Source organism: Stegodyphus dumicola, chromosome 8 (genome assembly GCF_044657685.1).
Source record: "Stegodyphus dumicola isolate Sdum_Otavi_A_Nest chromosome 8, ASM4465768v1".
Taxonomy (NCBI): Eukaryota; Metazoa; Arthropoda; class Arachnida; order Araneae; family Eresidae; genus Stegodyphus; species Stegodyphus dumicola.
In genome coordinates this window covers 123,842,494-123,914,582 of record NC_140775.1, presented here as the reverse complement: position 1 = coordinate 123,914,582, position 72,089 = coordinate 123,842,494, and the positions used below count along the sequence as shown (strand labels likewise).

The window sequence follows — 72,089 nt, the reverse complement described above, 5'->3', positions numbered from 1 at the left end:
TTAAATGCTTTGGAATCACCATCAGATATGACAGCAGTGTAACGAAATCCTAAATTTACAGAGCTTTTCCAAAAAATCTCAGCTGCATGTAATTCCATAGAACCTGATGTACCCTCATGATTTTTTTGACAGGTATCCTGGTGCCCTTTCAGCCAATAATTAAATTCCGGGGAGTCTGCACCCAAGTTAGATTCCATCAAGCGACATTCTTGACAAAATTTACTCAATACAACATAATCTAGTACATATCCTGTGAGTGAATCAATAATGCACCCAACTCCTACTTGGGACGAGAAACCTCTAGTATGCCAGCTTCAATCAAAACTAACAGAAATATCAAAAACATCAGTTATATATAAACCGGAATGTGACTGTGATGTATTTTGATACTCTGACTTCACCTTTTTATGAATATCTGACATAGTGAACTTTGATGCAGTATCAAAAAATGAAATAAGATTTTTTTGGTGATTGTTAAATGTTCTCGAACACATCACAGGTAAGTTCATCACCATTCCAAACTGTTCAACAGCAGCGTAACCTTTGCCAATGTGTAAAAATGCTTGACACATTCGTCGATTGATGTCAAAGCTCTTTTCAGAGTCATCCAGTTTTTTTGATGACACAACAGATGATTTAACTACATCACAATTTGCGCATTTTATAGAAATTTTTGAAGCAAATCCAGAACATTGTTCAGCATTAAAATAAAGTGAACACAAACTACATTCAGTACAAGCAGTCGTTACCAGCAATTCACTGAACTGTTTGACATCAGCGATAACATACCTTGTTTTATTTCCAAAGTTCTCATATGCAGTCTTATTACAAGCAGAATGCAAATCTTTAATCCTGCAGGATTCTTTTGATTGAGATATATCTTTTTCAATATTACCAAAACACTATTGCTTTTTAGCTATTTTACTAGCACGAACGTTCTTTCGTTTTTGTCTCGGCATTGTCAAATATAATGTAAGAAAAACGCGGCAAAATGTAAACACTAGAACACAGTTTACAGTTACACTTATGTTAAATTAGAAGTTGAAGTATATGTAAACCATGGGTGAAATAAACACACACACACACACACACAAAAAAAAAAAAAAAAAAAAAAAGGAGTGACACCTGCAAGTGAGAAAGAAAGTGATTAGCAGCGCCCAGATGTAAACAATCAAAGAAGTCCCTTTAAATGGTTACAGGAATTACGAGTGAGTGCTACATTTGGCATCATATCTCGAAAAGTAATCCATATTTTTCAATGCGGTTTTTTGTGACTTATTCAGAATAATTTAAGTATTAAAAATAAATAATAAAAATTTTTACGATGATTTGACCATTTTTAACGTATCAGACCCTCTTAATGCAAATAAAAATTGAGTATGTATTTTTATTTCAAATGAAATATACTTTTGAAAGATTCTATTGTACTGATTTACTGGATAAAAAATTTTCTAAGAATTCAGAAAAAAATGTATAAGAAAATTTTATTTAGACAACTGTTCCATGGAATTGAATGTAAATAAAAATACAAAGAGGGCGGAAAAGGTCTTTCTCTGTATATATTACTTCTTAGGGAAAACTTGAATTGCAAATCAATTAATTTTCTATGTGATTTCTTATTAAATTGTCCTTTATGCAAGACCATTGCTAAGCATTTTGCCACTGGGTGCAGTCTCTGCAAGATCTAAATTTTGCTGGCGAGTGCCTGCCTAAATTCTAAAAATGTTTGCCATCCAGTGTATTTCCTAAATTCTAAAAAATTTGCCATCTCCAAATTTTGTTGTTATATGCTTTGTTCTCCAAATTTTTCAGCTCCCTATGTTAAATTTACGTCAAGTATTTTTGTATGCTTGACTGTGTAATTGTCACAGACTCGCATGTGCACTGGCAGATTGTTTCTTAATTTGATTGATATTATTGCTACTTCTCCAAATTTTTGTGACTTATGTTATTAGAGCAACCACTATGATTAAATCTGTTGTTTATATATATATAAGATGTGAAACTGCGAGAACTAATGCAACTTGGTACCAAATTTCGTCCAACTTTCAGTATTCATAAGCACTTCCGCCTTAAAGAATTCAGTAATGATCTTGATAAATTTATAATTTTAGCTAGTAATAGAGCCAACTTGCCTACGACTACTTTTCTTGAGTGGAAAGCTGGTCTTATTAAAGAATTTCAGCTTATGCTTTTCAAGTTACCCAATTTCAATGATTTAGACAATAAAAGTCATCTAGAAACTCTTATACAGAATTTGCAAGATAACTTTATCATCACAAAGATTGACAAAGCTAGCCACAAGTTCAGTGTCATTTGTAAAAAAAATTATTTCGACATTCTGCATAAGGAATTGCATAGCACTTGCACCTATCAAAAAATTGCTACCAGCTCTAAGATGCTTCTCAATAAATTTAATGCACTTCATAAGAAACTTAAAATTCGTCCTTGCAAATATAATAACAGGTTAGCTAATCTTTATGCACTTATAAAATTTCATAAGACTTCTGTTTAGATTCATAGCCAATAGTACCTGATGTTGTTTAGCCCTTTGACGTGTGCGATATTTTTTTTAACTAAAAACTCTAGAAATTGAATATTATGATCCTAGAGACAAATAATATATGATTTTAAAAAAATGTACTCTTGCCCATTGTTCTGTGGGTGGTGGTCGCACTGTGAAACCACCGTGCGTCTTTGACTTTGAAACTTACTGATGTAGTAGGAAAAAAAAACTGACCATTTTCGGCGCGCGTTTCCAATAAATGACGAAATTTACGAATTTTAAAAAAATGTATGTAAGAATTGCATTATATATAATTTTTTTACATTGTTTTACAAAGTAAATCGTCAGAAAAAATTTAAAAATAAACATTTATATAATTTTTCTATAGCAGTGAAAATTTAAGTACCTACATAATAAGGACATTTGGATAAATGGATTAAGAAACTGAATAAAATAAAGATAAAAAAGAACTCAGTTTCCCCCCCCCCCCCCACAAAGAAAAAATTTTTTTTGTGACACTGTTCAAAGCATGTTTTGTCTCTTTGGTACATGCATAGACCCACATTGCATGTTTCGCACATACATCTCGTTCTATGAGGTTTCTTCCTTGTGCTACAAAATGTATACTGCCTGGATTTAAATTTCACTGGTATATGTCCAGCGTTATTTAGTTTCTTTTCATCTGGTACATGAAATGTGTGGTTTTTTATGTTAATGGGGGGGCTTGGTCTTTTTGGCTTTGTACGGATCGTTCGTTTCCCATTCATGCTTATTTTATTCGTATTTTGTCCCAAAATATTCAGAAAATATTTTTAATTTTAATAAAACTTTTATGCAATTTCTATTTTTTATTATAGCAAAGTATATTTACATTAAATTTAAACTACAGGAAATAATTTATAAAATCAAAATACTAGCTTGGGGAGCAAGTGTGTTGATGTCAGAGAAAAGTATTTGGAAAAGAAAAACCTTTTTACTGGGCAGGTGCATGTATTGTTTAGTAATAAAATAACTCTGTGGTTTCAAAGCCCTTTATCTATATCCGAGTAAAAATAAGCATTCCTATTTGAAAAGCAAGCGAACGCCATTGAGAAGCAAACGCCAGTGGTTTCAAGGCGCGACAACCGAGCCTCTAGAGGATTGTAAGCATTGTGACACAATGCTCTAGTGACGCAGTGGTTGCGCCCGGAAACCACATAGCAAATGCCATACATATAGATGGGTTTTTTTATATATGCAGTTTAATTACTGCAATTTTTATTGTTTATGATAGAAATCATGATGTGCGATGACTACCTTTTGAAATTTAAAGTTGTTTATATTAATGAAAGGAAGTTATTCTGTCACAACGAAAACGAATTTTAAAAGGCATCCGATCCGAAGTATTAATACCTAAAATATATATGATTCTACAGTCATTTTGTGTTATTTAGATGTAAAAAAAAGATCAGTAATTAATTCATTTTCACTCAAAAATTTCGCAAAAAGGAGGAAAAAAATTCGGAAAATGGTGGTTTCAGGGCGCAACCACCTCGCATCAAAGGCTTAAAGGAAATAGATTATCTCTTTGCACAAAAACTTCATCTCTTAAGTGACATCGTCAATAATTATGATTTTAAAGGTCTACATTGTAACTGGATGATATCAAGGAACGAACAAATTCTAAAAACCTTAAATTCATTTAAAATAGAACATATTCAATGCTACGACTTTGAGAACCTCTATACTACTTTGCCACTTGAAGAAATTTATAGCAGTTTACTTGCTCTTCATAAACAGTTTCCCCAAAATTTCTGCAATATTAAATGCTGAAAAATGGCAGCTTTTTCTTTCAAGCGTACTTTTCAGTGATTATATTCAATTTAATAACAACATCTTTAAACAAATACAGGGAATACCTATCTATGGGAGGCAATATTTCAACGGCATATTATAAATTACAATTGATTTGCATATTATAAATTACAATTTTAGAAGATCTACGATTAACGAAAGAGAATTCAACTTTTCAACACTTAAATTAAACAACTGGAATTCCAATATTTCTAAAAGAGTCGTCCTCAATACAATATACGCTCAACTGCTTAGAATTAAAAGAATCTGCAATACAACAAAACACCTCCAAGAAGAAGTACTATATAACAATCTTGAAGAATAACCTAATTCCTAAAAAAGTAATTAAAAATAGGTTAAAATTAAAAAAGCTGGCAATAATTTTATTTTTTAGATTTTTTTAGTTAGATAATGAAATTTTATGCTTAAAGCCCTATGGGACAATGTAAAGTGGATGGCTGATTCAGAAGATCTAATTTATAAATGTACAAATAGTTCCCCTCACAGCTTCAATTTTTACTCTTAAAATTTGGCACAATACTTTTAATTCTATTCTTAAATAGATTTTAAGCATTTGTTAGCCAATTCTTTCCTGTTATTGACTTATGGGCCATTTCATTTCTGGAAGCTTGAAGGCCCTCTAGCTTGAAGAATTTCGACTTTTATTAACAAGTAGCTATTTTTCATTATTTCTTCTCACTTTTGTGACCATATTATAACATTTTGTTGAATTAACCATTTTTTCTTTTAATCTGCCCCCAAATTTCTTCATTCATAAAGCAAGATGCCATTTTCAACAGTTTTTAGCATATTTCAATGTATTGACACCCCCTTGCACCGAGTCAGGTTTTTGCCAATGGTCAGTCACTTTTCATTGGCTCTTTCCTCATGATGTTATTTCCCCTTTTTACATCATCCTGCCTTGTTGGTTAGCAGTTTGCTTGCTCGAGACTTGCACCCCCCTTTTGAGTTTGATCTGATTACTATGAAGAGGGCACCACTCCAGAACTGGTTTTAAAAAAAAATATTTCTTTCTCTTATGTAGATTTTTGGTCTTGGCAAGACCCTTACTTTAATTCCTCTGTTTTATTATTATTATTTTAAATTTTAAAATAAATTTTTGGGACTTTTATAAACTCTATAAGCTAGTAGGTCCTCCCATAAAATCTTGTATATTTTGACTAATAGCATATCGCTATTTATTTTATTTTGTACATTGGCATTACCAATCCATTATCTCTAGTTTTTATTACACCTTAATGTGTTTCTTCAAGCAGACGTGTCAGGAAATTGGAACAGAGAATTGAGACTAAAGATTTTGGCAAAGTTTTTCAATTAATTTATAAAAAGTGTTTTGTATACAGTTTCAATTGTCTGTTTCAACGAAACCCGATATGGAGTTAGCTTGATTCGAAATTCATTAATAATAATTTTCCCTGAAGAGCCATAATGAGATTCAAATTAGGCTAATGTACCATTTACCGCTTCTTAGTTTTTATAGTTTTTATATTTTTACTTAATCGTTTATTCGTACTTTTTTCTAATGTTTTAAATATGCCTTACTTTTATTAGCATACTGCTTACTATTAGTATTGATTTTTATTTGTAAATATTCAAGGGTTTGTATTGTTTTTGTATCTTTGTAACACATTTCATTGCACCTTATTTTGCTTATGCTAATTTTTTCACGAAGCTACAGTATTTAAGAAACTTTTTAGCGTACAAGCTAGGTATTTTCTTTTAACTTTTTTCTAAATTTAGCAGCACAGTGCGCGGAAATAAAAATGTTCACAAAACTGAGCGAAACGTTAAATTTGCTAACATCGTGCTTATTTATGGCAAAAATATCCCAGGCTTTTCAGAACCTTCCCCTCAGCCTTCTCGGAACCTTCCCCTCTGATGAAAAAGTGATTTCTTATTCATCTTTGCAGTGCCCGCTCCACTGCCCTCTCTCGTCTTATAATCTTACTGTCACGTCCACTTCCTCCCACTTGCCATTGTTAGTTTAAGCCTGATAGTGTTTGCGAACAGGTCGGAGTTAATTTCTTATCTTTTATTGTGTTCAGTGTTTGTGCTTTTTGGTTTTGTGTTTTTCGTTACCGATTTAAAATGTCAGGAAAACAAAAGGTTGTGTTGACAATTGCGCAAAAACTAGAATTAATATCCAAAGTAGCAAATGGCGCTACAAGGCAGCAGATGGAATTGGATTACGGAATCGCGGAAACAACAGTGTGTGACATTCTAAAGCAAAAAGACAAACTGGTGAACTTTGCATCAATGCTGGACAGTGCTTCCGCAATGAAAATGCGGAAAACTATGAAGGGTTCTACCTTTGATGAGCTACACACGGCATTGACAGGGTGGTTAGCTCAAGTTCGAAAAGAGGGTACTCCTGTAAACGGTCCTATCATTGCGGCAAAGGCAAAAACCTTTTTTGAGTTGTTAAGCCTGAAAGGAAATTTTGATGCTTCTTCTGGCTGGTTGATAAGACTTCTGGCTGGTCGTTTTAAGCAGCGACATGGAATTTGAGAAATTGGACTTCGTGGGGTGAAACTTAGTGGTGACTAACAAGCAGCCGACGATTTCCACCATGAATTTAGAGAATATATTTTAAAAGAAGAGCTCTCTTTTGAACAAATTTACAATGCCAATGAATCGGGACTTTTGTGGAAATGTCTTCCCACTCGCACTTTAGCATTTGAAAGTGAAAGTAAAGCGGCGGGTCATAAAAGCAGCAAGGAAAGAATCACTATCATGTCTTGCAGTAACGCTACCGGTGGACATAGACTTGTTGTCATTGGAAAGTCAAAAAAACTGAGATCTTTCAAAGGCACAAGGATAGAAAATTTGCCCGTTGATTATTTTAACCCAAAAAAAAAAAAAAAAAAAAAAAAAAAAGAGGATGGATGAACCGAAACATTTTTCAAGAATGGTTCGAAAAAATCTTTGTTCTTCAAGTGCTTAAACATTTTAAATCCGAAAAACCTGCCTGAAAAAGCTGTGCTATTGATCGACAACGCACCTTCTCATCCAACAACAAGCGTGCTAAAGTCTTCTGATGGACAAATTTTTGCACAGTTTCTTCTCCAAAAGGTAACTGCGCTAATCCAACCCATGGACCAAGGAGTCATTGCAACAATGAAGAGAACATACAGAACCAAGCTGCTAATGACCAAAATTGAAGAAGGTTTATGATCTGAAAGAGTTTTGGAAACACTACACAATCTTGGACAGCATCTATGCTATTGCGTCTGCATGGAACTCGATGATTAAGTGTCTTTAGGTTGGCAATTATTCATCAAAGACATACCAATGTTAGAAATAGCATTCATAACCTTGTCATGATTTTATTTCGTCATTTTATTTGCTACAAAATAATACAGATTCTGAAGAATTTTTGATGTTTTTAGGACAATTTCTTACCTATTAGTAAAATTTGTAGTTTAATTCTTAAACATTCCTTCTGTAACCTTAATTCTTGAGGAGTTTGTAGCATACCTTGTTGGTGTAGTTTGAGATCTAGCAGCCAAATTAAAAGAGCATTCAAATTCCATGTCACTGAACATAAGTCTTATGTCCTAAATGCAGAATTCGATAGGCAATCATAGTTAGAAATTTAATCATGCTCCGCCCATTACTTTCAATATAAATGCAGCTGTTGCGTCTCCCATTTTACAATCTTTCTCCCCTGAAATCGATAGTTTTATTTAAAATCCAAGCCAAACTAAGACTGTTGTTTTGTTCAGTTTAAAACTATATTAAATTGGACAAAACAGCAAGCTTCTGTTTCAGTTATAGGATCCTCCTTGTTTTTTCTCGATAACCTCCTACTCCAAGAAAAAAGCTCTCTAAAATCATGTAATTTTGACAGTAGCACAAAACTTTACCGTTATTTTTTAGATCTCCATTTGATTTTAAACTTCTTGGGCTGTTATTAATTTTTATACTGTTGATAAAATTATAATTTGTTTCCTCTTTAGGTAAATTTGAGCCTCCTCTTTTCCATCCTAATGTTTACCCATCTGGGACAGTTTGTCTTTCTCTTCTGGATGAAGAAAAGGATTGGCGTCCAGCAATTACCATTAAACAGGTTTGTATTATTGATGATTTTAGCAGTATTTATATTGACAAACAGAACTATCCTGTTCGTTGCACCAACAACCTTTTTGTTTGTTTTATCTTAATTTTTTTGGTTGTTAATGTTAAATCTGTTTATTATTATTAATAAATTGATTTAACATAAGTGTATTACTTTTGTTGGGTGTTCTAACTTACAACGTTTTGGGTATGTTAATACAAAATTAGCAAAATGGGTTAGTTAGTTTAGAGGTATTTACATATACAGTGAAATACGTTGAACGCAAAAACACATAAGACGAAATATTTGTCAACACAAAATAATACAACGATCCTGACAAGCTAGTATATATTTTCATGCATTTTTTTCCTCTTAATATGAAACGCAAATCGCTTAACACGAAAAGATTCTCTTCTCGGAATGAAAAAAATCCAGAAAACATCGGCCATGCAGGCAAGATTTAAGAGGAGTGTGATTTCACGTGTTTCGTAGAAAGAAGGCTAACTTGGCTTTGAAATACTCTCGAAATAGCCTGTGACATGAGCCAATTTTATTTATCTAAGCTATCCTACAAAAGGCCAAACAAAAACATATCATCTCTCATCAGTTGGCTTTGGAATTTGGTGATGAGTACATCGCAGTATGAATAAAAATCAGCGAGTTTCATTTGCCACTGCCCCCCCCCCAAAAAAAAATAATTAGAAATTTTTTTACAAGCACAGTGGCAAAGAGCTCATGGGGGGAAGCAAACTGCTGTTTTGTTTAAAATGAAGATAGAGTTTCTTAAGGCTGTTTATAAAAGAAGAAATCGGAAGTCTGTAAACATTTTGGTATTGCTAATTTGACAATAATAAAAAAGCTAATGCAAATTATGGAAATGTTTGAATGGAGAAAGTTTGAGCTACAGCAAGAAAGGATGAGAACAGCCAAGCACGAGGGTTTAGAGATAGCTTTATTTGTTTGGTTCAGGCAAGCAAGATCTCAGAATGCTCCCATATCAGGATCTTTAATGCTAGAAAGAAGCAATGAAATTGCTACAAATAGGTATTACATTTTCTGCAAATCCAAGATGGTTAGAATGTTTCAAGAATAAAATGGCATAGTACTAAAATGTTGACAGTGAAGCTAATCACGTTTTACCCATTGTGACAGCAGATTGGTTGCCTTCAATACTTAAAGAATATGAAATGAAAGATATCTTTAGTGCAGACAAAACTGGTTTATTTTATTGGTACTTAACCCAATAAAACTTCATCGTTTAAGGGACAATCTTATTCGGGGGGGGGAACTGTCTACAGATCGGCTTATGGTATTTAAGTCTGGGGGGGGGCAATTTGCCCAGAAGGACTATTATTTTCGTTTTGGCATTTTACGTTGATTCAATTTTTAAATTGTTGCCACCAAATATTAGAGCCCTGTATTTTATTTTAAAAAATTAAATAATGAAGAATCTGCATAAATGTATGTATGCTTCTCACATTGTGATAAAACAACGGTGCCTAGAGTCATCAAATTTTGAATAACATACGTTTCCACCAGAATATGTGCATCTGGAAGCCCAAATTTGGAATTTGTTTTATCTATTTCATGTTTTGTAAAACTTTTAACGAATGTTTTTATTAAAAAACTCGACGATTTCAAAGTGAGCAATGTCAACACCTGTACGAGGGTGGGGCGAATTTTATCCCTAGTGCACGAGACTGTATCGGAAATTCTAAAGATATGCTGATTTTAAAATTATTTTGCAATGTTGCAGCCGAATTAAATTTTGTGGTTTAAGTGTAAAGAACATGATATTTAGTAAATAAAGGTAACACACAAAATGTTAAGGGCATAATGTAAAATCTGGAAGCTTTCAAATGCCCTCCCCCAAATATTCTTTAACATGAAAAACTTTTTCACTCACATCAGTTTGTTAACATGAATGGAGGCTTGCTACCTTTACATTTCATCAGGTGTGTAGACCTGGTTATAAGCTATGATTATGTTTCTCTTAGAATAGACGTACTCTATGATGGTTCTGATGCCCCACTGTCCTTAGTAATCCTGAAGGTCTTATGTGATCCCTTAAGCTGAGGAAGGGAGGCTCTGGTGTAAGAAATGAGTGGACAGTCGTAGATGTAATGCAAGATGTCTGCTGAAAAAGCTGAGGCCGCAGCAGACACATTTGATGTTTTGATGGCAGAATGTGACATAATCTGCACCTACTTGCTCTGAAATTCTGGAGCCATCAGAAAATCCTTCCTTTGGTAGATATTTAAGCCATTTTAGATCTTTCGGAAGAGCTGGGTATACGGAAGAGTGGTATTGTGGTTCTAAAGAGTGCTGGTTTATGAACGAGGAGTCTCAATGACTCCTCGTTCATAAACCCAGGAATTCATATTTCCTGGAAATAAATTCCAGGAAAATAAATTCATAAATTCCAGGAACAAGGAGTCATTGAGACTCCTCGTTCCTGGAAGGAATCCTTAAAGTGAACTAACCTGTAAGTTCCACATTTAGTTTCTGCTTTGAGATCTAAGGGGAGAAACCTGCTAGTATTTAAAGAGCTGCCATGGTTGTGGTAGTGAAACAGTGACCTTGAGAAGGTGATGCGATGAATTTGGAGTAGCTTCTGATTAACCCTTACTATGTCAGTCATCCAGATGGGAGAGCCATAAAGGATCATTCTTTCAATGCCACACAAATAGAGTTCTTTCAAAAGTTTCCTTTTTAGGTTCCAAGTATTTGTCATGATGCGATTTAAGCTGTTGATAAGATTGCTGATTTTATCTTGTATCATATTTAATGAGGTACCCAGGTGAGTTTTCTATAAAGTAAGAATCCTAAGTATTTTAAAGTGTTATCATTTTTTAGTGCTCGGCCCTGCCATTTTATACAGGAAGGGCTATTACCAAAGTTTATTACCCTTTGGAAATGTGATCATTTTTGTTTTATCGATGCAGAATTTAAGCTTGAGTTTGAGGCTCCAGTTAGTGATAACATCTAGTGCCTTTTAGTGATCTAGTACAGCAAGAATGGCCAACAAGTCAATTGTGAAGTGATTTTTCATTGATCACAGCCGATAGAAGATGATTTAAACTGGCAAATGAAATTTAACCATGGCATTTTTAGTATCATTGTGAAAACATTCTGTTAGCTTTTCTAGAAAGAATATAAACTTTTCTTAGCACTACTGCCATACAAAAATATGTCTTCCTTCTATGTTTTAAAGTAAATTTGTCTGCTTTACACTTCTTTTGCATTTTAGTCTGGGTCAGACAAAATGCAGCTAACTTTCAGCCTGTATCAACCATACCAAAGTCAGGTATTCTCATCTGTTCTGATCAGCGGCTGCCTGTCCCTAAGCAAGCAGCTGTGGTGGCAGCAGCCAAGCTTCTGTTATGAATCATGCTGATTATTATTATATTTCACAATGTCACTTGACATAAAATTTGCATGTAAAACCTCTGGACAGAGTGAGTACGAGATGAAATGAGGCATGAAAGAATCAGTATAGAGCTAATGTATTAGAAAAATGTAAGTAATATGCGAGACACTCATAAGTGTAAAATAAAAATGTTTCCTGAAATTTTATAATTTAATGCTAGTTACTTGAAAAAATTTTTTTATTTTATTCTTGAATTTGTTTTATAATTAAATTATATATTAGATTTTGTTAATAATAAAGCATCTTACCTACAGATTTATTTTATTCTTTCAAATCGCAAAAGGAAAATTTGGGTGCAGATAATTTCTTTAGTGTATTCAATGCCTATTTGCTTCATAAATCCTTAATTTTTTTTATTAATGTTTCTTAAAAGTACTTAATTTCCACATGCAGAAATGTGTATGAACCCTGTTATGTTTGTCTGGATGTTAAATTTCAAGATTTTGATAGATAGATTGCTGCACATTTTAAATGAAGAAATCGATCTTATATATACAGAAGTTAACTCATCTCCTGCTGTGTACTTTACTATTGTGCAATTTAGTTCCTGTTTGCTTAATGATGATTTCAATATAATTTGATTTGAAGGAATGTTTGTAACATAAATAAAAGTCAAATGTTGTATTCAACATATATGTAGTTTTTTTAACTTTAAAATTAATTTAGTGTATTTGTCGAAGTTGCTATATATCATCATCTCATTAAATTAATTCCTGCATAAGACACTGTTTCAAATAGCATCCCTGCATAGTCTATTAACTTCTTATGCAACCTGGTTTTGATTCTACTTTCATAAAGAATTTTCTTATTAACAATGTTTTTTTACAAGTTTAAGAAAAATATGAAGTATGTTGTATTTTAGGAGTGGGCTATTTTGTCTAGAAAATAAGTAAGGTAACATATTTGCTAATTGCAGTTTGGAAATGTTCTAGATTATGTTCTAGTTTGTGATTGTAATCTCTGCATTTTGGTTGGTGGATACTTCTTATAGATCTCTTTTTCATTATTTTATTAGTGCAGAATGAATGAGTAGCAAGTAGAGCTCCTAAAATCCAGGCTGGCGCATCAAGCAATGCCGGGATATGAGCCAAAGAAAGTCTTGTATGAGCACTCACTTAGCGCAACCAGAGTCTTGTGTCCCAGTATCCTTCGCACTGCTTTAGCGCAACTGCCGGGAGGGGGAAAAGTAATTGCTGCAACAGCTCGGTTTTTAGGAGCCATAGTAGCAAGTACCTGGTGTACGAAAAAAAAGCGTGATTCGTTTACTTATAGCGTGGTTTGGCAACACCGGGTGAGTGGGGTCGAAGGTCACATTTCATTACCACTTATCGGCTCAATGATCTGGCTCAACTTGGAGAAATCTCCTCCTCAGATCACCCAGTGTTCTTTTGTGCGCTTGTGAGTTAATTGTTTATTACATTTAGTGTGAAAACAATTATTTCACGCTGCCTGCCAAGAAGATTGCTGCAAAGAAGAATAAGGAAGCCATGGCCGTTGAAATCAAGAAAGAAATGATAAACATAGGCATGGTGTAAGTGTGACGGAAATGGCAAAGACTTGCGGCTTTTAGACATCGATGATCTGCACTAATTAAGAAACTTGATGTAGCCAAAGGAGTTACCGTTTCTTCCAAGCACTGTCCAAAACTCCTAGAAGCTGTTGTTGGTGTGGATCAACAAGATGCAGTTAAAAGGTCGGTGCCAGAAGCTATAGCCATTTGTCTGAAGCCATCATAAAGGTAAACTACGGTTATATTATTTACCAGTGTTATTTATGAGAAAAATTTATTTTTGGGAATGCTAAACAGATTAACTGGATTTCCAAGATTGTTTCTAGGTACAAGAAATTCACCATATGAGCTCAATGCAGAACGAATTAAACACATATCTCAAGATTCCACTGTAGTTGTAAAATCAACGATGTATCAATGTAGAATGTTTCGGTTTGAGATGTATACCAAGCAGATACGGATTGGAGCCAAATTCTCGATCATACAAATTTATGCTAAAATTGTTTCTTCAATAACCAGGCATTTTACTTAGTGCTGAAGTGAAATTGTGAATCTGGACTCTCCACGTGTTTTACTATGCATGGGGGGAGGGGATCAAACGTGCATGTGTAAAGCATACCAAAAAAAAAATAAGTTGTTGATGTCTTTGAGATCCGGATATTGGAGGTCTGAATCTCAGACTTTGTACTGTACTTTAATTCCTTGCTAAATGAATCCATGCTAGAAAGAGTATTTTTAATTGAAGGATTTCCAACAAAACATTGAATGTCCCATTATTTTTGTGTCTTTTTTTTTTTTTTTTTTACATATAGACTGTTTATACAAAGCATCCAAATACTTATGTTGAGTTTATTTTCAGAAAATTTTGAATTTACTTTTTTAAAAAAAAGTTTTTCAAAACAAGCAGGTTTTAAAATACAAAATCAGTAATTTATGTAAAAGAAAAATAAAAGTCATTTTACTGATATTTAATAACTGATTTGTAAATAGTGTGTATTAATTAAATAATTAACCCTCAGCAGCAAAGCCATGTAGCTAACGTACATTACATGCTTAGACTGAAATTTTCTTAAAACACACCTGGAAAATTCAGGGAATTTCATTCTCCTGTTTTCCTTTAAAATAAACAAGCAGAGCTACAATAATGTGGACAACATGTCAGCTGAAGCTTTATATATATATATATATATATATATAAATTATTATCAAGTATTTTGTCACATTAAAATAAATTTATTATTTGTGGATCATAAAAACCTGATTTTTAGTTCAGATAATTCAAATTGTCTCTTAAATTGAGGGATAAATTGCATTATGTGAAGCTATTCTGTAACAGTAAAATAAAACATAATCAATCAGAAAATGTGCATTGCACTTTATGTTAAAAATTAATTTTCTTTTTTGCATTTCTTTATGTTTGTAAAAATAATAATAATAAATAAATGTATATTAATATTTTTGCAGTTTTCCATATTTAGTCTTGTAAAGCTCTTTTGAAAATATTCCATGTATGATAAATTTAGAAATATGGTAATGGAAATGAGCTATTTTATAGCTGAAAGTTTTTGTACTTGCTGATTAAAAATAATAATTTATCTTCTTTTGAAGATAGAAATCTTCAGGTTTTGAATTTATTTATCAGTTATTCAGAGTTGCCAACTCTCCCGCCAACCCGATTTACAATATATTTCTCCCGACTTTTTCTTATTCTTAAAATTTCTCACGATTTTTATGTAACTTGGCTTAATACTTCGTTATATGAACAAAAAAAAAAAAAAAAAAAAAAAAAAGTGATTTTGGACGTCTGAAAGCAACTGAATTTTCTCTAGATTATATCTAAAATGAAACCTTGCGAATCAGATGAGAATTTCTGCTTTGTGATCGACAGCATACGTATCCAGAAACTTCGTTCTACAGTTGTCCAATGGGCATCGAGCTCCACTGCGTGTCATCTGGCATATATTAGCCAATGAGCGCAAAGCAAGCTCAAGGCCGTTGGCCGTTCTTTGGATGTTCTTTCGCTATTTCGTTCATCTTGTCCTGAGTTGTGTGAGTACACGTGCCTTTAGGAAATAGTTTTAGAAATTATCGTCTTTTAATATGTCTGCGAGAAAGGTGAAATACTCGTGCACGTTTCAAAAATCGTACACAGTTGACTTTCCTTCCATTATTTCTTCAAGGAAGTGTAATAACTTTGCGAGGTGTACCATCTGTCGTTGCGATTTTTCGATTTCGCTTGGTGGAAGGGCAGATGTTCTCAAACATGTGCGTACACAAAAACACAAGGACAACATGAGTTGTTTTGAAAAAACGAAAAATTAAATTTTTCTTCGGAAACAAAAGACTAAAAGGTGATTAATGCAGACTGTTCTCTGCCTTTTTATTGGAGCACAACATGCCACTGAATGCATCGGATCACGCTGCAGCTTTATTTAGAAAAATGTTTCCCGATAGTGAAATCGCTAAGAAATACTCAAGTGCAAGGACCAAAACAGGTGCAATTGTTAAAGAAATGGGTTTGAAAAATAAATCTTCAGTTATTGATTGCATTAAAACAGCTCCGTTCTGCCTCTCTACGGATGGAAGCAATAATACCAATTCAAAACTGTATCCAATTGTTGTTTCTTTTTTTAATCCAGAGTCTTCAGAAATTGAGTGCAGTTTACTTTCTGTCCCCACTTTAGAAGGACATTCGACAGGCTTTAATATAGCACAGCTAATTATTAAAACTTTAAAATAAAATGCAGTCCCTCTGGATAATTGCTTAGCGCTTGGTGCCGATAATGCACCAGTAATGGTAGGCTTGAAGGCTGGTGTTGCAGGCATCTTAAGAAAGGCAAATTCAGATTTGCAGATTATGAGGTGCACCTGTCACCTCTTAAATTTAGCAGCTGAAAAAGGAGCAGCTTCTTTACCATTAAATGTGGATGAACACATTGTTGATATTTATTATTATCTTGAAAGGAGTTCTAAAAGAAAGGAAAAATTGAAACAGTTCCAACAGCTGCATAATACTGAAATGAGAAAAATTTTGATTTTTTTGTAATTTCTGCATCATTCAGCAATTCAACTGGCAGTTCTCAAAATAATACTGCAAAATATAAGCGTAAAGCTGATACAAATTTCTCTCAAAATTAAAAAAAAAAAAAAAATTGCTCAACACACGAAACATTTTCCAATTACTGTAAGTTTATCTTGTGAAGAACGAATATTTATGTTTTTTTCTTCGGACCTTAACAAAGCTTTTTGCTTTTTTTTTTTTTTTTTTTTTTTTTACAATTCATTTTGCCATCATTCGATGTTCTGAACACAATTCTACAAAGCAGAATTCCATTAATTCATGTTTTGCAATCAATGATTTATGATCTGTTTAAAGACATTTTATCAAAGTTTGTAAAACCAGTCTGTGTTTTGTCTTATAATTCTATATATGATGTGATTTATGGTGAAACAGAAAATCAGAAGGAAGATGAAGATTTGGTAATAAGAGCTGCAACTACAAAAGTAGTGGAAGAACTTTCAGAAGAAGACAAAAATAAGTTTTATCTTCATGTTAGAAGTTACTTCTGTCGAGTATGTGATTACACACTACATAAATTTCCAGTCAACGATAAAGTGATTTTGCATGCTAAAGTTCCTGATGTTTCTGCTCTAGCAAATGTATCTTTTTTTGATATAAGGTACTTTTTGAATAGATTTCCTGTGTTACTTCGTTTAGTCATGAAAGATGATGATATTGATGTTGCTACTGATATACTGCAGTCGCAATTTTGCAGTTTACAATTAGAAAACTTGGATGAAGTTATAAAATCAGCTAGGATTGACACCCAGTGGAGGTTAATTGGAAAATTGAAAGGTGCTGATGGAATTTTAAAATATAGTGAACTCTCTAGAATTATGTTGGCCATCTTGACAGTTCCCCATAGTAATGCAGAGTGTGAGAGGATTTTCAGTGTTGTTGCGAAAACGAGGACTAAATTTAGAACTAATATTAGTGATGACACATTAGAAAAACTTTTATTAGCGAAAGCAGGCCTACGTGGCAATTGCTATGAACAAAATTATGAAGTTTCTTTCTTAACGAGAGCAAAATCTGCCACTGTCCATAACATTTGTATGAAAACTGATTAAAGTGCCTTTTTTTTTTTTTTTTTTTTTTTTTTTAAACGATGAAAGTAATAAAAATGTTTTTTATGTCTAAGGTATTTTTGTTTTGCTTGCATTTAAGACTTAGTAACTATTTAAAGTTAATTCATTATTAAAAACTATATTTTTATCATTTAACATTGTGAAAAATCGTAGTGGTGGTATTAATTTTACTTATTTTTTTTTTTTTAATTGTGTTTCAGTTGTAGAGCCAAGCTTTTTGCTGTAATAACTGAATTTATTGTTCTGTCTTTACAAAGAATATTTGTTTAAGTATCAAATTTTATTGATCAGGTAGTATAAATTAGTCCATATGAAAATTCCAATTTTAAGTGAGTAACAATTAAGTGCAAAAATAATTAAATATCGTCTGCAGTGAAAAATATATGAGTGATGATAACATCAAGAAAAAAAGAGTATGAAAAATTTGTTATTTTGGCTTTATTTTACTAATTTTTTAAATCAGTTTTATATAGTTATTGTAGAATTGCTATAATTGCATTATATTTTTATTTTTAGATACTTTTGGGTATCCAAGATCTTTTAAATGAACCAAATATTAAAGACCCTGCTCAAGCTGAAGCTTACACTATCTATTGGTATGTATATTACATTTGTTTTATAAACTAATGGATTTGTACTTACATCCTTATTGTTATATGAAAAATTGTAGTATTTTTGCAAAATTCCAAAAAAAAGGGGGGATATCCTATCAAGGCATATGATAAATGCCAGTCGCTTAAAGAAGAAAAATATTCTCATCCCAGGCCCTTTTAGTATTAAGCAGCAGAGTATAATTGTTTGTAGTTTTTAAGTGGAAAAAAAATATGTTAAAATGGAAAAAGAAGATCGTTCAGTATGTAGTAAGAATGTGTTTAAAAGCCGATATTCTGTTGCATGAATTAGAAAATTAGCTAGCTCAGTAAAGTATGTCCTTGATTCAGGTAATCTTCCTGGAGATATTTTGAGATGTAAGTATATACCACTTTGAAAATAAAAAGCAATAAATAAAAGGAAAACTAAAAGATAAGTCAGTTGTAGGAGCTCATGAAGTTAGAGTACATTTTCCCCATGTTAAATGCAGTCATTTTTTTATTTATATACTTTTTGGCAAATAAATGCAAAATTTTCATTTTTGACTTTAAATTTGTGGGGGGGGGGAATTTCCATTATTTTAATAAGAAAATTATATGTTCCTAAAGAATGGTATTTTCTGAGAGTAATAGCAATAATTGAGCACTAAGGAGAAATATCTTTCAAATCAGTAAATCTTTATAATGATTTATGAAAAGCTAATCGCTCAATTGTTTCTGAGATGTTGAATGAAATAACAAAGAATACAAAAACATCTGCTCACAAGCACAAATTTAACAGTTACTAGAGCAGCATGTGTTGAGAATTTTAGAACAAATTTTAATTACCTAGTCACAGTTGGGTATGAGCAGATCTGTAGGTTATTAGTCCCTAAGGCAACGGTGCCTAAGGCAGTGGTGCCCAACCTTGTGCTCGAATGTGCCCTGTGCTTGAGCACAAATGTGCTCGCCAGCCCGATTAGGTACTATGAACAAAAAATGCTTTAACCATTCATTTATATTTCTTAATCATTAAAATATGGTAAGCATTTATAGTCATAAGAGATATCTTGCAAGACGCTATAAAATAATTTATTGCTGATTGATGAACTTGATAACAAACGTGGAATCTTATTGCTTAATCCCGATGTTAGATGGCTCAGCAGGGGAAAAGTACTTCAACGATTTGTAGAACTTCTTTCCCCAATAAAGCAGTTTTTGGAATCCGGAAACAAAAGTTATAAAGAATTGGATGATAATAATTGGTTATCCAATCTATTTTCTCACGGATATAACAGCTAAACTGAACTAAGATCTCCAGAGAAAAGAAAAAAACCATTTTTCAATTGATTGGGACTGTAACTGCTTTTCAGATAAAGTCCAATTTGTGAGTAAATTAGATGAAAGAAAAAAATTTCACCCGTTTTCAGAATTTATCCATCCATATTAATAACCACAAGGCAATTGAAACAGAGAAATACTCAGAAAACCTAAATGCACTGAAAAATAATTTTGAACTCCGCTTATCTTATTTCCATAAAGTTTAACCAATATTATTACTCATCTCAAACCTATTTGCCAAAATTAATATTTCAGATGTATCACATAAGATTGGAAATATGTTTAACAAAAATGTTGATGTTTTGGAAATGTGCTCGTGATAGGCCCAAATGTGCTTGTGATAGGCCGAAATGTGCTCGTGATAGGCCAAAGGTTGGGCACCACTGCCCTAAGAGTTGAGGGGTTTTTTTTTAAGTTGTTGTTATTGCAGTTTATTGTATTGATAAATTAATATCATACTGCTTAGAAATTTCCTTTAAAAGTTTTAACTTGGTTCTAATTGTATCAGTAAATTAACATAAAACGTAAGGCATATTTTTATGTGTGTATTTTAACCCTTCAGTAAGTGTGATATAAGATACTTTTCTATACTTAAATAAAAGGAATGAAATAACTTCCATTTGTGAAGGGTTAACTATTATTTTAACCAAGTTGATAAAGTAATATAACAGTTGAGTTTTCTGCTTTTTCATATCAGCTAATTTTGTTATAACTGTAATGGTAAGTTTATTATTATTTGTTTTAAATTATTCTGTAATTTTATTGAAAAATTAATGCAATACTCAGTTGTTTTAAGTATTGTCAAAGTAGTATTATAGTGGAACTTTTATAAATACAGGCAAAAGTCTTTAATCCGGACCTCAAAGCTACAAACTTTCTGAATGCGTTTACGCATGCGCGTTTAATGTGTAACGGACGGTATAAGCTAAGCTAAAATTATCTAATTATCTATTTCAGTTAATATTGCAGAGTGCGTTGTTCCTTAATCTTCGAATTGGATCCGGCTTATTATTTTTAGCAGACTGTTAGAGCAATTTTATAAAAGTAAGCTTGAACTTTCGATTATGTCAAAAAGAATTTCCGATTCTGAAGACGCCAAAGGATCTACAAAGCGAAAGCATGTTTCGATATCTATCAAACAAAAAGTGGAATTGCTGAAAAAAGGGATAAAGGCATATCCTTTGTTTTTCTAACCATTCCGAAATCTGTTTATCAATTTCATGCTGCTCTCCCGGGGGGGGGGGGGATAGCAATGAACTGGAAGTTGATCTGTCAGCACTATCCTTATATTCAGGGCAGATGTTTCTATTTTATTCGGCTTATAATTCCTTACTAAATGTAGTATTTCATGTCGATGTACTCCATCTTTGATATAATTTAATTCAAATTCCTCGTCATTATAAATATCATGAATACACATCAAACAGTTTTCTGGTTGCAATTTTCAAATTTCGACTATGCGCAATGTATGCTTTACGCATGTGTGCGTTGAAAGAAATGTTTAATAAAGTAAACATACAAATATAAAGTTTTTTTTTTTTTTTTTTGTAAATTTTGATACCCTTTAGATCATAATTGCTCTTTATTTCATAAATTACAGTTTCATATTTTTAATTTTATAATTTCTGCATGCCATCTCACCAGATTTAAATTGATGATCTATAATCCGGAATCGCCGAAGTCCCGACGAGTCCGGATTAAAGACTTTTGACTGTACTTTTTGCTATATATTTACAATAATTTTAAAAATACATTTTTTAACTACACCTATCCCTCGATTTACGTGGAAGATAGGTTCCACACAAAACGTGTAAATCGAAATCTTGGATTTTGTTGTGTAAAATGAAATGAATTCAATTTTAATTAAATTCTAATATAACTTTTTATAGTCAGAATCGATTAGAATATGAGAAACGAGTTAGAGCTCAAGCAAAGGCAATGGCACCCCAAGAATAAGTGGTTTGAAAAGAACATTGTGAAAATGATGAATATTTAAGGTATTGCTAACATAGTTTTGAAATGAGTAACTTTCTATCCTTCCAGTCAGCAACACATGTATTTAATGGAAAGTGGAAGACATTTACTCTTGTGTGGAGAAGTTTTGGTCTTAAGTTTTATTTCGCAATTCTTAAAAATACTTTCTTTTTTATAAAGCATGTATCATCACTGCATTTTGTATGTTGGTTTACATTTTTGATGTATTTTTTCAAAACTTACTTTTGTGTTATTGGAAAGAATGCATTAATATGATTTGTGACCTTTTCATCGAGATGTGTTTTTTTCACTTTGTGAAAAATGTATATAGGTTTCATGATAACTGATATGTGACATTTACATGTAGTTGTGAATGTAATTTTAGAATTTGTGATAATTGTAATGCATATTCTTTCTCATTTGTTTAGATGTTCAGTAATAATGTTTTATATCACAGTTTTTCTCAAAAAATGTAAACAAGAAAGCAGTTAATTATTAGCATGCTTTCTCAGTTTTTCTTATAAAATTGCCATCAATTGTAAAAAGTGGGACAATAAACAACTTTTTAAAAATAAAATTTTGTATTTCCTTTTTCAAAACATATTCTGAACTGAAAGTTTTTATGTAAATTTTTAATCTATCTATTACAGTATTTTGAACTTAAGCTGCACTTCCCCCCTTCAATGTGATTTAACTTATGGCCCTTTCTTCTGCGCTTCGAGTTCTCTTCGCGCATGCGCGATAAGAATATCATCTCTGCGCGACTGCAAGAGAGAACTTTCACCTTCTGTTTTTACAAGTTCATGTATGCGTTTTTCTGATCGCTGAGATTCCTGTTATTTATTGCCATGTACGTATTTTGATTAATTAAAAAATTAATTTTTCTAAATTGGGTGTGTAGCAGTTAATAAGACCTCAAAAACTTTAAAGCAAATATTTTTGCATTTTATTTCTCAGTAATTAGGTAGCTTATTATATTTTTATTAGTTCAAATTCAAAAATTTATTTTACATACCTATTATGACTTCTTTTAAATTTTTTATTTTTCATGCTTTCTAGTTTTAAATTCTTGCTAGTCTTATATCTAGAGATTGAAATTTTTAACTATTTTTTTCTGTTTTGAAATCCTTCGTGACTTAAATTTGAAATAAAACAGTATCTATCTATATATATGTAATGATATTTTTAAATCAATTGATTAAATTAAATTCGAATCATATTGCTTAATAATGTGTCTCTATTTAATTCGATTCTCTATTTAAATTGCATCCATGTTCCTAAATTTTGATGAAATCCTTTCTTTAGTATAAATTATATTAACCTTTTCACAATGACTAATGAGTTGGCGCCCGCCAAACTCATAAGTCTGTCATATTACATAAAGTCCTTAAGAACACTCCTGATGAGAGGATAGCGACATCTCGTGATTTCAATTAATGTTGCTGATTGGATGAGCATCATGACGCACACATATCTATAAATAGGGCTTCTTCAGGAGGTACAGGAGGGAACATTTGTGAGATCAATGTTAAAACAAGCGTATCACTTTATATTCCAAAATTTGTCTCATTTCTGTTCCCCGGCTGCACAACACAAATAATGTATGAGATTCTACATTTCATATATATATATACAGTGGCTCCCAAAAGTGTTCGTACATGTATGATTTTCATTGAAATATGGCTCTATCCATTAATTAAAAGTAAACTTTCTGAATAAGATTTTAATAACAAGATCTATAATCTATTCTTAACAAAATTACATGAAATATTTTTAAAAAATTAATAATAAAAAAATGGCAAACATTTTATCTCACAAAAGTCTTCGTACACTTCAAAAAAATCTTGACATATTAATAAATATTTTCATTTTTCGTTATATTAATATTTAGTCGCATATCCTTTAGCATCAACAATAGCTTTTAAACATCTAGGAATAGATTACTAGTTTTTTGTAATTTCTGTATCAATAATCATCCGTTCTTCTATCATGAATGTTTTGATGTCGAGTTTTCGTACTTTAACCTCCAGTTCTTTCCAAATGTGTTCTATGGGGTTTAAATCTGGCGATTGAGGTGGTGTTTTCAAAACCTGTGGATAATTATAGAGACACCACAGGCGAACGTTGAGAGCCAAATAGGATCGTTATGATTAAAAATAAAGTTGTTTCCAATACCCAAATTTTGGGCTGATAATTTTAAATTGTCTCTTAAAATATTTAAATAAAGAGAATGATTCATTGTGTCATCAATAAATAACAAATTACATAGTCCTGATGCTGCTATGCACCACACAAGAACATGTCTACCACCATACTTAACCGTTCCAACTAAGTTCTTAGAATAAAGCTCCTCATTTTTTATTCTCCATACAGTTACTCGACCATCGGAACCAAAAATGTTAAATTCGCTTTCATCATCAAATAGGGCATTATTCGAGTACCTTTCGGGTGTATTTATCATTGATATTGCGAATGAAAGCCTAAGCTTTCTGTTTTTCTCACTAGCACAAAATTTTTTACGTGCGGAACCCCATGTAATCCAGTTTCTCTGAGAACTCGCCAAACAGTTTCAGGTGAAATCGAAGTAGAAAACTTTGCATTAAATTCTGCAGAAACTTTTACAGCACTCAAATGTGGGTTTTTCACAAATTTCCTAATAATAAATCTCTCGTTACTTTTAGTTAACTTTCTCGGTCGACCTTTTCTTACCTTGTTTTGAATCCGATTTTCTTCTTTAAAGCGTTTTCTCACATGCTGCACTGTAGAATGGGATAAATGAACTAATTTAGCGATATTTCGAATTGATTTACCACTATTATGGTGAAAAATTATTAATTTTCGAATGCTGTTTGTAATTTCTTTACGACTGCGACCCATTTTTCAATTATAAATAGAATATTATCAAGTAAACAATAAAAAAGTAAAGCAAACGATTTTTTAAATGCAAAAATTTAAAAAAAAAAAGCGGCAAACGATAATTCTAATTTTTATTTTATCAAAAAATATTTCAGTGTACGAAGACTTTTGTGAGATAAAATGTTTGTCATTTTTTTATTATTAATTTCTCAATAAAGTTTTGCTATATTTTAAAAATATTTCATGTAATTTTGTTGCAAATAGATTACATATCTTATTATTAAAATCTCATTCAGAAAGTTACTTTTAATTAATGGATAGAGCCCTATTTCAATGATAAGTGTACGAACACTTTTGGGAACCACTGTATAACTTTCAAATTGATTTTGTCTTTTACTGATTAACAAATTAAGCAATAAACGCAGTTCTTAATAATATTTTTAGTCCAAAGGGGCAGTTTGCCCAGAAGGACTATTAATTTCGTTTTGGCATTTTTCGTTGGGTCACTATAAAAAATATAAAATTCACTTTTCAAATTGTTGCCACCAAATATTATCACCCTGTATTATATTTAAAGAAATTAAATAATGAAAAATCTGCGTAAATGTATGTATATTTCTCACACTTTGATAAAACAATGGTACCTAGAGCCTTCAAATTTTGAATAACCCATCGTTTCCACCCGAATTTGGCCATCTACAAGCCCAAATTTGGAATTTGTTTTACATTCACTTCCAAAAGTTAAGCACGAAGATGTAAAATGCAAAAAAATCAATAAATATTACTTTGATTGACACAAAATTCGGCAGGAAAGTAGCATATATATTTATGCATAAAACAAAATCAATAATTATACACAGAAATAAGAAAAACACAAGAACACATAACTAGAAGTAAGGGGTCCAGATGTTGAAAAGGTTTTGAAACAAACGGTGGTTCTCAGATGGACTAAATGGGAAAAAAATTCGTGTTGGGGGACCAATATTAAAAAAAAAAAAAAAAAAAAATCTTATGCAAAACTAAAAATAAATTAAAAAAAATAGTCACTATAAAATACAAGCAAAATTGATTATTACGGTTAAATACAATTTTAATATTAGAATTAAATGTATAAAAATTTTTAAGGCGCAAAAGTCTTTAGCACTATGATGTATTATGGAAGATAATTGAAATAAAATTGCTTTATAGAAATTGTGCTACAATACTCATCTATAATTTTAAAAAAGCAGCACAATTTAGAATTTTAAACAAAACTTCCAAAAATTCGTTTTTAAATATTTTAGTACTTTTTACTTATTTACACCAATAAAAAGCATAAAAATTGCAAGAGAAAATTGCTTGTTTGAAATTTTCTATTAGTTCAGATTTAAAATATTATTTTCTAAAAGAAATAGTTACAAATTTCCTTACAGCATAGGAAAAGCTAAAAAAATATCCAGCCCTGAAAGCATGCAATAGCTTTATAATTATTTGAAACGTTAATTATGCTCGATAAATATGCTAAAGTTTTAAAAATCAATCTCAGTTTCAAAAATAAAAATATGTCGAAATTCTAATTTGTGAAATGAGGTGCTACAACCAGCTTTTTCTTTACAATTATACGCGCTGCAATAGATAACCACTGTCAAATTTCTGCAAGTCGTTCCTACTCCTCCGGATGTGATCAAGGTGACAGCTGACAACACCTCAGACGAGGGAGAAAACCCGTTTTGGTTAGTCTATTTCTTATAAGGTCCATGGTTTGGATGGGTCCCAGTTGGCTTTCAAGATAAAGAGAGCGAAATAGTATCTCAAAACACGGCAATAGTAAACCTTTCTACTTGCGTAACTGATTCATTGAGATCGTTATGGACTTTAGATTTGATGGGCCTTACCGATGACTCAGCGATTTCTAACGAGGTGAGGGAAATGATTCAGATTTTTGAAAAGGAAATACGGTTAGAAGGTAATAGATACTATGTCAGCTTATTATGGAAATCGGAAGCAGGACAGTTAGAAAATAATTTCGGAATAGCATTAAGACGATTTGAAAATCTTAAAAATAGACTTATTAGAAATCCTGAGATTTATCAGCAGTATAAATCCGTAATTGAAGAGCAAATGAAGGAGGGTATAGTTGAGAAGTGTTCACAGGAAATAACGGAGGCATCGTATTTTATGCCGCACAGGGAAATAATAAAACCTAAGGAAACCACAGGGTGTAGGATTGTTTACGACACGAGCTCTTCTAGAGCTAAAGGTGTAAAGTCCTTAAAGGATTTTTTAGACATTCGACCTTGTTTGGTCCCCGTGGTTTTGGACATAATTTTAAAATTTCGGAAATATGAAATTTCTTTCAGCGGCGATTTAGCTAAGGCCTTTTTAATGATAGGAATCTTAGAAAAGGATAGGGAATATTTAAAATTTCTTTGGTTTGGGAATAGTGAGGAAAAATATGAAGTTTTAAGGTTTAAACGTCTTTCATTCGGACTTTGCTGTAGTCCAGCAATTTTAGCGATGACGATAAAATTCCACGTTAAAAAATATAAAAGCACAAATCCAGAAAGTTATGAAATGTTAGATTCTTCGTTATATTTAGACGATATATACTATTGAGACACTATTGAGGATGCATGTCGATTATCCTCAGACGTGGTTAAGATTTTTAAAGACGCTGAGATGAATTTGAGAAAATTAAGGTCAAATTCCGAGGAACTTAATTCCTGGTGGATTGGAAAAGGTAATAACATAGAACCAGCTAAAGAGTCAAAATTTTTGGGCATTATCTGGAACTCTGAAGCAGATAAGATCAAGTTGAATTGCGAATTTTTAGGAAATTTATCCCATGACAGTTCTTAGGCCACAAAAAGGACTATTCTCCAAATGGTGGCCAAAGTTTATGATCCGATTGGTGTGTTTCAACCCTTTGTGATGAAAATGAAAATTCTATTACAAAAAATTTGGACATTAGGTGTGGACTGGTATGATAAAAAATATAAAAGCACAAATCCAGAAAGTTATGAAATGTTAGATTCTTCGTTATATTTAGACGATATATACTATTGAGACACTATTGAGGATGCATGTCGATTATCTTCAGACGTGGTTAAGATTTTTAAAGACGCTGAGATGAATTTGAGAAAATTAAGGTCAAATTCCGAGGAACTTAATTCCTGGTGGATTGGAAAAGGTAATAACATAGAACCAGCTAAAGAGTCAAAATTTTTGGGCATTATCTGGAACTCTGAAGCAGATAAGATCAAGTTGAATTGCGAATTTTTAGGAAATTTATCCCATGACAGTTCTTAGGCCACAAAAAGGACTATTCTCCAAATGGTGGCCAAGGTTTATGATCCGATTGGTGTGTTTCAACCCTTTGTGATGAAAATGAAAATTCTATTACAAAAAATTTGGACATTAGGTGGGGACTGGCATGATACTCTTCCATTAGAAATAATTAAGGACTGGAGTCTCTGGCAAGCTGAATTAAAGGTGTTGGAGGATTTTTCTCTTCCGAGAAAATATTTTGGTAGTAGTAAAAAATGTAATGTTAGCCTTCATGTATTTGCTGATGCTAGCCCTAAAGCGTACGGCGCAGTAGCATATACTTTAGATACCTTGATTCAAAAAACATTATTTGCGCCAGTTTCATCGCACCGAAGGGGCGCGTAGCTCCACTCAAGACTATGACTCTACCTCGTTTGGAGTTGATGGCTGCTTTAGTAGTCGCCAAATTGTCTATGTATTTGACAAAGCTGTTTCCTGAACTGTGTCATCAAAAGTTTCTTTGGAGTGATAGCCAAACAACTATCTACTGGATAAAGAGATGTGCAAAAACTGGAAACCCTTTGTATCAAACAGAGTTTCTGAGATTCATTCACTCACGGATCCTGAATGCTGGTTTCACTGCAGTGGAAGTGAAACCCTGCTGACCTTTTATCTCGAGGAGAAAATGCCTTTAACCTTGTGAGAAGTTCCCTTTGGTTACAGGGACCTAGCTGGCTCTCTCAACCTGAAAGTGTTTGGCCAGTAAATCAACAGACCAACATCGACGAGGAGAGTGTTCAGAACGAAGCAAGGATGCAAACATCTCTTCATGTGTCTGTTCAAGACGTAGAATCTTCGGCATTACTAGAGTTAACGCGATTCAGCAGGCTGCTGAAGGTGTATCGAATTACAGCTTATGTTATGCAGTTTACATGGGTGAAAGTTACACAGCGAAAATACTTTGCGAAAGAGATTCTAGATCTATCAAGTGAAAAACGCTTAGAAAAGACATCGTCGATTTATTCACTTAACCCAGAATTGGATACCCATGGTCTTCTGCATTTAAAGGGCAGACTTCAATTCTCAGACCTTGCTTTCGAAGAAAAACACCCATGGCTGTTACCTTATAAAGATAGATACAGTGAACTAGTAATTTTTGAGTCTCATACCAAATTGTTTCATGCTGGAGTCGAAGCTACCTTAGCCGATATTGGAGAAAAGTTTTGGATCATAAAAGGATGCCAATTCGTCAAGTCGACGTTAAGTAAGTGCTTTTTGTGTAAACGATACAAGGTGCGTGCCGGTACACAGGAAACCGCTCCTTTACCACCTGATCGTGTTCTGCAATCATCTCCATTTTCTGTAACAGGGCTGGATTATGCTGGTCCCTTCTTTACAAAGGACAGCAAGAATAAACATTATCTGCTTTTGTTTACTTGTGCTACAACTCGATCTTTACATCTAGAACTTGTTCCTTCTATGAGCGTGGAGAATTTTATACTTGCGTTTCGCAGGTTTATTTCTCGTCGTGGATTGTGCTCAACGATATGTTCGGACAATGCCAAGACATTCAAATGTGCTGATCTCAAGTTGCGAAAAATTTGGAAGTGTATTCAACATCCATCTGTCAAAATTTGTTTTCCTCCCACGGTATAACATGGCAGTTTATTGTGGAAAAGGGAGCATGTTGGGGAGGGTTCTAGGAGAGGAAAATAGTTGGATGTTCTAGTCTCTGTTTGAATGAGCTAGAAACAGTCTTAATAGAAATCGAAGCCATAATTAATTCAAGGCCCATAACGTATGTCTACAATGACCCTTCAGAACCCTCACTGGTAACTCCTGCTCATTTCTTAATTGGTAAACATTTACTTTCTCTTCCAGTTGAAAGAGTGTGCAGAGAAGACTTGATTGGGTCTAGACATTCGTTGATCAAAAGGTATAAGCATCAACAAACATTGTTAAACCACTTTTGGAATAGGCGGAGGAAGGATTACTTGCTTTCCTTAAGATCTGTGGATTTATGTCCACCTTCTAAAGTGTCTGGTCAGTTTAATGCATGGACCTTATTTATAAGGTCCATGGTTTAATGTTAATTACGTAGTCCTTATACATGACGATCGTTTACCTAGGAATTTGTGGACACTAGGTAAGATAATAGAAACTTATCCTGGCAGAGATGGTCAGGTTCGCTCTTGTCTCATAAAAACTCAAACAGGTAATCTAAAGAGACCAGTACAATTGCTGTGCAACCTTGAAGTGCATAATTAGTAGTAAAGAGTTACTGTGTAAAAATCTGATTTGTTGTTTGCACTTATGTCATCTTCCGAGTATCTTTATTGATTGTTGCTAAATATAGATTAGTTTATATGATTATTACGAATTTTGATTTGGTATAATGTTTCTTTTTTAGTCAATACTTTATAAATTGATTTAATGTGTTTAAACATTACTTAATTGTTATTTGCAACTTGATGTAGTTTATATAGTATTCAAATGTTGTGTTTGATTTAGAAATACTGGTTTATTTTGTATTCGGTTTGTGTGAACTTAAAGAGTTCACAGGTGGGGAGTGTTGTAAAGAGGATTAGGATTGTTTAATTACGGCAAAGCACACGAGGGCTATCTGCCTAAAGGGAGGGATGCCTTCGTGGAGGACTTTCTAATGGAAACTGGCTCGTATACACGTTACACATGGGAAAACCACGAAAACGCCCATGCAGCCAGCCCGTTCGCGGGATTCGAACCTCGGACCGAACTACCAGTGTTCAGCATCTTTACCGCTCGGCTGTTGGTGGGCGTGTTGTAAAGAGAGAAGTAGAGGGCGCTGCTTGGCAGTAGCGCAATGCATGTAAGTAGAAACGAAATATCGTTTTGATTAGGCAATATGATTTCTGTGAAGGTAGTCCGCCTAACAATAGGACAGTTGTAAATATGTAAATATAATGGATAATAAATAGCATTAGAAAAACTGAACCACCAGATGCTTTGTTTTGGCTCTTCGGGCCGCCATAGTTAATTGCAGGTTCGTTACACCTTACTCTAATTTAATTATAAGTTTCGATTATCAGATTGCATTTCAAGTAAAACAGAATAGCCAGTTAATTTCTCTGTGCTATTTTTAGTGATTCTTAATTAACAATTTGTAAAATTTTAAATTCTGTCTTACTGAACAAGTTTTTTAGTCTTGATTCTTACTTGAGGAAAAGGCAAAACATTTTGCTTCATTTAATTATTGTTAATTTATCGCAAATTAATTTGTTTCCATCAACAAGTCAACTAATTTCCAGTCAATAGCGATAATTACTTAGCCAGTTGGTTATACTTTTGTTTTCAAATTAATTAATTTTTCAGTTTTTTCTACGCTCTTGTATTACCTATTCAGTTCAATTTTAAATATGCTAATGAGTCACTTTATTACAATAGAACTCTAAATTAACTATTTATTTTCCTAGGAGATAATATATTCAATAATCTACTAGTAAATAAATTATTATATTACTTAGCAGCTTTACCGCAAGTATTAGGCAACTTATTACTAATAATTACCTTATATATATATACACACACACACGCACTATCTTATTTTATAAATAGTACATTACAGATATATATATGTAAGAAAAAGAATATGTAAAAGATTAAATTAGGAGCGTAAATTAATTTCCCTTCTCTGTTCTAAAAATAGCAACATCTATTTGCACTGTGTCATTTCGAGAAAAATCTATGTCATATGACTTTTACGGAATTCTAGTGAAGTAAATTGAACTAAAACTCAAGCAGCCAATAATAATTTTACAGCAATATTAACTATCCAATCAAAATGCTTTGAGAACCAAAACTAACTTGGTTTGACTTAAGATTTCGCTCTGAACATTACGTACTTTCTTTCCACGCTTTGGCCTAGCTTCGCTGCTGTATGTCTGCTGCTGCTTTCTTGCTACAAAGTTATCAAAAATATAAGCCTTTTGGAACATGCACATTTAATGTGACGACTTGTGTGTAACTGCAACATGTTGCTAAAATTAAAACTGAGGATTTAATCTGCATTCGCCATCCAAATTCCTGCTACTGAATATATTACATATTTATATATGTATATATATATATAAACGAGTATTACTAATATGAGACATCAAAAATTAAAAATTTAGGGTAGTAAAAAATAAATTAGTATATATGTTAATGCATTCATGATATGCCCTATTTCGAACCAAAAGTGTACAAAAAATCAGCCCTTCACTAGAAAAATAGTAGTAGAATATTTTTTTTCTATTTGATAAAGAGCAGTCATATTCAAGAGAGGAAAACTTCTGTAAAATTAATATTAAAGTAGGGCTATTTTTAACCTAATTTTAAAAGCATATGATAAGGTTATTATTTTACTGTTCATCTGCACTTTGTTAAGCTTCTTACTGTAGCAGTAAGCTGCACAGGATTTTTTGTTTTCATTATCTGTATCATTTCAACATCTGTAACTGCAATTCATGATATGAAGGTTGATTAGATAAGTGAAGAGATATTTATGTTAAATATTTTATTTTGCTACAGTGTGTGTATTTATAGAATGATTTTTTGTTACATTGTTGGGATTTAAATTATCAGGAATTTTACCACTGGCCATCATAAAATCCATTAAAGCTTGTTGACCAAGCCATGTTACCAACCGATCATGGCGAACTCGGGAATCTTGGTCTACAGGGTCATCATCATCAGAACAGACATAGCACTGACAAGCTTCTTGAGCGGCAACAATACAGCATGTGACAGATAATGCGCAATCAGCTATAGCAGATGTAAGAGTAACAGCTGCTACAGCAAGTAATGGTGCTCTTGTTGCTATATCACCTGAAAATAGTACTCTTCTACCATCACTGTCTACATAGTATCCAGCTGGCCACTGGGCATCATGAGCTAAACCAGTCGCTACAAAAACTGTAGCAAGCCCTCCAGTTAATACACTAACTACTGACAGGCATAAAAATACAATGGCATATATTGCTTTTTTAGCGCATTTACTTAAGCATATTGCTGCCAGCCCTGTTGCTATGGCGATACCTCCTGCCCAGACTCCACCAGCCAAAGATGACATTGCTGCTTCCATATTCATAGATAGCAGACCAAAAACACCAAGCATAACCCCACAAAATATTTGTGCAATGCCAAGTCCAAATGTGAGTTTCTTCCTGAAAGTTTCTGCATCATCATTTTCATCAGCAAGTGTGAGCGTAGAAGGAAATAAATCTTCTTGTAAAGAATTTCTTGTTTCTGGCATTTTGGATGCAGCCTTTATATCTGCTGTGGAAAAACTCGGCCCATCTGAAATAAAACATATTAAAATGAGAAAAAACTCTTTATACAACATTATTTAATAACATTAGTTTTTCAAATAATTTTTTTTTTTTTTTTTTTGTTGTTGTTGTTGTTATCTGTACATATGTAAAAAACATGCGAAAGTTGATAAATCTACCTTTTAATGTAAATTTAAATTCACATACGAGTTTCTTTTATGCTGCTGAAAATTTTATTTTTTAGTTGGCAATGAAACCACTTTTTGATATTATCTGTAAACCTTTTTCAAAGTTGTTTATATTATATTTGTGAGTCACAATGTACAGTTCACATGAAGAAAATGTTATCGGCAGGACTTTGATACCGAATGTTTTCAAAAGCACTGAATTATACACATATAATGTGCTGCCGAAATTGAACCCCAGATGGCGCCTAGCTGCACATTGTGAAAATTCTTTCTGATGTGTGCAGTTGCCACTTGGAATTGAGACGTATTGAATAACAGATGATGATGGAATAAAAGACGTAGACAATACTTCTATCAAATTAAAAGAGGCGAACTGAGTTTATTGTATTTGTAAAAATGTGTATATATTTTAATGTAATTAAATGTGTTGTCCTATAAAGAAGCTCTGTAGATGTTTCTATTGCCCACAAAATAGTACTACGACAATTTTTTTCTTCAGAAGTGGGATTAACTGCATAGTGAACAAAGCAGTATTTGGATTACCTAAATAACTTGAAAGCTAGTAGGCATGTAGAATTTTTTTTTCATATTCGACAATAATTCCAAGTGAGATTTAAAAAAATCTACTTTGCATTGAAGAATTGTAGAGCAAATAAAATGAGAATTTTAGATAGCTTTATTTTTGCTATGGTGATAGGTCAAATCGAAAGAGAATTAGGAATTTTTCTGGTTTTGACTTTGCTTCAGATAGCTTCAGAAAGAAATTAAATCATATAGAAGATAGGTTTTCATTTGATGAGCTGGTCAGAATTTCTAATATCCTAAGCATTTCATTCGAAGGCAATAAATCAGAGCTAGCAAAAAGAATTTTATCTTTATTACGTGATGGTGAAACACCAGCTCAAAATGTAAGTGGCATCGATACGTCTAGCTCCGATGAATCGGAAACAGAAGTTGAAATAAATAAAAGATGTCAAAACGATTTTTCAATGCAGAGCGATATTTTTTAGAAGAAAAATAACCTTGATTCTTCTATACAGTATACTGAAGTGATCATGCTTGTAAAAATGTAATGTAACCAAGAAAGCAGTTAATTATTAGCATGCTTTCGCAGTTTTTCTTATAAAATTGCCATCAAATGTAAAAAGTGTAAAAATGTAATCAACGGAAATTCTGTAATTCAGAATGTTAGCAATTAATTATTCTGACATCGAAAGTACTATTTCGAAGTTTAAGAGAGTATCGTTTGGGAATGTTGTTCATTCGGTCCAACAGTTTGAGAATACTTCAAAATTATTTAATTTGTCAGATTTACAAAAATTTATTTTCGCCAAATGATCACTTGACAGGAACGCTGCATTATTTGTTCGAAAAGAACCGGAGCTCAATTCGTGGCCAAAATTGAAGAAAGCCTTAATCGATGAATTTTGTTTTGAAATAAATTTTGCTAATTTACATGAGCTGTTGAGTCAAAGGAAAATGAAAAATACCAAATCAGCTCAAGAGTATTTCTTAAAAATGAAATAATTATGTAATTTGGGGAAAGCAGATGACGCTGCCTTAATACATTATGTTATAAAGGGAATAAATGATGCACGAAAACAAAATTATATTGCACGGATGCAAAACTTATTTGTATTTAAAAGAAAAACTGAAAGTGTACGAAGTAATGAAAACAAATTTTCAAAAAGTAAAGGTGCTTTCGACAGTACGAAAAGAAAACACGATTTTAATAATAGAACTAACTCAGAAAACAAAGGTATGAATAAAAACAAATTAAAGTAGGATGGTAATTTTGATATGAAATATAATAGTTGTGGAAGTTGTAACAATAAAATTTGTTTTAATTGTGGTTTGAAAAAAATCATATTTCTAAAACTTTTATTTATAAAGGTAAGGGAATTAATGTTTCAAATGTGAAGCTTTTGGTCATAAATCTTCAGTGTTCTAAAACAAATTCGAAACCAGAATTAGCCACTTTAAATCTTAATGTTGAATCAAAATTGAACAAACTGGTAATTTAATGGTAAAGTCATTAATATACCCTGGAATTCAAGCAACATTGTTTAAAAAATCATTCTTCGATAAATTAAATGTTGAGGGCGTTCGAATTCCACTTTGATGCAATTTGAAAAATGTCGAGTAGAATCATTAGGATGCTCTAAAGAATGTAAATTAATGACCTTTAAGTGTAATGCTAACATTTGCTATTTTGGAAAACGATGTTGCGTCTTGAATGTGACATCATCGTAGGACTTGGTGTGTTAATGTAGGGGGTGCGGACTAATAAATGAAAATGGAGTTACGATTAGAAATAAATCTCAGTGCATAAAAGAAATAAATACTTTGTCTATTCTTCCAATTGATTTAACTTATGATGAAGCTGAAGTAAATAGTGCACCTGATGATCAAAATATTTTCAGAGATAAGGTGCAACAATTAGTTTCGAATTATGTACCATGTAAAAACAAATACTGCAGAAATGAACATTTGGGTAAAATATAGTAACCTACATTTCTTCAGCCTCGTAGGTAGCCATTTAAAAAAAAAAAAAAAATTGTCAAAGATGAAGTAGCTGAATGGGTAGCGCAAGGAATAGTAGAACCTAGTTCTTCAGAATATTGTAGCCAGCTGTAATCGTTAAAAAGAAGAACGGAAGACCACGTGTATGCATGGATTATAGGAAATTGAATAAAGTAATTGTAAATGACAGATTTCCACTTCCATTAATTGAAGACATTCTAGATCGGTTACAGAGATCACACGTGTTTAGCACAATTGATCTTAAAAATGAATTTTTTCGTTTTGACTTAAACAGCGATAGTAGGAAGTATGTAACATCATTTGTAACACACGAAGGGCAATATCAATTTCTCTAGGTTCCTTTTGGATTATGCAGCATTTGTCCGCTTGTATTTCAGAGGTACATCAACATGATTTTTCGACCTTTAATTAATGATGGTGTTGTTTTGCCATACATGGATGACGTAATAAGCTTGTCTTTCTCCCTTGAAGAAGGAATCGAAGGGCTTCAACGATCTTAAAGCTTGCTAGTGAATACGGATCCGAGATTAATTTCAAGAAATCTGATTTTTTTTCTGAAGAAGTTAATCCAATTCTTGGGTCATGTTATCGAGGAAGGTAGAATTTCTCCCTCTGCTTTAGAAACGAAAGTGGTCCTTAATTTTTCAGAACCAACTAACTTGAAACAAGTCCATAGCTTTTTTTTTTTTTTTTTTTTTTTTTGACTTGCCGGATATTTCTAAAATTTCATTATTGCTAAAGCCTTAAGTGATCTCTTGAAAAAAGACCGACAATTTAAATTTGACGAGGAAAGGCATTCTTTCAATCGATCAAAGTCATTACTAGCTGAAAAACCGGTCTTAGGAATCTATAATCCCAATTAGGAGACTGAATTGCATACTGATGCTAGCTTAGAAGGATATGGAGCAATTTTTGTGCAGACGTCTTCAAGCGATAATAGACGTTGAAAAGAAAAACTCTAGTTACAAACTTAAATCTCTTGCACTCATAGAAACATTAAAGGAATTCCATGTGTGCCTATTGGGAATTCCTTTTAAAGTTGTCTCTGATTGTTTAGCGTGTGGAAAGATGATGTCAAAACGTGACTTATCTACTCTTATTGCTCGTTGGGCTCGTTTGTTACTACTACTTTAATTATGTGATGGAGCATCGCTCTGGTTCTAGGATGGCTCATTAATAATATTTTTTGTGTTTCAGTAGATAATATCTTACATAAGTTGAAATCAGTCCAGGATAAGGATAGTCAAATAAAAGCGATTAAAGAATTACTTACAATTTCTGGTTATGAAGATTATTGTATTAGAAATGAAATTTTATTTAAATTTGTTGATGGTAAAGAATTAGTGGTTGTATTTTGTGAATTATAAGAAAGGAAAGAAATATCTGCTACATCTATTGCACAAAGAAGATGTGTGGTTAAAAAAAGTATCATTTAGATCACCGTTTGGAGAATGCGCATACAAATTACAAGTACATCTTAGTGAAATCTATAACATCTGCTGAAGCTACAGCTAAATTGAGATAACAACGATCAAGTCGAACGTATCAATCAGATTATCGTATCAGTTATTTCAAAGTTATATTTAGAAAATCCGGCTCAGTGGTACAAACATAAAAAGAACTGCAAAAGGCTATTAACTGGACATACCAGCGAATTATTGATACCACACCCTTTGAATTGCTGTTTAGTACAAAGATGGATGCTAAAGGTACTGACAAGTTGAGTAAAATGATAGAGGTTGTATTTCAAGCGAATTTTGAATCTGAAAGAAATGAACTTCGAAAACATGCGAAGCAACAGATCTTTAAAATTCAAGAAGAAAACATATAATTTAAGATGAAGAAAGAAGTGGAAGATTTATTAGCTATAAAAAGAACACAGTTTGGTCCGCAATTTCGAATTAAAACCAAAGTAACTAAAGTTAAAGGAGGGAACACCTTACGACCTAGTCAAAGAAGGAAGTCGCGAAGCTTCCAACTATACGACGACTTGCGCTCACTTTCTAAAACATGCAGTGATTGCTAAGAACTGCTACTGAGAAAAGAAAATTAAAGAAGAAAAACAAGTAAATTGAATATTTTATGAATGAAGACGAAAGAAAAGACGTTTAACGACGAAAGAAAGACACCTAAAGAAGAATAAAAAGATGCTAAAGATGAAAAAACCGCGGTTAAAGACGTTAAGTACTGTTTCTGTGGCAAATAAAGCTTAAAGACGATCAAGGACTTTATTTATTTTTTAATCTTATCTGTTTTGCTTTTGTACTTTTTTGTTTCTGCATTGTCGTCTGGAGGAAGCAGACGAGTGCAGAACGGTCGAGAGAATGTGGTGAAGTTAAAGCCAGATGACGCCGACCTGCACATCGACCTGAAAATTCTCTCTGACGTATTCAGTTGTCAGTTGGAGTTGAGATGTATTGAATAACAGGCAAGGATGGATTAAAAGACGTAGACAATACTGTGTCAAATTAAAGAGGTGAATTGAATTTATTGTTATTTTTGAAAATGTGTATATATTTTAATGTAATTAGACGTGTTGTTCTATAAAGAAGCTCTGTAGATGCTTCTATCGCCCACAAGAAAAGCACCATTACATATATATTTAATATTAGAATTTAATTATTACCTCCGAGGAACAGTATTATTGTAACTTAATCAAATTAAAACGCAACTCAACTAATTTAGAAGTGGGAAATATAAAAGTCAAAACGGGCTGATGAATATTAACCATAAAATATGCCATTAACGTTTAACTGAACGTATGATAATTATAAAATTACACAAATAAAACAGAAATATTAAAAAAAAATTGTAATAGAAAGAAAATGTAAAAATAAAAATTAAGTCATTGTTTATTTTCCAAAGACTAATTGACTTTTCAAGGGGAAATAATTTTACTTTAACAATTTGGAGAATTTAATTATTAGTTCCTTTAATAATTTGTGAAATACAGTAATTTAGGGATTATCGCGTTTCGCCACAATCCATCCTTAAATATGAACGAAGAAATTACTTTTGCTGTACACATACAAACACGCTCAAAACAAAAAAAAAAAAAAAAAATCATTCTAGTATATTATACTGCTACATATGAATGTAGAACCATTATTAAGAAGTAATGATTTTTAATCTTCTAATTTAAAGGACAAACGAAAGATTGTATATTAGGATAGAATTTTCTTCAAATATTAGAATCTATTTCAAGCGTTAAAGAAAAAAATCTGAAAGTTTCAGATTTTATATTACGCCCCCGTTTACACGTAAATGCAGGTTTCGAGAGCATTTAGGCTAACGCCCCTTTGGGCTAAAAATATTTAAAAACAGCATATCTTTAGAATTTCTGATAGATAGTCTTGCGTGTTGAAGATAAAAATATTTTCAGCACAGTATATTGCCACTGCTCGCTTTGAAATCGGAGTTACTTCATCAAAAATTCGTTAGTGTGTAAAAAATATGAAACAGATAACAAACTCAATATTCAGGCTCGGGTGATTTGATTGTGGCAAAGCCTTCGAGGGCTATCTTCCTTAAGGCAGGGAGGCCTTCGTGGAGGACTCTCTAAGGGAAAATTATTGGTATGCAAGTTACACATGGGGAAAAAGGTAAGCGGCCGCTGGTGGGCCCTATTTCCAGGTGGTGGACCAAGTTATTATAATTATTATTAATTTGATGGCCTAAGACATCGGTGTTTTTTGACAATGCAAGAAATATACATACTGTTGCGTGTATAGGTTCAAAAATAGATGGAATGCACAAGTCCGATAATAAGTCAATAAAAATGTATTTTTATCAAAAGAAATATTTCAGAACTCTAGAATCTTTCACAGAAATATTCGCACAAGTGTTCACAGGTGCACTGCAATCAGCAATTGTACTTCAAACTACTAAAAAGGTTAACTACAACGCAATGCAAAGCGAATCTAAAGATAAAGTTAACACTGATATCTCATTTCACGCGGAACTAAGCAAGTGAACTGAGATGCTCTCTCTCTCCGGCCTTTTATAGTTTTCAGCTGGTCGCGAGATATTTCTAGTACTTTCTGTTTCTCGAAATTACTGGAAAGCAATTAAAGGGTAGAATTCCAGTAACAGCTAACATACTGGTCAATTAAATTTACTCAGTTGTAATATAAATTATTGAAATACCATTTATTGAATGTTAAACGCACGTGCTCCTGTATTTCTTGTTTCGGCATAGGTTTCTCTTAAAATTTTTCTCCCGCTACACAACATAAATAATACAACGATTTTAATTATAATTCTACTAAAATTACCAATTTAAATACAAAATTTATAACATTGCCCCCGTCCCGGGCAGTACAATCCATGGACAGGAAGCCATACTTACAACTAAGGCATCAATGCAATAATAAACATCAGAATACAATAAAAAACAACAAACTTAACAAAATTACTGTTTACAGTAATTGCAATAAATAATTTAAAATAAATCAAATACTAAATCAGTAAATGAGTGCAGACATTTACAAGCTTAGGAACAAATAGGACCATGGTCTTATACTATGTACATTATATACATTACGCAAGATGGCCATAGCAAGGAGGTAGCCTGTCGTAATGAACAACTTTAAATAACTTAACGAATCCGAACAAGGACGTCGTTCAGCCTCTTTAGGACTGGGTAAGGATCATCCCAAGGTGACTAGTTTAGGAGAGAGTCCTTTCCGTCGAATGGGACTCCACGACCATACATTATCTCCTTCTCTGAATAGATTGCCTGTAGCTCTCGTGTCGTATCTGGTCTTCCTCCTTTTCCGTCGTCAAGTTAACTCGCTCTCGTTCAAACTTGTGCATCACTTCAAACCGGGCCTGGAGATCTTGGATGTGCTCCTCAGACGAGGAAGGCGCATCTTGAGGGCGTCCAAAGAAAAGGTCACAAGCCAGACGAAGATCCCGACCGAAGAGCATCTGAGATGGGGAATAGCCGGTATTTTGTGGACAGCACTGCGATAAGCGAGTAAAAATATAAATAACTTCTTGTCCCAGTGCTGTTGGTTTCTGGAAACCATGAACTAGAGGTTATTAAGAATTGTTCGATTAAACCTCTCTGCCATGCCGTTTGGCCGGGGATGAAAAAGTGTCGTTTGGGATTTGTCGATGCCGAGTAGCTTGCTGAGTTTTTTAACTATACAGCCAATGTAAAATTTCTTCCTTGATCGGAAGGAAACTAAAGAGGCACTCCGAACCTTGAAATCCAGTGGTGTATCACTACCTCTGATGCTGTGACAGCCTCTTGATCAGGAGTAAGATACGCTTCAGGCCACTTGGCGGAGTAGTCAATGACAACGACGATGTACTTTTTCCCGTCAGCAGTTCGATACAGATGTCCTAGGATGTCAAAGGCGATACATTCAAAAGGTGTTCTTACATTGTAACGTTGCAGTTAGCTTCGGCTGCGTTTCTTCGGTCCTTTCCGACCTACACAAGTTCGGCACCACGTTTGCCTTTCATCTTTTCCGTTACTACAGTAGAAGCGCTTTCAAACTATTTGCAAAATCTTCATTATTCCGAAGTGGTCTCCTATAGGGCTGCTATATAGTTCTTTGAGAACATCCGGGATCTTGGAAGTATTAGCTGCCATCGGAATGTCTTTCCATCATCCGATTCGAATTTCCGATACAATACGCCGTTTTGAATGTGGAGTGAGTGCCTAGAGAGCCCAATATTGTTTTGTCGTACGACAAAAGAAATCGAAATGTCCTGCCAGGTAGGTTTTTCTGTATAAAGACTGCATTAAGTCAATATGGGTTAAATGTCGACATCTTCCAGGTGGTCTTTCCTGTCTCCGTCATCATTCCACAGGTCTCGATCAGCTGATATCGAAGTTGTAACTTGTACGACCGGATTCAGCAGCTCGTATTTCGCTTTGACCCTGGAACAATATCGACAGCTTCTTGAGCAGGACCAGACAAGGCGTTGGCATTCCCAGGTGAGGATCACTTCTGATGAATATTTGTGTCCTCAGATGCTGAATGCCGTTTGTTATTTTTAAAGTCCAAGGTTTAAAGTTCAATCCGAGTATGCAAGGATCTGTAATACCTGCCACATACGCCGCGTGATAATGGGCGACGCTTCCGAACCTGATGTTTACTTTTTTCAATTTGATCACCAGATGCTGTCTGGAGGAAAACACAGGAGGGCGTACAAATGAGTTCATCTTTATATTGTAGAGTTAAATCTTTTCGAATGATAGTAACATTCACTCCCTGTATCGATGACGATTTATTGAAAAGAACTCCATTGATATGCCCCATGATAAAGAGTCCGTTATTGCCGCCACTCACTGCAGAAATCTGAAGCTCTTTAAAATGGGGTCTGTCATTATCTTTGAAACTCCGCACCGCGAGATGGCCACTAATTTCTTTCTTTCGTCCTTGCTAGTGAATGGTCTTATAATCCGTGCCCTGGGGTGTTCTGCAGTTCCTCCGTAGATGGCCTTCAACCCTGCAGTTCCAATATTTCAGGGTTGGGTTCTTGCCGCTAATATTCCGTCTCAAAGCAGCGACTTGTCTGTTTTAATCGTCTGTCTTATTTTCCGTGCCCTGGGGTGATCTGAAGTTCTTTTGTACGTGGACTTCATCATCACATTTCCAACACTTTACAGTCAGTTTCTTCTCCCTTTTATTCTGTATTAAATCACTGAATTGTCTGAATCTGAATTGAGCACTGAATTAAATCATCTAGGCTAGCGGTCATTTGATCCTCTGGCTCTTGGACTTGTGCAACTCTGATTGGGTGTCAGTCTCTACGAGTTACTTGCTGGGTTGCCATTAACTAACTGTCTTTCTCGAACAGTGTTGCCTGTTTTTAACTCAAATTATCCTGGGCGTGTCGGGAGGACTTCCTGAAACCTCATTCGTCCGAAATTTTTCAGAGCGTCTCTCGATCTCGTGACCAGCAGTCACGTACTGTTCTCAAGTCTTTGTTTCTTTCATAGTTGCCCGAAGGAGAAACATTGTTTCATTCCTTTGCATCCATTTATAGGTATTTTACTATGCATTGTCACAGACCACCCGGTTTGAATCTTAAGTCGGAACCGGAAAGTTCTCATAGAGATTTCCCAGGCCTGTCATCATTATATCCACTTTAAATCAAGGTACTCTCGCCAATCGAGAGATCAAGGAAGTTTGTAATTAAGGTGCATTTAGGCACGAGGGAATTAAAATTATCATCAAAAGAGGGGTTCATCTAATAGAGTAAAATTTTTTAAAAGTCAAAAATAAAAAGCTTCACAGGAAAATACCTTCGCATTGAGAAAAAAAAGGCAAAACATCAGAAGATTTTAATATTTAAATTTTGCGTCGAAAAATAAGGACCAGAATCATTTTAGATAAGGAACTCATTATCAAATAAATTTTATAAAGAAAAATAAAAGAAATGAGTTTCTTGATCCCTTGAGATAATATATCTGTGGATGATTCAAGCATTGACAGGGGAATCAGTGCGACCCTCGCGGTGATTTCTGATGATAACTGATGGAAAGGTATTCCGATGGTAAAGATATTCCGACGTCCAAGATCCCGGTTCCCGAACGTCCTTAAATATTTACATAGCAGTCCGACGGAAGATCAATTCGGAATGATAAAGACTTTGGGAGTTCGAGAGCGCTTCTACTGGAAGTAATAAAAGAGCTGATGTGAGAAAGTGGTGTTAATCTTGCGATGCCTGAGTGGGTCGCGTAATGGCAGACGCACATTGAGATGATCAGTATTAAACGAATGTCGCTTACCGCGCATACCCAGAAAATAAATTGGCGCGATTTGAAAAGAAGATGAATACGGTATATGGTAGATGTACCGCCATCTGAGTGTAAATAATTGTCTTATTTAAATCTTCGTAGAGTATATCTGAAATGTAAAATAATTACTGTGTTAAAATACGATTTTACCCTGTAACCAATGTAAGAAAGTTCAATGACACCATCAAGTATAAATTCGATTGAAGAGTTCAAAAAATGGGTAAAAAATTCAGCGTAAATACAAATGCCCATGTAGATAGCACAAAAGCGCTAAACCAAATGCTACTGCAAGATTGCTTTCAGGTATGTATATATATATTTCAGTTTTAGTAAATTTGATTATAAGTGCAAGTATGTTTATGTACTATGTCACAGTATCATTTTTCTTTTAAATTAAGGATAAAATTTTAAGAAAGGATTTGTTTCTTTACTGTTCCAATTTTTTCGAAAAGAACACATGATTTTTAAAAACTTCAAAAAGAAAACTATTACTATTTACAGTGTAATTTTATTACAGATAAAACTGATGCAAGATACGTGTATTTGGTCATAACTTTACTAATTTTTCCAGAAGTGACCATATTTTTTTATCTCAAAATGTGCTGCAGCTTTTATTTGAAGTTATTATAATATAAAATAATGTAACGAACTCGTGATGTAATTAATGAATTGTGGTAGAATCGTGATGTAATGAATTGTGGTGGTACTCGTGATGTAATGAATTGTGGTGGAATTGGTGAAAATAAAATACAATTGATTCAAATTTACTTAACTCCTTATGTTATTCAAATATCTATTGAATAGAAAAAGCTGATGAAATATCAAATGCAACAAGTTATATTTTTAAAAGGCAGATGATTGTACAACATGTAGGATGATGATGAGGCCTTTTTAATAATCCTAAAGTAATATTAAAGTCAACAATAAAGTATATTTGATGTATGTAATTTTTCAAGAATGATTACATAACATTGCACTTTAATATTGTTACGAAATGTAAAGGCGCGGTAGAATGGCTTCCCCGCAAAGCAGTTTTAGGGTGGCCATAAAATGGCATAGGAGGGCAGGGTTGCCACATTTGGCGAGAAATCGTCCATTTGGCGACAAAATCGGCGATATACCATGGACGGTTGGTGAACTTTCTGGAACGAATTCTTACCGATTTAACCCAAAATGTTCCCGAACACAAGCCGAAAGCTATATAAATCCTGCTGGCCCGCAGTCAGGAAGAGTGTGTCTCTCATCGAGAGTGAGTGTGTCTTGTCTAGCGAGTCAATCCCTGCGGAGTCGATCGAGTTGACAGCCGGGCAGCGAGTGCCGAGTGGGTCGTCGGGTCCACCGAAGGAGTCTGTTAGTGTATCGCGGTTAGTGCATCGTCGAGAGAGCGTGTTGAGCTCCGGGAAAGACTGAACCGAAGAGTAAGGAGCTGTGCTCGTGTGTCGTCGAGTGCATCGCGAGTTGTAGCGTGGAGAGCCTCGAGAGTACGTGGAGTTCCGAGAATGACCAAGCAGAGTCGGGAGCTGTACTCCGGAAAGCTGAGTCGGCTGCTTTGCAGAAAGCTGTCTCCACCGTGATAGCCTGATAACCTGAAGGCTGTGTCGCTGGTCGTGTCAGCGTGCTTATAGTACATCTTCGACGACCGTAAAATGTGTTTTGGAGTTGCCCTGACAATACTGGCTAATAAAGTGTGTTTTGATACTTCATCAAGTAGTGTCGTCATTATTCACTCCAAATCTACGAACCCCATACGAACGTGAGGTGAAGGAAGAAAATAGCGCAACAACTGGTGTCAGAAGAATAGGAAACACGTAACAATATTATAAAGTCTACATGGATTGTTTTCATGTGTGCATTATTACAAATTAGTTCTTCTTAAAATTGCATATTTCTGCAGTGAAAAATATGTATGCCATCATGCAAGTTACAGAAGTGTGTACCAGAGATGCATATAGGCATTACAGTTAGTAGATAATCATTCTTAACTGTAAATATTAAAATTTAAGTACAATAAAAATAAAACCGCTTATTTCATTTTTTATGAATTCTATTATTATTATAATGTGATTTCACAACCATTGACTCTTTCCCATTATTAAATAATTCATTCAGCACTGAACAACATATTACAGTCAAAAGTCGTTAATCCGGACTCGTCGGGACTTCGGCGATTCCGGATTATCGATTTTTCCGGATTATAGATCATCAGTTTAAATCTGGTAAGATGGCATGCAGAAATTACAAAATTAAAAATATGAAACCGTAATTTATGAAATAAAGAACAATTATGATCTAAAGGGTATCAAAATTTACAAAAAGAAAAAGAATATTTATTTGTTTACTTTATTAAACATTTCTTTCAATGTAAGTTGTTTAAGTTGTTTCGTTTCATGTGATAATACTTTCTTTTTAATTCTATTAAACAGACATAATTTGTTTAGTTACAAAGTTCCGCTGTTCGTCGAGAATACCGACTAATTTATTAATCGAATTTTTTTTTTTTCAATAACCTCTGTGTCACTTTCTTCGCTATCGGAAGCGAATTATAATGACGAGGAACTTGTTTTAAATCATATCAAAGACGGAGTACATCGAGATGAAATACTACATTTAGTAAGGAATTATAAACCAAATAAAATAAAAACATCTGCCCTGAAGATAAGGATAGTGCTGACAGATCAACTTCCAATTCATTGCGCGCCGCGGCTTTCCCCCCTCCCTCCGCCGCAGAGCAGCGTGAAATTGATAAACACATTTCGGATTTCGAAACATACTTTCGCTTTGTAGATCTTTTACATATTAGAAAATATACATCGGAAATTCTATTTGATATAATCGAAAGTTCAAGCTTACTTTTATAAAATTGCTCTAACAGTCTGCAAAAAATAATAAGCCAGATCCAATTCGAAGATTAAGGAACAACGCAATCTGCAACATTAACTGAATTAGTTAATTTTAGCTAAGCTTATACCGTCCGTTATACATTAAACGCGCATGCGTAAACGTTTTATGCGCATGCGCATACGCATATTCGCAGCCGTAAAGGTCTTACGCGCACACGTAAACCCCTGCGTATGCGTCAACGCGACGCATGCGCAGAAATTTTGTAGCTTTGAGGTTCGGATTATAGATCATTCCGGATTATGGGTGTCCGAATTAACGACTTTTGACTGTATTTTATTTTTATAAAAATAATAAAATATTTTGTATGTATGACCAAGTTATGATCTAAGATTTTTCAATGCTTGAATCATCCTTTCAAAGATTTTTATAAAATATTTTTAATTTCAGGCATTGGCACAGTAAATGGCAGTTGAAAAATTTTGACCCTTAATTCTGGTAGTGGAATGTTAGATGTAAGTAATGATGTCCGAGTTATTAATAATAATACTGTGAAGCATTTAAGAGTAAGCTTTGCTAATGATATGTACAAGGCAATTGTGGTTATTATGAAAAAGATGAAATTTCAAATACAATTATTTCAATTACAATTATTACAGACATTATTTAATTTTGTCATAATGCTACTTAAATATATGAATTAAGAAAACACAAAAATTAGTGCATTAGCGTACTAAGTATTAGCGTACTGTTCAGAGTAACATCTGATTCACACATATGATGACTCACACATATGATGACTCACACACTGATATAAATTTTGTGTATTTTTATACTATTTGCAAGTCTCCTATATTCAGATTTCAATCATCATCTCTCAACAAATTCATTTAATCAGGCATTGTTGACTTTATTAGTTTCTTGCAGATGTGTGAAATTTGGAAACATTTTCAGATTAATTGTAGTTGTTTACTTTTCAGGTTTTTGCATAATATAAATCAGAAACATTTCCTCTTCAATTTAGAGGTCAAAGATATAAAATTAAGAAAATAAATTGGTTAATATCATATCTAAAATGTCCTTTTATTACACAACTATTATTTAGCCATCCAAACGGGGCAATATTTTATAATACGTTTATTACATTTTCAACATACGTTATTGAAGCCATTCAAATCCCACTTGGGCAATTTGAAGTATACTAATTGTTGAGTATTATGTTTGACTGTAAACACAGGCAAGCCTCCACATTTATTCAACATCAAGTCTGTTCACTGCGACCGCTCAATGACAGAGCGAGATTGACCACTACAAGTGGTATGAAGATTCAACTAAATTGATCTAGATGCTGACTTCTACGGTAAATGAATGATGTTTTACGCAAGGAGGTTAGAATAGAACGAGGGAAGGTTGAACTCAAACGGTGAAGCTTGACGGCCATGTTTCTGTTATCGCTTTGACTTGTGCGAGAAGTCTGTAATTGCAAATTTTTTTTTTGAAGCATGTCAGCTTGTGTTGCATATGGATGCACAAACAGATTTTCGAAAAAAGATTCCTAAGATTACTTTTCATTCGTAAGTATTTTTTTTTTTTTCTTTTTCTATGTAATTTGATAAATATGTTTAAAAATATCACAATGTCATGTTTTTTTCTTTCCAGATGTGAAAAAAAGTACTTCATAATAATCAAAATACCTTAAATACATTTTAATGTTTCTGTTTATAGCTGGTATCTTCGTTCCTTAGCATAAAATAATATATGGTAGGATTTAAACTCTATAATTTGAACGTTTTAGGTAATTCGTTTTATAATTTTCTTTAAAAGTAAGAAATCAATTGTTACTGTTTTTATGAATTGTAAAGGTGTTAAATAAAGCAATGCTTTTCTTTATGTATTAAATATTATTCATTTTTAAGTTTTGTGAACTGTTAAGAATATAATTTGAGCATTTGATCAAGATAAACTAACTGTTCTGCTGTTAAAAATGTTTTGCATAAACTTACAAATTTGTGGGCAGTATAGCGATAAAAGTAAGTAAAATATTTACACAACTGAACATGTGGAAAGATGTATCCAAAAATTTATATAGGTGTATTTCTGTAATTCATCTTAATTCAAGGCAATTTCTTTGAGATTTATAAATATGAAACTCGCATAAACTGAAATCACTGAATTCACATAAATCTGTTTTATTTTATTAATATTTATTTTCTTGTTGTTATAAGGTTGTTGGTTGTGAAAAGAATCTATTTAAAACTTTCATTTAAAAAAATGCAACCTGTGACTATTTTTTTTAGATAATTATCTGATATTAATTTCAGGTTAAAATTATTTTAAATGATTCTTTAATAAATTATAATATTGTGAATAAATCAGAAATATCATTTCTTAAAGGAAAAATTGGAAAGTACATCCAACAGGTTGCTAATAAAACCTAAACAAATTCTTGAAATATGCAGAAATATCATTTTTAAAGGCTTTAATGTTATGCACATGCATTTAGATTTCGAACTATTTCTTAATGATTTTCTGTACGTAGTAAATTACGGATATCATCTTTATAACTTTAAAACAAAAAAACTAACAATAGCGAAGCATTTCATTATAAATGTAACATATTTTTACTGGAAAATGCATGCACGGAACAGCTTAAAAACACGTACGTTTCACTGCCGTTATGCAATGTTTTGAAGTTACAAACATGGACGCCGCTTGTTGGGTGGAGTTTCATTTCCCGATAGTGGAAGAAACTGCGAACCCTCCCTCCTTCTATTCTAACCTCCTTGGTTTTACGACTTGAGACGTCCTCGAAAGGAATGCCTGTGCATGTGTTGCATCTTGATGCTAGAATTGGCCTTGTGTTTCCACAAAAATATATTGGAATAATAATTCAAGTCCTTCACTATAAAAATTGAATTTTGTTATCATGTAACTTTGTGTAACGAAGATGACTGAGATTTACTAGATTGGAACTTTACGCATTTTGTGCACGAAAGGTTAGGACTAAAAATGGTAGGACTGATTCTGACTGCTGCAGTAGTTCACCGTCCATTGTCTTCTGTCTGGCTATGTTTTCTCGATTTATACTAGTATTAATATAAAATTTCACGATGTCAAGATATAATAAATTTCTCGTAATTCATATTATTTGAAGTGTCATCCCTTGGGGGTAAGTTAAGTAAGTTACTTAATTCCATAATTTTTTTCAGATGACACATTTCATCTTACACGTATCCAGTATTTCTGGGTTATTGCGGAAACCACCCATTTATCATCACATTTAAAGCGCTATATAATATTACAATAATCAAAGATTAATTATTATGTAATTAACCTATATTTCCTTCAAATATTTCTTAAAAATTGCGAGAGACAGGGATACATTTGAGCTTTGATAAACAGTCTTAGAGCTGTCGCCATGACAGATAAGAAAATAGATGAATAATAGACCACCCATTATCACCAACATATAATTAGAGGATTTGAAAATGAAGATTGCTTATTATCATAATATTGCATAGTATATTAGATATAAAAATTATAGATATCATATATCATCTTTGCTTTTTATTACATACATTGAAAATAAACAGTCTGTTTTTGCAGCAGAATAAATATACCTTATCTTGAAATTTTTTGTATGCATGGAGTTTTACTGTTCGGCACGTTATACAAAGAACAGGGTATATAATGATTATCAAGTCTCTGCAGAGAAATTTTTAATGGAAAATTCTTGTGTATAGATTTATTTGATATTTCGTAAGACATGGCAGTAATAATTCAAACTTTTCTTCTAAATACTGTGACAAAACAATTGTAGTAGATTACATTATGTATCTTATATTAAATACCTTTCATATATACGTATGTAATACATATTCTTTGTGTCTTGGTGATAACATTCTGCCCCAGGGACTAGCAGGTAATAAAATGTGATGGTAAAAAGACTGATGAATATTTAATAATTTTGATGGGATAGATGAAATTTCATCTATGAGAGTAAAACAGTTTAAAATATATTAAAATCTACATGTTATAGTAGTCTTATATACAAAATTTCAACACTCTGAGGCTACTCGTTTTTGAGTTATGCGAGATACGTACGCACGTACGTACATACGTTCGTACAGACGCCACGAAAAATTCTCTTCAGAATTCCTTTTAAAGCAGTTTTTTAGTTTTATTTGGAGGAAAAGAGTCTTTTATTCTGTCCTTACGTACAGATATTACGCAAAAACATCGTTAAATTGCATTCGAAAGCGGTCAAAGTGGATATTTTCGTTGAAATATGCTGCCTGAAGCTTTTCGCGATTACAATACTTCCTTTTTACTTCGTACAAGGAAGTAAAAAGGAACGAAAATGAAAATAAGGAAAAACCTGAGTGGTGTTATTACTCATAACACTTAATTATTTCATGTTATTGTAAATTTATGTGAATATTCCTTTATTTCCTTTATTCTGTTCATTTTGCATTTTATTTTGTTATTGTAAATTTATGTATATGTTTTTATTCTATGCTCTATTATGCATTTCCTACAATAACTTTTTTGTACATATTAATTATATATGTATATCTATGTCTATATTACATCATTGAATTACTGTATTTTAATTTTAATAAACTTTTTTTACCATTCAGTAGTACTTTTACATAAAACTATGAAAATTCAAAACACCGATATCACTAAGACCCGATTCCAAATAATACTTGAGTTCAAACTTAATTCATGCATTAGTAACGAATTTGAAAAATAACACAACAGTGATATAGTATTTTGAGGTAAAAATTACTCAATTGAACATTTTAAAATGTTCTTCCTTTTAGTGGAGGACAATTTTTTTTAAGGATTTAATTAGTATTTGAATATGTGTGTGTGTAATGAATATAAAGTGAATAAATTTTGAACAACTTCATATGAGAAAATAATGTGATCTGCCTAGGTTAAAAAATTGTTCTTTAAATGCAATTATTTATAAAATTATATAGCTGAAATCTGTAACTCATACGAAGTTAAAGCCCTCCCCCCCGCAAAGGAAGACATTTTAAATAGTTTCCCCCGAAACTTGAATTATTTAAACATTATATGTCCCTAAGTTTCTAGTGAATATAAGATATGTTTAATTATAAATTTAAAATAGACTTATTTCATTCAGTTCAGCTACTGGCCATTATATGAAATTTTCCTAAATGATTAAAATGTTGCTCATGCATTTTGCAAGTTGAAGACCACAAATGCTCTTCTGCCCTTATAACTTATGATGCTATAATAGCGTTGGGTAGACTTTAGGATAAGGAACATGGAACATTACATTTGGGATTTTATTTATTAATTACCTCACATTAAAAAAAAATCATTTCATACAGTAAGTATTCATAATGTTTTCACATTTTTTTGACATTTAACTGAAGTATTTAAAAGCTAATTTAATTAGAAATATCTAATAATGGCAAATGCATATATTATTATACGGAATGGGATTCTGGCCATAACACTCGGGCAAATATGCATGTTAATATTTCACCAAGTTTCTGCATTATGCTTTTTACTCTGCACACAATGCTTAGTTTTAATTATTATTTTTTATTACTTGCAGAACCTAAGGTTGTACAAATAATAAATAATAATAATAATATCAGAAATTGTGACTTTCACATACTATCCAACAGGAGACTTATGCTCATATCTTATACTAGGTGTACCCGCCCGGCGTTGCCCGTGCATTTAGAAAATGCAGATAAGTGAATAGCGCAGGAATAGTAGTGTAGGACATGTAGACTGTCTCTCTCTCTCCCCCCCCCACAAGCTACAAAAAAGAAATGAATTGTAATTAATCGACTTAATGTATCGTCAAAACAGCAAACTAACGCTAGAATAAAGAAATCAATTGTTACAATCGAACGTTATTTGAAAACAAATAATAATATCAGTGAGTCAAAAAAACCGTGATTAATTAATTATAAATAATTTTTTTAAAAATTTTTCTAATTCAAAAATCGAAAATCGGGCTTCGAGGTCTGGTGGCCAGCCCCTTTGTGCTTCCGTATAAAAAATTCCAGGTCCCTGCGTGCGATAGATTTGGCTGGAGAGCTCGGTCAGACAGACAGACAGACACATTACACTTGCTTTTATTATTATAGATTTTAAGTTTACAGTTTTTTATAGATGACAGACACCATATATTCAAAAGAAATTAACATGCTACTGGACACACGCGTATTTCATATTTGCAGCTGCTGTATGTGATGTTATGTAATCAGTAAAAAATTAAAGAATTAAGTTTATTGTCACCAAAACAAATGTATACTTCAAAATAAAGGCTGCATAAATATGAAAATGGTTAAATTAAAATAATGAATTGAGGTTGTAAAGTGTTCATTTATTTTTATTAACCAGTTATTTCATGTTAATTAGCTTATAAAGTATTTCTTCCGCCTTCTTAGCATGCCTTCGTAGTGTGATGGTTTGCACGCTGGGTGCGTATTCCAGAGGTCCGTGGTTCGATTCCCGGTGAGGGCGTTGCTCATTTTTCACTTCTTCTGCTTCCAGACTAGCCTAATGACTGTAAAATCGTTTCTTTCTCACTTTCCATTTTCCTGCCAGAATGCTAATTTCTAGTTAAGTGCATTCAAATGAGGAAGAAAGCAGTAGTATTTAAAGGAAAAGGTTTTAGATGGTAGAATCAGAGTAAAGAATCTACTTGAAGACCACATTACTAGTTGGTTCTCTTCAGAGCAGGTTTTCTGCGGCATTGCATTATTCTCCCCATTAGGCTTATCACGCCAATATTATGTCTGAGCCAATTTGCGCATTTTCTGTCTGTGCAGCTTTTGGGCTAACTTAAATTCACTTTGTTAAATTCATTTCGTTACTTTTGTTTTACGTCATAAATGCTGGCTGGCTCTGTAGGCATAAGCTGTGCACTCTGTTAATTTGTCTGAGTTTATAAAAGGTTTTTTTTTTACACCTATTCCAAACCTCTGTTGTAATTTCCAAGACACAGCGAGAAATCGCTTAAGTTTTCTAGAGTTCTCACACAATATATATTACCAAAGAGGGTGAAACTCTATAAAGTGTAAGAAAGAACAAAAGGAGATTCATTAAATTAAGAAAAGAAATCAATGGAAAGGGCTTTTAATCTTAATAATGAAAAATCGAATTTTACAAGTATTCGGTGTAAAGTGCTTTTATTCCTAATAATGCGACAAAACCCAAAACACGCCTTTAGATTCGTAATTAGATGGCATGGTAGGAGGTTTAATCGAACCATCCTTAATAAGCTCTCGCTGGTGGTTTCGGAAACCAACAGAACTAGGACAAAAAGTTCTCTCTCTTCTTACTGACCTATCGCAGTGCTGTCCGCGAGACTACGGCTATTGTCCAACCAGATGCTCTTCGGTCGTGATCTGTTATTTGGTGTTCCTTTGGATGCGCCTTCATTGCCTGAAGAGTACATTCAAGATCTTCAGGTACGGTTTGAAGTGATGTAGACTTTTGCACGAGAGTGAGTCAGCATGGCGATGGAGAAGATGAAGATCCTCTAGGACACGAGAGGTACAGGACTTCGATGGAACGAAGGTGACAAGGTGTGGTTTTGGAATCCGAATCGACGGAAAGAATTTTCTCCTAAACTAGAATTACCTTGGGACCTTTACACAATCCTAAACAGGCTGAACGAAGTCATAGGATCCTTAAATCATCAAATTCCAAGCCTAAAGTAGTTCATTACAACGGGCTAGCCCCTTACTGGGGCCATTGTACGTAGTCCCCATAGTGTATATAATGTAAATAATATACTAAGACCATAGTCGTGTTTGAAATATAAATTTGTAAATTTATGCCTCTATTTATTGGTTTATTATTTTATTTATGTCATTTGTTGAAACTATTATTTTAGTATTGCATTTATTTTTCTTATTTGTAACTATGGCGTCCAGGGATTGTACTGCCCGAAACATGCAGTCCTTGGGAAGGGAGCTTATGTCACGAGTTTTGTATCTGAGTAAATAATGTTAGTGAAATTATATGCGAAACAGTAGTATTTTTTTATGTAATGCAACATGAAAATCTAAAGAAGCGATGCTTTTCCAGAAAAGCAAGAACACGAGGGCAAGTCTATTTAATATTGTGTAAATGGATGTCCTGGTAGATCGGCGAGAAATCACCAAACGTCGACAAATTTGACGAAATGTTGGTTCAATTACTGTATTACTGTAATGTGTATTGTAACTGAATATCTGTAGTTGATTTCATATGTAGCTGTAATCATATCCGGGCACCATATGCCTTTCAGTAATTTTGAGAAGTACTTGAGATTCCTCGGCGGCCGAAGGAGAACTATATAAGACTGGGGAGAGCATTAGTTTCGAAGTAGTAGTAGTTGTTAGTTCAGAGTATTAAGATATCCATGAGAGCTTCAACTTTTTAGATGTGCTTTCATTGCTTTGTCTTAACATTGCTAGTAGTTTGAAGTCTAAGAATTGTACTACTCTGTGATACTGTAAAGAGCTGTCCGGATATTTAAAGTGGTTTTTTTTTTTTTTTTTTTTTTTTTTTTTGGTAAAATAAATTTTATCAACTTATCATTAATTGTGTCCATTAAATCTATTACGAACCCGTATGCACCTAACAATATATATCTGTAATAATTTAGTATGCAAAAAAAGACGCAAATAATTTTAATTATGGGGATTCTAGTCGTGGTGACGGGTAGAATGCGTCACTGCAATCAGACGCACTCTTTGTGATTATTTAACGAACCTTATTTCTTTATTTCTGGACAGAGCAATCCTTCAGAAGCATATTCTGATTCACACATCATTATGGGCGCAAGTCGCACCCATTCTTCGTCACAGTTTTATACCTTTTCTACATCTTAAGACAAATACAATGGATGAAATAGAGGGAAAAAGAGCGACACCTTAGCTGGAATTAAGCAAAGCAAGAAAGTGCAAGGCATGCAGAAAAAATCCTGGAACAGAAACAAAAAGTTTCGTTTTCTATTAAAATCTTATTCGCTAATTGGCTACAACATACCTGCATTAGCAGGCTGTCTAAGATCGTAAAATATGGATTAATTTGAAAGCACGCAGTTTAGATATATTCTAATCAATCGCTATTTTTAGGACAGAAAAGGGGAATATCGAAATTAAAATGAAGAATATAAGGGGTTATTGCCAAGGAAAATTAGAAGTTTCCTTTGCATATTTTTTTAAAAAATCTTTCATATATATGTCTATTTGAATGAGATTGTTGCAATCACAACAGCTATAATAGTTCTTTGTTTACTTTGAAAAACACATTTTTACACTAGAATATAAATTGGCGCAGCAGGTGCACCTTTTCTTGAAGAATTACGTCAGTACCTTTGAAATTTAAAAAATATATTCGTAGTTAATGTTCTCATAGAGCAAGAAAATCGTTAATTTTTTTAATTATGAAGTTATACTTTTACACAATATTTATACACATTTTAGTAGCACTTACAAAAAAAATATTTTTAAATACATTAAAATATCTAATACGAAGAATGTAATTGTTTTTTCTGAAATAATATTTCATCATACTGGAGTTCAAAATTAGTACTTCCTACCATCAAGTTGTCTGCAAACAGTCGTCTGTTAATAATGATCCGAAATGCGATTTTACATACTTCAATTTCAAGTCTTTTGGCATTGGTACATCCAAATATGAATATCCAACCCCGTATATATGATTTTAATTGAACATATTTGTCTTTCGAAAGATATTTATGAAACTGAGATGCTTTTCTTTAAACGTCATTTTAACACATCATTGTTTTGCAATTCAATCACTTCCAGTAGAAGATCTGATGGAAGCTCCTCAATTATACAGTCAAATGATTTTGAAGCATGAAAATACATTTGCACTTGCATCAAGATCCACAAAATACAGTTGTAACTGTAGCATAAGTTCAGAAAATATACCCTGCCCGAATGTTCTTGGGAACGTGGATTTCGCTAATATTTAAATTGTTTACTGCATGGAAAATGATCATATTCGTTTAACCTTTTTTGCGTTTCAAGGAATGCAAATTTTCGGCGATATACCTTTAGGATAGAATACATTTCGCGTATGAGTACTGTTTTTCCCCATAACTTTAAGCTGAATTCGTTGAGTTATCCTACGACGTCTGCGACAAATGCTAATTTTCATAACCATTCGCTGTTTGATGATAAAAGTTTTGAGCAGTTTCTCTCATTGTTTATCGACAATAAGAGAAACTGCTTAAAACTTTTACATGAGCACGTGTTCGAAATGGATTGAATGCACACAGAACCGATTAGCTTGATTCAATTTATTTAAAAAAAAAAAAAAAAGAAAGAAAGAAAGAAAGAAAGAAAGAAACACTTTGCAGTTCTGTAACTTTCCACAAAAATAACTCCGGCCAACGAATCAGGAAACTGAGAGAACTGTCAATGCTTAGTTGCTGGCCAGTCGTTGGTTACTCACTCCAGAGAAACTGGTATTCTCGTCGGGCTTATATAGTTTTCCTCCTGCCGTCGAAAAATCTCTAGTACTTTCCACTTCTCTAAATAACTGGAATGCATATGAGGGCTGGATACGGTTACAGTTACATATAGCATCAATTACAATACTCATTACAGTTATACAGGGACGGACCGGCTCAAAGTGTTGCCAAGTTTGGCGACTTTTATCGATATAATTTGGCCTTACTTTAAGCAGAAAATGCTCCAATTCGATTGTGTGTCCTCAGAATTCGAGCTTTCCAACGCTCGATTTTCAAAAATCAACAGCGGAAGCAATATTTCTTGCGGTCATGGATATGTAACTGGTAAGTGCGATAATGTTTCTTTATAGTTAAAAAGTATGCAAAGGTAACTTTCTCTTCTCACAGAAACAAGCTTAAAGATGGTGCAATAATCCTAATTTATCGTCTAAACCAGTTCTAAGTAGTCCTAAGCAAACATCCAGATGACATAAATAAAAGGCAGATAAAAAAATATGTAATGGCAACCAGCTAAAAATTCTGTGAAAATATCTCTCTGTCCCAATTAATTTGTACACTATAGTACTTGCTGCACAAAATTAGAAGGGAAAAAAAAAAAAAAAAAAAAAAAAATTACGTGTAAAAATTCTTTTTGGAATCAGACCATATTTTAAAGAAAGGGAGATGAGATGTATGAATAATCGTTGCCACTCGCTACATTTTGTAGCTCTATTCGGACTGATTAAAAAAAAATTCAATTTTTTAAACTCTGTAATTTGTATTCCTGAATTCTAAAACCTATTTTTTTACTCCGTATTTCCAGTAAAACTATACTCAAACCCTTGGCGATATGCAATGAACTCATTTCTTTTATTCCAAAATGAACATTTCCCCTTATGTATGTGTGCATGTAAGGTAAAGAAGTATATAAAGCAAGTTTCTAATTTTAACTGGAAGTAGCTTATTAAAATTCTACATTTTAATGTGGTACTTCCGCTTTCTGTCATAAAAATAGCAACTGCTTAAAATATATCTAAATTGCGTCATTTCAGATTAATCCATATCATACGATTTTACATAACGTTGCTAATGCACGTGCCTTTTAACTAATCAGCGACTAAGATTTCAATTGAAATCAAAACATTTTTGGGAATCATAGCCTTTTGTCTCTCTCCCAAGCCTTCTTCTGAATGCGTCGCACTTTCCTGCTTTGCTTGATTCGAGCTAAGGTGTATCGTCACTTTCCTTTATATTTTAACTGTTATATTTGAGTTAAACTGCAGAAAGGGTATAAAAGTGTGATGAAGAATGGATCTAAATTGCGCCCAAAATGACGTGCGAATCAGAATAGCTTCTAAAGAATTTCTTTCTTTAGAAATAAAGTATGTCGAATACTCACAAAGGATGCGTCTGACAGCGACTACACAATTAGGCCTTCTACAAGCCAGCACCATCTGCCATGAATAAGATTATTTGAGTCTTCTCTCGCGTCCTAAATTATTGGGCCTACATAAAGGTGCAGATAAAAGCTAGACCTGCACCTCTGTAGCACCATAGGTGATTAAGGTATTGCTGAACCTACCTAACTGTTAAGCTTCCGCCCCAGTTTTGAGAGAGATCATCCCCGGGGACGGTTCGAAGTTCACCAATCCTTCTTTCCATACCAACAACTTCTCGAGAGAGCTTTTGGCGTCGCCGTGTATTTTGAGTGCCCCCTTGCCGCATAGACACTACACTTACAAACCTTTGTACGTTCTCCTGGATTCAAACCCTGGCGCATTGATACAGCAGTCAGCGTCAGTAATCCCAATCACATTATGTTTCGACTACGCGGGACTTGACGTCGAAAGGGACAATTCTCAGAACTCGCACATTTCCAGGAAACCCACGTAGTTAGGTTACCATTTTCACTTACTACAAAGACTTGAACGCCAAACAGTAATCGATTATCACTCAGATTGGGATCACGTGATCCTTCAGAAACAGAACTTTGGTCTGACTGGTATCAAGAATCAAGGAAATCTTACTTATCTTTTAATTTCTATTCAAAATTTATGAATGATGATTGTCCCTTTCAAAATTGATTCTGGCCCTTACGTACTATACAAACTTTAATTTAATCACATTTACTGACTTCTGTTTGATTCTTATAGATATCAACTGTAAATATTTTTTTAACTAAGCATAAACAGATCATATTTTAAATTCAGTATACTGATTCAGTATACAGATTACGTAATCTAGTATCCAATGGTCTGGTATACCTGTTAATCCGGCGTGCATATATCCTAATAGGAATGCTATCTAACGAAGTTGTGAGCATGTCATTCGAAAGTAATCGGTGTTTACTACTTTATGTTTCAATGTTTACTATTCTGGAGACGGCATAATCACAGTTAAATGTGTGTGGTAAAGTTCTGTTGAAGAAACAAAACTGTTGATCGTACAATTTGAACTGATGAACTCAATTCGAAGTGTTCCTTCAATTATTCCCTGATCACAGAATAAAAATAGAACACGAAATTTGCCATTGCTCGCTTCAAAATTTCTTTAAATTCTATAACATATGCAATAGATAATAAAATTAATTCGAAATGCAAAATTCGGGCTTCGAGGTACTCATATTCGGGTGGAGGATTACGTTATTCAAAATTTGATGGCCCTTAGGTACCATCGTTTTTTCACAATGCGAGAAATATACATACATTCATACAGATTCTTCATTATTTAATTTCTTTAAATATAATGTAGGGCGATAATATTTGGTGGCAACAACAAAAGTTGTCACGAAATTTTAAAATATTTAAAAAGTGATACGCCGCTTACAGTGAACCGTTTCGAGACAGCCCTTCTGAACTAACGCTCCTTTGTCTAAAAAATCTCATAATATTCTGAGCATGTACGTTAAGTTTTCAAATTTATATGTTAAATCTGATTTACAAAACGAATACTTCTGTTAAATCAAGATGCAGTGTATGGATAAATACTAGTACAGCATTCTTTCGAAGGAAATTTGAGTATCTTTTGTATCTCAATTTTATATACAGGAAAAAAATGACAATGAAAAAAACTTGACGAGCGTATGGTAATAATAATTCATATTTACCTTAAATTTCTGAAACAGAAGGCTCTTTCCAACAGTACTATTACTTAAATATAATAACATTATGTCGCTTTTAAGTTAATTTCTGATACAATTTAGACAGAATATTTCTTTCTTAGAATATTTCATACTCCAAAGATAGATTCTAGATATTCGAAAGCTCATTTACAACGTACCTGCCCGGTAATAGCAGAATAATAATAAAAAAAAAAAAAAAAACAAGTTATTGGTAAACTTACCCGTTCCCTTGTGGTATCTTCTGTTTCCAATGAGCGGCGGCTAGTGCTCTGGAAAGACAAGTTATGTAGTATTAACTGTCTCTCATCCTTTACCAACCTCCGGAGTAGAGGTCAGTGTGCCAGTGGACGCTCGACCTTGAAATATGCTTGTATCTGCCCTCCTTACCCATTTCCTGCGGAACATTCTCCCTCAGCCCACCCCTCCTCACCTCCTATATTGCGTGTTATTATAAGTAACATTACGACAAACGAAATTATTTTGTTTCTGGCTAACAACGTGTTTTCTTTTTTTGCTGTCACTCGTCAAGACGACCGGTGGTATTGTTATTCTTTGTTGCATGCTTAGCGCGAGGTTTATTTATTGTCCTATTCGTCGGAGGAGAAAAAAAGAAAATGCTGTGAATATTTTCAGTGAATTGTAAAGAGCGTCGAGTCGGAAGGGTTACATTTTTTAAAAAAAATTTTATTTAAATGATAAGAACTTTTTCAGCGTAATCTTTCCAAAATCTTTGAACCGTTGCTTTAAGTTACGTTACGTTACGATATTATGCATTACCATACAAGCGATTTACGGTCGCCATTTATAAAAATTGTTAAAATATTTCATGCGGGTATATTTTAATGTTATACGGAGAATTTGTGAATATTTCAACATTACTGTAGTTAATAAAAGTATTTCTAATGCCGTACGTTACATAATCGGTACAAAACTTTTAGAGCCCTAATAATTACTTAAAAGATTTTGGCACCTCACATGCATGTACAGTGTAATGCCTGTCCCCTCCTCCCATTCCTGTGTCTCGGTCTTGGTCCTGGAAAGCTCCCTCTACTCTTGGAGATAGCGAAAATCATCAGGTATTATAATTAGCAGAAGACTTCTAATTTATTTATTTTCTACGTGGTTCACAAGTAGCATTACTTAGCATGCAGCCATTCTACAAAACATAAAATCTTTATCTGTTAAATTAATCGGTCCTCTGCAACTTAACTGAGCGATATTTATAAGCAAGAAACGCATTTCTAAATAAATTAATTAAGAAAATTAATAAAATTATAATAATTTGTAAACTAATTCAAAATACATTTAACTAAAATGTATCATTCTGCATTTCTTAACAATTTAAATTTTTAATTTATTTTTTAATAATATATTTAGTCTAATTTCAAATACATTTAAATGTAAAATATATCATACGGATAATTTGTGAATATTTTCAACATTACTGTCGTTAATCAAAAATGTTTCTAATGCCGTGTATTACATAATCGGTACAAACCTGTTTCATTTAAAGATATTGTTTTCGTTCTCTAATTTTCAGGAGTAAGAGACTGTTTTGCTGTCTTCTGTTTAAACAGAGTAATACCGAAAACTCTCAAATGAAAGGCCTGTCATGTTCTTAGTGTTAAAAATGAAGTAAGTTTCAGTAACAGGACAAGAAGTTCTTGACAATCAACGTTGTACAAAGTGTTTTACTTACTTTCTGTAAAGGCGTGTTGTTCATCAACGTGACAGAACGAAATTGTTTCAAAAGGAGTTTTATTTACAATTATAAATAATATTTTGCAACAAGTGATCTTTAACATGATTAATGTAGTAAATACATTTGGTATCTGACACATTGTATCAATCGGCAGTAAAATTTCTAATTCTATTCATTATTCTATCATCTAGCGAATTCTAATGATAATGAAGAAATTATGCAACAAAATAGAGACTACAAGTTCTATATAACCTTCTTTTTTATATTTTTATTTAAAGGTAAATTTATTTCTTACTATTTTCAAGTTTTTCTGCTTATACCATTTTACATTGGATAAAAAATTACAAAAACAATGTTCTTACTGAATTTCAAATTTATTTACAAAATTAATTTTTCACGAAGAATAGACTTTCTGTTTAAAAAGATGAACGAAATATTTGTATGATATTTTATCTTTAAAGATAAAAATCCGTTTTGAGATGTTAACTTGTAAACAGAAGTATTTTAGATTGCAAGTTAATATATTTATTTTTATAATGATTGGTTAGGCTAAGTTTGATTATTTGTTCAACAAAATATCGACGGGTTAAAAAAAAAAAAAAAAAAAAAAAAAAAAGGAAGTGCCTTTGTGGATTACTTTTTAAGTGAAGTTTTAATGATGCAAATGCATCAGCCAGCATGCAAGCAGCACATATCATCACGCGAAACTGAACACGAGACTTATTCTCATCCTTCAATGATGGTATCCCAAATAAGTACACAACTTGATTTATAGTTATAGTATTTTCGCTTCCATATCGACTAAATTTTCAGTAAGTTTTCCTGTTAGTTTAGGAACAAATGCTGGTTATTTGGCCAAATTATTATGTAAAAAGCGGTGAAGTAAGATATCCATATTGTGTGAAAGGAACACTCACAACTTCTTTTTGGTACTTCATTATTTCACAAACATTCAATCAGACTTAAAATATTCTTACAGTAATCCAATTCGTGCCATGCTGTATCGAGCATTTCTCTTGCGAACGTAGTGATTAGCTTCTAGAAAGCTGATGCAGTTCCTGGATGATGCTAGATACACAGAACAGAAACGCAATCTTTGATATAGTTCTTTAAAGAATTTCATTGATTCAGCGCTTTATTCTAATGATTCTTTTGAAAGGTCTTCCAGAAAATACCTCTTTCTTTAGCGTGATGGCCGTCATATGCCTTTCCGTTGCCAAATACTTAGTAAGCAAGCCATTGTAGCACGTTAGTAGATAGAAAATGGGGGTTCTGCATCAGGAGGGTCAGAGGGTCAGGGGGCGTGGTCAATGACGTCACACAGAGGGCGGGGCCAAAGGCAACGTCATCACACTAGGAGGCGTGGTCACGAGTAGAGTTGAGGTGTTGGTAGATTGCTGATTGAGTTGTAGATCTCCTGCTTTTCATTTAAAGTTAGTTTTTTTAATTTGGCAACGGAGTCATGGGGACCTCTAGGGACGAAAAAAGAAAATAATGTATTTAGGAATTGCTTATGGCGTCCTCTAGAGACGAAAAAAGAAAATAATCTATTTTAGAAGTTTCTTTTATTAAAAAAAATGTTCTATGATTCAAAATATAGGATCGAACCCTGAAACAAAATATCTGCTTTTCTGGAAAGAAATAACTGTTAAAAATATTGGAAAGAATAACATAATACTCATTAAAATTTCACACACACACACACACACACACATGGGCTTTTATCGAAAGCCTCAGCTTTCTGACACCTGAGGGTCTCTCTTCACAGTTTCACAGTCATGGGGTTTTTTTGAATACCCAGGTGCCAGCCCCTTCCCTTAACTCCACTGTGAAGTCATTGACCACTTTAAAAACAATCCATTTTGTTTTCCATTAAACATTATTTATATTGATATGACCATAGGCTAAGGAGTGCACTCCATCCTTTAAAATATATCTTTTATCATCAAAAGCTGAAAGTGCGATTTTATTTATAGCCATGGTAAAAAGATGATGGTTCTTACTCTGAATATTATATTGTAATTCTCTGGTGAAGATAGATTTCTCTAAACAATCTCTATAATTTTTATGTTTAAGTTTCCTTTTAATAACACTTCGTTTAACTCCTTTCGCGGTTTTCTTCTCACTTTCATCCAACAGTAGAGAGTACATTTTCGCCGTCAGTCCTATAAACTCCAGTATTGGTTCGGAATTCATTTCATCTTTGAAGCATCCAATTTTCTTTTTATTATTGATATTGTATAAAGCATGAGTCTTCGGATAATCTGACATATCGTACAGATGCGTATGAAAACTCATATCTCGATATACATCTTCTGTTAAAATTTCGTACGTGAGAGAGTCTGTGTCAGTAAAAAGTAGCTTGGCTCTTTCTCCATATTGTTTTTTGATATGATTGTAATGAAAATTGTACATATGATATTTACTAAGTTCTAGTATGACAAATCCTACATATATGGGCCTGTTTAAACTAACACAGTTTTTCAACCTTTGTACTCCAACCAAATCATTATCAAAAATTCTGAAATTATGAAAGGTTGGTGCAGCTACCAATTTTTTCGCTTTTTTTTCTGTATTGACTAATTGGACATCAACATGTTTCCTCACGTTTTCCATAGTTTTACCGTACACACTATTGTTCATTAGTTTAAAAAAATCTTTCTCATATCCTGTCTGTGCATTTTTACGTTGATCTGTATTAAACTGTATATAAGGTTGTAACCAAGCTTTTTGTTTAAATTTTATAATTTTGTGAACATGCATTAATTTCATACCTAAAGAGAGATATAACTGTAAATTTTTATGATAGATGACATAATTAAATTTAGGATTTAAATTAGGAACTAATTTAGTATTCGAGATAAATTTATTATTTTTCAGTACACTGACTGCATAAGGTGAAAGATGATTAGCTATTATTTCCATTTTTTCTGGAGCTAAGGGATAATCGTTATGAGCATTATGAAGTTCTTTGGGATATTCAAGGTCTACTTCCAAGATGTATCCATCCAAACTGTCTTCTGATAAAGTCAAAATCTTTTCTATGACATTCTTATGAGGTTCAACCCACTCAAAACTTCCATAGGGTAAGGGTTGACTCATAGCCCACCCGTAGAGATTGTTTGCATTTACTTTCTTTAGTTGAATCAAAATTTTTCAGATATTTATTATTTGCTACAGACTTACGCTGGGTAATCATGGACACACCTCCACGAATGCCCTGCTCTATAAATAAATGCATATTAACATCCGTTAATAATTCCAAAGCTTGATCAGTCATTTTTAAGCAGGCTTGCCAAGCTAATCCAGGTGCAGTCATCAAATGCGCACAATCTAAACTATAGTAAGTTTTACAAAGCTGTCTAAAATTTTCAAACACATCTGCTAATTGTAAAACATCACTTTTTACGTATAAATCATGATATTCACCTAAATTTTGAATATGAAAAGCTTGCCAAACAGTTTGAGCATGAATGTAATCATCCGAAGATATACTTTCACCAGTTAAAGTACTTCGAAAGTTCTCTATGGATGGTAACTGAGTATCTTTAAATTTATCAAAAGAGTTGATATATTCATATGGATATATTCCCTTCCGTAATAATGATTTTATGTTTTGATCATTGGGAAAATTTTCTTTTAAAATCTTAAATTTTTCTTCAGGCAAGTTAGATACAAGTTTTTCCAAAGACGCGTTCATAAACTGTAAACTATCAATAAAAATTAAAGATATTCTTAGATTATTCCATTTTCTTTTAATACTGAAAGAAATATATTTTTCCATATTATTAGGTATAACATGAAACTCCCTGTTTTGAATTTTGCCGATGCCTTGCATGATTAAATGTGCATCATAGTGTTTTAAATTATGAAATACGACAGGAATTTTCTTTTGAAGTTTAAATTTCAAATTGCACTTATTGTGCAGAGCTCCTCTATACTTTCCCGTAAGATGATCGTGATCTTTTACACGATCATTATTCAAATGTTTTTTGCATAAGTAGCAATGAGTTGCATTTTTAAAATTTTGTTCATCTTGAGATGTCATGGAAAGAGGTACAATACTATATAATTTTTCAGCTATTTCCTCTTCTTCACGTAAAATATTTTGTATAAAATGGTCTACTGCATTAGGACCTCTGTATACTGTTACAGGTTTAACGCTTTTCCCATCAGGTCCTACAATTATGTAAGCATAGCCGCAAGCTTTATGATGATGTATTTTTTCTGTAAAAGACGCAGTAGCTACATCAGGTGTACAAGTGTCTATGTTTTCAATTAAAGCTTCAAAATCAGCATAAATAATGTACGGAATAGGCTCTTCATATTGATAATTAGTATATTCTAATATTTTTTCTTCTTCTGAGGGCATTTTAATTCTCTGTATGTTTTGATGTTGACAGTATTTTGCATGTTCTTCTAACAGGTTTTCACGGGTGAATCTATGCAAGCATCTCATGCAATAGAATGTGCTTGCACGATGTTTTGTGTGATCACCTAATAACCGAGACATATTTCTTATTAAGCAATAATGTTGTTTACTGTCATCACTGATTAAAAGTAAATTAATACAATCAGTTTCTTTTCTGTTTGAAATGTAGAGGGGAAAGACTTCTTTTTCTTCATATCCAAATACATTTATTCTAAGATTATTTAGTTTTTCAATAGATGGTATTTTTGTAATAGGAACAGGGCATTCAATATTTCCCAATTTTATTTCATGTTCATAGGGTTTATAATGATTTACTCGGTTTGCATTATTTTCTCTAGAAAGATCATATTTGTGTGCAAGTAAGCACCACACTAAACATTTTTTATCATCATTTTGAATGTTTAAAATAGCTTTTTTCATGGCAAGTTCTTCGGGAAGAGGTATATAACTACTAGCGGCTAAGGGATGATATCGAGCTGTGCAGAGTTCTAATTTTTCAATTTTATCTAATGTCCATCCCGAGCCATTTTGTAAAAATTCTTCAAATTATTTTTTTATCTTGTTATAGGCCTCATTCAATTGTACTTCAATATTCTCTATTGTTAAATTTGTGAGGCAGGTAGATCTAAAATGTGATTTAATAACTTCTTCGTCCCCATCATGTCCTATTCTAGAGAACTGTGCTGTTACTATAATGTACCATTTTAAAGCCTTTTTCTCATTGATTTCTTCCTCGAGTTTGGACATAATATTTAATTTGATATTATTTAAAAATATTTCTAGATCTTGATTAATTTCTTTGGTGGCGATAATTGTAAAAGAACTGAAGACATTTAAGGCCGACGCTTCATTCGCTTGTTTAATGGATGAGGGTTATTACTTTTCCTTTTAATACTTTGAACAGTACCATGTTGAGTACGGTCATGTTTCATTAAATCATGTTTTCTGCTAAACACGTCGTTGCATTTTTCACATGAAAAAGTATTTTTTTTTAACATGAATATTTTGCATGTGTCTTCGTAAATTATCTGCTCTCGTAAACTGAGCCTGACATTCTTCACAGTGAAAGATTTTTCTCTCATGTGTTTTCGAATGACGACTAAATGACTTTTATTGCTAAAACTTTGACCACATATGTCGCAAACCTGTGAAAGATAGAAAAGCGGCTTTCAATATGCATGCTTTCCTCATTATAAAATTACGCATTTTTAATTATCCCTCACTAAAAAAAAAATTTAATTACATAAATCATTTTAGAAATCGTTTAGTATTAACTCTTTACGTTTAAAGAATTTTAGTTTAGTTTAAAAATCTCTCTCTCACTACTTTTTTTCCTAATAATCACACATTATACAACAACGACTGAAGGGAAAGAGAATCATTGAATAAATAACTATATCTGCAAGTCACTATTAAAAAGAAAAAAATGTTACCTCTCTTGTACTTGGTTGAGGTTCCATTCTGTCAGAAGTTAGAGAGTTGAATTTCTCCTCCTGAATTCCAAAGTTGATAAAATAAGAAAAAAAAAAAAAAGAGAAAAAACTGTGTTAATAAAAAATATTTTTTTTAGAATATTCAAAAATGATTAATGTTTAACAGTATTTGATACTTCATTCATTATCTTATAACAAATATACTTTTAAAATAAAGATTCAAAATAAAAGCATCTTCTGTCATAAAAAATAGTTCATTCATGCATTAAAAGTATCATGCAACGATATACAAACTCGACTGATTTCCTTCAGACTCTTACAAATGCTTTAACAAAATTTTTTTTGAACTCTAAACTATGTAAAAAGCAGGCTATTTAATTCAAATCATACTTGAAGCAAACATATAAATCATGCATTAAAAATAGATTGATTATAATTCATTTTAAAAAGTTCATCTAGTCTGGAAAAAAAAATAATAATTAAAATAATATATAACAGTTCTAATACTTACGTTGGAAGAAACAGATTGGTGATCTTGTTCAAAAGCCATCGCAAAAAAATATTAAGCTCTGTGAATCAAATGAGGAAGACTTGCTCTTTTCAAGGTTGAGAAGAGAACTGACTTTTTCCATTTCTGAAACACCTTTTATAGGGATTAAAGAATGTTCTCGAAACATTTCAGATTTGTATAATCTGAACCAGGACAACAACAACATTATGATAACCCTTTCTTTCGAATACGATTTCAACTTCCATTAAGCCTTATCATAACGTGAAGTCTACAACGCTTATCAAGGATCTTCCTTCACTTCTGTATGTATTGTCAAACTTGGAATAGCAACAACAACCTTAAGATAATACATTCTTTCACATATGATTATCGGAGTTTTAGAAATTTTCCATTACTCTATCATGATAAGTGGATGATGCTTTTAAGATTACTCTTATGCATATATGTATAAGTAATGTCAAACTTAAGAATAACAACTCTTTCAAATAAGTTTTCAGTGATTATCAGAGTTTTCCATTAACCTATCTTACCATGATAACGCAATAATATAATGACGCCTTATAGACTGTCCTTCCCAAACAAGACAAGACAAGAATGTATTACGATAAGTGTTGAGGATAGAATTAAATATATTGGTGAAGATATATTTTTATGTATTAATTTTAAAAATATAAGAGATTCTTTAAGGCAGAAAAAAATGTTTCATTTATTTTGTAATAGGTTTTTTGAATCGAAATGTTATGAAGATTATAAAAATGCACTAATATAAGTACAGCTATTCTATTTAAATTTCTGTCTTTGGTTGATGTTATGAGTATTTTTTTTTCCTTATGATAAAGGCGAGGTACTTTATCATAAGGAAAACATTAAGCATTCAAATATTACAGACTTATTCAATATCCTTTTTACAACCAAAAAGAAAAAGATTAATATTCCTGCTAAAAGCGAATTTTTAAAAGCCTTGACTGAAATCAACATGCCAATGGACTATATCAAAAATGAAAATTTACAGAATCATGATGTTAATATGAAAAAAAAAGTATTGCATGTTAAATCTGTAAAACATATACGTTCTCCACGAAAATGGGAACCTTATTAAATGAATAAAATTATTATTTTTACATATAGACTCTTTCTTCTCTCTACAATCAATATTTGTTTTACATCGTTTTTAAATGTTATGAAAAACATTCATTTCACAAAGAAGCTTTTACATTTCAATACATTTATTTTCAAAGAATAAATTTCTGTATTATACATAAAATATACTTGGAATTTTCTTTCATTAGTTAATATCAAATTAACAACAATATCCATTTACTGATATTTGATATACATGTTTGCTTTAAAATTAAAACTAAAATTTCAATATATTTCTATTAAAAAAATCATAAGGAAAAAAAAATACTCATAACATCAACCAAAGACAGAAATTTAAATAGAATAGCTGTACTTATATTAGTGCATTTTTATAATCTTCATAACATTTCGATTCAAAAAACCTATTACAAAATAAATGAAACATTTTTTTCTGCCTTAAAGAATCTCTTATATTTTTAAAATTAATACATAAAAATATATCTTCACCAATATATTTAATTCTATCCTCAACACTTATCGTAATACATTCTTGTCTTGTCTTGTTTGGGAAGGACAGTCTATAAGGCGTCATTATATTATTGCGTTATCATGGTAAGATAGGTTAATGGAAAACTCTGATAATCACTGAAAACTTATTTGAAAGAGTTGTTATTCTTAAGTTTGACATTACTTATACATATATGCATAAGAGTAATCTTAAAAGCATCATCCACTTATCATGATAGAGTAATGGAAAATTTCTAAAACTCCGATAATCATATGTGAAAGAATGTATTATCTTAAGGTTGTTGTTGCTATTCCAAGTTTGACAATACATACAGAAGTGAAGGAAGATCCTTGATAAGCGTTGTAGACTTCACGTTATGATAAGGCTTAATGGAAGTTGAAATCGTATTCGAAAGAAAGGGTTATCATAATGTTGTTGTTGTCCTGGTTCAGATTATACAAATCTGAAATGTTTCGAGAACATTCTTTAATCCCTATAAAAGGTGTTTCAGAAATGGAAAAAGTCAGTTCTCTTCTCAACCTTGAAAAGAGCAAGTCTTCCTCATTTGATTCACAGAGCTTAATATTTTTTTGCGATGGCTTTTGAACAAGATCACCAATCTGTTTCTTCCAACGTAAGTATTAGAACTGTTATATATTATTTTAATTATTATTTTTTTTTCCAGACTAGATGAACTTTTTAAAATGAATTATAATCAATCTATTTTTAATGCATGATTTATATGTTTGCTTCAAGTATGATTTGAATTAAATAGCCTGCTTTTTACATAGTTTAGAGTTCAAAAAAAATTTTGTTAAAGCATTTGTAAGAGTCTGAAGGAAATCAGTCGAGTTTGTATATCGTTGCATGATACTTTTAATGCATGAATGAACTATTTTTTATGACAGAAGATGCTTTTATTTTGAATCTTTATTTTAAAAGTATATTTGTTATAAGATAATGAATGAAGTATCAAATACTGTTAAACATTAATCATTTTTGAATATTCTAAAAAAAATATTTTTTATTAACACAGTTTTTTCTCTTTTTTTTTTTTTTCTTATTTTATCAACTTTGGAATTCAGGAGGAGAAATTCAACTCTCTAACTTCTGACAGAATGGAACCTCAACCAAGTACAAGAGAGGTAACATTTTTTTCTTTTTAATAGTGACTTGCAGATATAGTTATTTATTCAATGATTCTCTTTCCCTTCAGTCGTTGTTGTATAATGTGTGATTATTAGGAAAAAAAGTAGTGAGAGAGAGATTTTTAAACTAAACTAAAATTCTTTAAACGTAAAGAGTTAATACTAAACGATTTCTAAAATGATTTATGTAATTAAATTTTTTTTTTAGTGAGGGATAATTAAAAATGCGTAATTTTATAATGAGGAAAGCATGCATATTGAAAGCCGCTTTTCTATCTTTCACAGGTTTGCGACATATGTGGTCAAAGTTTTAGCAATAAAAGTCATTTAGTCGTCATTCGAAAACACATGAGAGAAAAATCTTTCACTGTGAAGAATGTCAGGCTCAGTTTACGAGAGCAGATAATTTACGAAGACACATGCAAAATATTCATGTTAAAAAAAAATACTTTTTCATGTGAAAAATGCAACGACGTGTTTAGCAGAAAACATGATTTAATGAAACATGACCGTACTCAACATGGTACTGTTCAAAGTATTAAAAGGAAAAGTAATAACCCTCATCCATTAAACAAGCGAATGAAGCGTCGGCCTTAAATGTCTTCAGTTCTTTTACAATTATCGCCACCAAAGAAATTAATCAAGATCTAGAAATATTTTTAAATAATATCAAATTAAATATTATGTCCAAACTCGAGGAAGAAATCAATGAGAAAAAGGCTTTAAAATGGTACATTATAGTAACAGCACAGTTCTCTAGAATAGGACATGATGGGGACGAAGAAGTTATTAAATCACATTTTAGATCTACCTGCCTCACAAATTTAACAATAGAGAATATTGAAGTACAATTGAATGAGGCCTATAACAAGATAAAAAAATAATTTGAAGAATTTTTACAAAATGGCTCGGGATGGACATTAGATAAAATTGAAAAATTAGAACTCTGCACAGCTCGATATCATCCCTTAGCCGCTAGTAGTTATATACCTCTTCCCGAAGAACTTGCCATGAAAAAAGCTATTTTAAACATTCAAAATGATGATAAAAAATGTTTAGTGTGGTGCTTACTTGCACACAAATATGATCTTTCTAGAGAAAATAATGCAAACCGAGTAAATCATTATAAACCCTATGAACATGAAATAAAATTGGGAAATATTGAATGCCCTGTTCCTATTACAAAAATACCATCTATTGAAAAACTAAATAATCTTAGAATAAATGTATTTGGATATGAAGAAAAAGAAGTCTTTCCCCTCTACATTTCAAACAGAAAAGAAACTGATTGTATTAATTTACTTTTAATCAGTGATGACAGTAAACAACATTATTGCTTAATAAGAAATATGTCTCGGTTATTAGGTGATCACACAAAACATCGTGCAAGCACATTCTATTGCATGAGATGCTTGCATAGATTCACCCGTGAAAACCTGTTAGAAGAACATGCAAAATACTGTCAACATCAAAACATACAGAGAATTAAAATGCCCTCAGAAGAAGAAAAAATATTAGAATATACTAATTATCAATATGAAGAGCCTATTCCGTACATTATTTATGCTGATTTT

General features: G+C 32.6%; 2 protein-coding genes across 4 annotated transcripts in view; one reads left to right on the top strand and one right to left on the bottom strand.

Moving 5' to 3' along the window:
• The window catches only part of lwr (ubiquitin conjugating enzyme lesswright), an 85,432-nt gene extending 63,465 nt beyond the window's left edge, over nt 1–21,967 (top strand). For both annotated transcript variants that reach the window (XM_085822359.1, XM_085822358.1), the window contains 3 exons: nt 8,320–8,429; nt 18,023–18,102; nt 21,306–21,967. In XM_085822359.1, coding sequence (XP_085678485.1) covers nt 8,320–8,429; nt 18,023–18,102; nt 21,306–21,372 — 257 coding nt within the window. In that variant the 3' untranslated portion in view covers nt 21,373–21,967. The remainder of the gene's footprint in view (nt 1–8,319; nt 8,430–18,022; nt 18,103–21,305) is intronic.
• A 9,542-nt stretch (nt 21,968–31,509) lies between these two features.
• Nucleotides 31,510–60,079, bottom strand: LOC118185294 (uncharacterized). Of its 2 annotated transcripts, none has more exons than XM_085822357.1 (2): nt 59,687–59,781; nt 31,510–32,808 (listed from the first exon to the last, which is right to left on the bottom strand). In XM_085822357.1, the coding sequence occupies exon 2, from the start codon at nt 32,762–32,764 to the stop codon at nt 32,027–32,029; it is 738 nt and encodes a 245-aa protein (XP_085678483.1). In that variant the 5' UTR covers nt 32,765–32,808; nt 59,687–59,781; the 3' UTR covers nt 31,510–32,026. The 2 variants fall into 2 exon arrangements, with proteins under 2 accessions (XP_085678483.1, XP_035211023.1); XM_035355132.2 differs by lacking the exon at nt 59,687–59,781 and adding an exon at nt 59,923–60,079 and having other exon boundaries at nt 31,515–32,808.
• Between the last annotated feature and the right edge of the window lie 12,010 nt (nt 60,080–72,089).

What these genes read in the sequence shown, in the direction of transcription:
- LOC118185294 (XM_035355132.2), bottom strand. Translation starts at nt 32,764, where the DNA reads ATGCCAGAAACAAGAAATTCTTTACAAGAAGATTTATTTCCTTCTACG.